The sequence below is a fragment of the Capricornis sumatraensis genome, chromosome 19, assembly GCF_032405125.1.
Source record: "Capricornis sumatraensis isolate serow.1 chromosome 19, serow.2, whole genome shotgun sequence".
Classification (NCBI taxonomy): domain Eukaryota; kingdom Metazoa; phylum Chordata; class Mammalia; order Artiodactyla; family Bovidae; genus Capricornis; species Capricornis sumatraensis.
The window spans coordinates 76304600-76372160 of NC_091087.1; the positions used below are offsets into that span (position 1 = coordinate 76304600).

The 67561-nt window shown below is 63.7% G+C and overlaps 4 protein-coding genes and 1 non-coding gene across 6 annotated transcripts in view; 3 read left to right on the top strand and 2 right to left on the bottom strand.

Annotated features, from left to right (window-relative positions):
* Positions 1-861: 861 nt before the first annotated feature.
* Positions 862-8222, top strand: PLD4 (phospholipase D family member 4). The gene is made up of 10 exons (XM_068991466.1): positions 862-934; positions 3460-3659; positions 4442-4625; positions 4808-4928; positions 5330-5457; positions 6273-6473; positions 7094-7233; positions 7350-7515; positions 7589-7685; positions 8020-8222. Exons 1-10 carry the CDS (start codon positions 908-910, stop codon positions 8220-8222), a joined length of 1467 nt encoding a protein of 488 aa, XP_068847567.1. The 5' UTR covers positions 862-907.
* Positions 8223-10644: 2422 nt separating this feature from the next.
* On the bottom strand, positions 10645-49074 carry AHNAK2 (AHNAK nucleoprotein 2). The gene is made up of 7 exons (XM_068991002.1): positions 49020-49074; positions 31614-31672; positions 31396-31494; positions 30734-30817; positions 27802-27952; positions 27096-27280; positions 10645-26974 (listed from the first exon to the last, which is right to left on the bottom strand). The coding sequence occupies exons 1-7, from the start codon at positions 49072-49074 to the stop codon at positions 11183-11185; spliced, it is 16425 nt and encodes a 5474-aa protein (XP_068847103.1). The 3' UTR covers positions 10645-11182.
* On the top strand, positions 32316-32388 carry TRNAE-UUC (transfer RNA glutamic acid (anticodon UUC)). Its single transcript has one exon. It is a non-coding gene; the product is annotated as a tRNA-Glu (tRNA).
* A 6229-nt stretch (positions 49075-55303) lies between the features above and the next one.
* Positions 55304-61841, top strand: CLBA1 (clathrin binding box of aftiphilin containing 1). 2 transcript variants are annotated; one of them, XM_068991229.1, is made up of 6 exons: positions 55304-55445; positions 56520-57149; positions 58299-58444; positions 59730-59859; positions 60226-60330; positions 61150-61841. In XM_068991229.1, exons 2-6 carry the CDS (start codon positions 56634-56636, stop codon positions 61309-61311), a joined length of 1059 nt encoding a protein of 352 aa, XP_068847330.1. In that variant the 5' UTR covers positions 55304-55445; positions 56520-56633; the 3' UTR covers positions 61312-61841. The 2 variants fall into 2 exon arrangements, with proteins under 2 accessions (XP_068847330.1, XP_068847331.1); XM_068991230.1 differs by lacking the exon at positions 55304-55445 and adding an exon at positions 56053-56093.
* Positions 61842-66855: 5014 nt separating this feature from the next.
* Positions 66856-67561, bottom strand: part of CDCA4 (cell division cycle associated 4) — an 849-nt gene continuing 143 nt past the window's right edge. Inside the window, exon 1 of the mRNA XM_068991003.1 lies at positions 66856-67561. This exon is cut by the window's right edge and continues 143 nt beyond it. Coding sequence (XP_068847104.1) covers positions 67036-67561 — 526 coding nt within the window. The 3' untranslated portion in view covers positions 66856-67035.

The following is a 67561-nucleotide window of genomic DNA, read 5'->3' on the forward strand; positions in this document are numbered from 1 at the left end:
CAGAGACCCACGCTGGGAACCCAGGCTGAGCAAACTATAGCCAGCCTGCCTTTTCAGACAGCCCAGTGAGTGGCCGACCTGCATTCTCCAGGATGGAGGTCCCAGCTGCCTCCATTTCCCAGACTCCCTTGCAGCTCGATGCAGCCACGTGACTAAGTTCTGAATCATGAGACATGTGCCCTGTGAGACTTTCAGGATGTCTTCCAGGATGTCTGCCCTTATATCCTGCTCTGCTAGGAACAGGAGGCAATGACTGAGCTCCAGCAGTCATTGTGAGGCCATGAGGCTGCCAGTTAAGCCCAGGGATTGGGAACTGAGAGTTGGAGGGGCCTGGCTCCCAATGGCTGCAGAGCCAATGCCACCCCTAGGCTGCCAGCATTACGGAGAAATAAACAACGTTGCTCAAGACCTGGTTCTTCGAGTCTTGATGCTTGTGTACAAGCTAAGTCACTTCAGTCACGCCCAAGTCTGTGCAACTCGTGGGTTGTACCCTGCCAGACTCCTCTGTCCATAGGATTCTCCAGGCAAGAATACTGGAGTGGGTTGCCATTCCCTTCTCCAGGAGATCTTCCCGACTTGGGGATCGAACCCACGTCTCTCAAGTCTCCGGCATTAGCCGGCGAAACACTAGTGCCACACGGTTTGCACCAAACCTAACTCGGATGCACCGGCCTGTGACTTGGGGATGGGGGTGGGGAGGGATTTTCTCTGGCCGTGAAAGTTCTCAGCCCCACCCTCTAGCCAGCTCACCCAGCTCCAGATGTCTGTCAAGGGTGCAGAGGGAGGTACGGAGGACGAAGAGGAAGTGGCCAGAAGGGGAAACAGCAGGCTGCAGAGAGGAGGCAGGTGGGAGGTGATCGCGGTAATAGCCTGCAAGCTGAGGGCCTGCGTCTGTGGTGAAGCCAAGATGAACGCCAAGGCGGGACCCTCGGAGGTAAGAGCCAGCGAGGCCGGATGGGAGGGCCGGACCAAGGGCCCTGAGAAGGGGGCTTCGGTCCACTGCCTCCTGCCCGGTGCTGCCAGCTGCCCTGGGCCCAAAGGGCCACGAAGCTCCAGTGGGCCGTCCTCTCCTCCACTGGTTTCTGCAGCCAGGACCACAGGGCCTGGGGTCTCCCAGCGAGCTCAGCCTGGGGTGGGCAGCTGCCCCCCAGGCCCTGCAGGGCAGCCAGTCCCACCCTTTCAGCTGGGACCTGCCCACCACAGGGCGGGGGAAGCACAGAGCTGCCCCCTGGGGTCTCCCAGCCCAACACAGGCTTGCGATGCCAGCGCTGCTAGGCCACCCTCTCCCAACAGCCAGTCCCACCCCTGGACACACGGGGTCCTCAGGGTCGAGCTGCCCAGAGCCCCCTGGATGGCAGGCCTCCCCAGGCCCTTACAGTTCACAAGGGGGTGGGTGACCTGGAAGGTGTCTCAGCTGGGCGGCCCCCAAGGTGGGGCTGTGGGGGCAGGGCACTCCCACCTTTTCGTGGGCCTGGCTCAGGGACTCACGCAGGGCTGCACCCCGATAGCCTCTCTTGAGCATCAGCGAAGGGTCTGGGGAGCCCTCCCTGGGGCGAGGAGGGGAGTGGCAGGCCCCTCGAGCTTCCCTCTTCAGGGTGTAGGGACTCCTGGTGGGGAGGAGTGCCAGGCCTCGGGCTCTGAGCCCCTTCTCTCATTCCGGGGCCCCCCACCCCGCAGGCCCAGCTCCCATGGCTGCCCCTCCCCCATGGAGGCGGGCTGGGGGCCCAGCGGGAGGATACCCCCAGAGCCTGGGGCCTGTGCAACAGCCTGGCTCCCTGGGCCCCAGTGCCCAGCTGAGCTGTGTTCACAGGCGGGCAGCGTGACCCCAGCCCCAGGCCCCAGGCGGCAGTGGCCACTCGCCGTCAAGGCCAGGAGGGAGGGCTGCACCCGCCCCTCATGGAAGCCTCAGAAGTTGGCTGGTGGTGGGTGCGGGGGAGTGGGGTTGGGGCAAACACGTCTCTGTGCATGGACCACGCCCCGCACTCCAGGGAGGGCAGCCTCAGCTCAGAGCTGGGGAGCATCCCACTCAGGGTGGCATTTGAGGCTGCTCTGAGGAGGGGAACAACCCCAACGGCATCCAGTCTGCCTGGCTTCCAGCTCCTTGTGAGAGTGACCGCTCTGAGGGGACAAGACCTGCGTCCCCAGCTGGCTGCAGAGTTCTGGGGCGGAGAGAGACCCCCGCCAGCATCAAGGGGTCCTGACTCAGCCCCCAGCCCCCGGCCCCCAGAAAAACAGCCGTCTCTTCTGTGCCCGGCCCCCATCCAGGACCAGGGTCACTGCCCGGCTCCCAGGAGGGGCCAGCACAGGGCCAGGATGGGGGCCCAGCCCGGGAAGGGAAGCAGTTATTTATGAACCAGCATCGAGAGGACCCAGCCTGAAAGCAGAAATGGCAGCAGACGCGCTGTGGTTGAAACGAGGAACTGAGATTCAGACGCCCACATGGCCGTGGGGGGCGCCGAGAGGGAAACCGGCAGGTCATATGCGGCCCGGGCACACACAGGACACACATGCACATGCACACAGACACGCACACACATGCACACCCACAGGACACGCACACACATGCACACAGACATGCACAGGCACACAGACACGCACACACATGCACACACGCACACGTGGGACACACACATGCACACAGACACGCACATACATGCACACATGTGCACACACAGGATGCACACAGGATACACACACGCACAGGACACACACGCACACAGACACGCACACACAGAGAGACATGCACACACACAGACACAGACACACACAGGACACACACGCACACACACAGACATGCACACACACAGGACACACACGTACACACAGGACACACACACACAGAGGCACACAGATATGCACACACACGCACACGCACACACGCACACACACAGACATGCACACGCGCACAGACACGCACACGCACACACGCACAAGTGCTGGGTGACGGACTCAACAGCTTCAGGCCAGGCCAGGGTGAGGGTCCACCTGGGCCAGGGATGGGGTCTGCAGGGTCCCAGCAAGGTGGCCTCCCTGGTGCCCAGCTGCCCAGGAGCGTGGGGTCACCGTGCCTGGGCCCGGAGCTGCGAGTGATGCCGGTCACCCCGCCCAGGGGCTGAGGCCTCTGCTGAGCACACGGGTGGCCCCAGCATGGCCCCGCTTCACATCGCCTTGTGGCCCATAGGACAGGGCAGTCAGCACTGCGAGACTGGGGGCCCGCAGGAAGGGCTGAGCCGCCACACAGGCCCCTCGGGCCAGAGCGGCAGGGGCAGAAGAAGCCACAAGGGGCCAGGACTCCCCACCCAGGGGCTGCTGGCACCTGTCTGGAGGACCCAGGAACACGGCCAGCCCCCAGGCCGTGGCCTCAGGCTTGCCCTGGCCAGCCCCACCTGGCAGCAGGGGTGGGCTGTCTCAGGAAAGCGTGGCCCCTGGGAACCCGGGGGTGTCTTCCTCCAGCTGCAGGTACGGGGGACGCTCGTGCTGCTGTGCCTGGGTGCCGTGACTCTCACCTGCCTCCTGGGGCTGGGGTCCTCCCCTTCCGCCTGGAGCCAGGGCTGCCTTGAGGAAGGGCCCGCCAGGCCTGGGGGCCTTGGCTCCCGTGTGCACTGGGATCCTCCAGGAGGGGAGGCCCGGAGGCAGCATCAGCAAAAGGACTCCTGCCGGTGAGCAAGCCATGGGCTCTGCGGGGCAGCAGCGGGCGGGCAAGTCCAGGAGGCTCTGTCCCGGGCGCCCCTGCCATCCCAGCCTGGGCCTCCCCAGAGGGACAAGCACCGCCCTTCTTCCCCTCCCCTGGGAAGAGGCAGCTTCCGGGAGGGTGGGCTGGAGGCAGGGGGAGTGGTCTGGGAAGGGGAGGCCCTGATCGTAAGGGTGGGATGTGGAGTGCTCTTGGCAGGAAACACAGGCTGTCACCCAGGACTCCGTGGCCATCGCAGCCCTCCCGCCTGGGGTAGAGTCGCAGGGCCCGCCCCTCCCGCCCCCCAGGGTCCTAGAACCTCAGAAGCCCCCAGCACACCCCCTGACTGAGCCCCTCCCTCTGGGTCAGCCTTGGTGACTCCAAGGGCCTCCACACCCGCAGGAGCCCAGACCCAACAGCTCCCAGGGGAGCACGCTGGGCTTTGGTGGGGGTGGGGACTGGCACCCACTCCCCACTTGGGCAGGCCCCCTGGGGCACTCCTGGTGTCAGGCCCGCCCTGCCCTGTCCAGCCTGCGACCCAGCCCGGCCCCCTCGGCCCGGGCTCTGTCTCCCGCTTGCTGACCAGGACGGAGCAGGTGACGCGAGGCTGGCCGGCCGCTCCTGTGCTCACACCCGGCGCCCCCTCTGCGCTCACACCCGGCGCCCCCTCTGCGCTCACACCCGGCGCCCCCTCTGCGCTCACACCCGGCGCCCCCTCTGCGCTCACACCCGGCGCCCCCTCTGCGCTCACACCCGGCGCCCCCTCTGCAGGCTCGTCCTCGTGGAGAGCATCCCCCAGGACCTGCAGTCTGCAGCAGGCAGCCCGGCCGCCCAGCCCCTGGCCCAGGCCTGGATGCAGCTGCTGGATGCTGCCCGAGAGAGCGTCCACGTGGCCTCCTTCTACTGGTCCCTCACAGGGCCCGACATCGGGGTCAACGACTCATCTTCCCAGCCGGTGTGTGGCCCTCGCCCTTGACCCGGAGCCCGTGGGCTATGCCAGGGCCAGGCACACAGCAAGGCCAGCAGGCTGCCCGTCTGTCTGACTGAGCTGTGGGCAGTTGGGGGCGCCTCGGGGGAGACCTGGGCCCTCCTACTGGGACGGGGTGGTCTCTCTCTCACCCTGGCCTGCTCCCACAGGGCGAGGCCCTCCTGCAAAAGCTGCAGCAGCTGCTGGACAGAAACGTGTCCCTGGCCGTGGCCACCAGCAACCCGACTCCGGCCAAGAACTCCACTGACCTGCAGGTCCTGGAAAGCCGAGGTGGGAGCCTGCCATCCTGGGCCCAGGGGCCAGCGAGAGCTCTGGTGCTGCCTGGGGGCGCTGGGGGCCCGGGGCTGCAAGCGCCTCCGAGGGGGCTTCCCCGGAGGCCGGCTCCAGGGGCCGGACCTGTCGTTTCCCATGGGGCAGAGCAGGGTGGCCTCTGTGGCCAACTGAGTCCAGCTGCTCTGAGCTGTAGGTGGAGGCTCAGGTGGGAGCCAGGGGCCACAGGGACAAACCCCACAGAGCCAGGCCGCCTGGGGGGACCCCGGGCCAACCAACGCCTCCTTCTCCCACCTGTAAAGTGGGGGTGAGGACAGCATCCATGAGGAGGACTGCCGTGAGGAGGAAGGAACTGGGCTCAGCACAAAGCGGGCTCACCCACCGCCCTGCACCCTTGTCAGGCGCCCAGGTGCGACGCGTGCCCATGGGAAGGCTCACTGGTGGTGTTTTGCACTCCAAGTTCTGGGTGGTGGACGGGCGGCATGTCTACGTGGGCAGTGCCAACATGGACTGGCGGTCCCTAACACAGGTGAGTCCCCGAGCCCCAGGAGGGGAGGCCCTCTGGAGCTCGTCCGCCCTGGCACCCCTGACATCCCCGTGTGGGCAGTCATCCTGGGGGACGCAGGCAGATCTGTGACGCCCCTGCGGTAGAAACACCCGGAGGCTCGTTGCTGCTGCTGAGTCCCTTCAGTCGTGTCCGACTCTGTACGACCCCATAGATGGCAGCCGACCAGGCTCCCCCGTCCCTGGGATTCTCCAGGCAAGAACACTGGAGTGGGTTGCCATTTCCTTCTCCAATGCATGAAAGTGAAAAGTGAAAGTGAAGTCGCTCAGTCGACCCCATGGACTGCAGCCTACCAGGCTCCTCCATCCATGGAATTTTCCAAGCGAGAGTACTGGAGGGTTACAGGACTCTAAAGGCACTGCTGTAGAAGGTCACTTACCTGCCTGGAAACATGGTCAGGTCACCTTGTCCAAGGGGCCATGCGGACCAAGCAGGAACCCTTTCAGGAAAAGCAGCGCTTTAGCCATCAGTCAAAAGGCTGGCAGCGCTAGCCGATTAGCAGTGAAGAACGAGCTGGTTTTCTTGGGGCACTGATGCTTTCTGTTGTTTTCCGGCAATGAACACGTATTGCCCTCGGGTCATAATGTCTAAGAAGAGCAGGGACCCGCTGGGCTCCCCTCCCTGTAGCTCCCCTGCACACGTGGATTCCACGATGCTGCTGCAGACTGGCCGCCCAGTGGGGGCACGCGCCTGCCGGGCAGCCTTGGCCCGTCTGGGGGGGGTCTGCCCAGCCCCACAGAGGGCCCCCCGCCCCCGCAGCACTGCCCGGCTGCCCACAGGTAAAGGAGCTCGGTGCCGTCATCTACAACTGCAGCCGCCTGGCCCAGGACCTGGAGAAGACCTTCCAGACCTACTGGGCGCTAGGGACGCCCAGGGCCGTCCTCCCCAAGCCCTGGCCTCGGAACTTCTCCTCTCACATCAACCGCTTCCAGCCGCTCCGGGATCACTTTGACGGGGTGCCCACCACCGCCTACTTCTCGGTAAGGGCGGACAGGCCTGGAGGCCCTTCTGAGTCCCTGCTCTCTGGCCGGCCACACCCACCAGAAGTCCCGCCCACCCCAGGCCTGCCCTGCAGGCCGCGGCATCTGCGAGGTCCGAGGTCCGGGGCTGTGGTCCTGGGGTGACCCCATCAGAGGACGTGGCCGTCGTCATCCATGGGAGACAGGCGGCCTGGGTGGCGGGGGAGGCCCTGTGGCCCCGGGAACCTCCGCACACATCGATGGGTGGGGTCTGACTCTAGGAGCAGGAAGGGTGGGGGCGGGTAGGGCCAGAGCCCCAGTGATGCTGTCCCTCCGCTGGAGAGGGGAGGGAACTGGGGGGCAGGCGGCCACAGCTACCAGCCAGGAACTTCCCTGGGGTACGGGCAGCTACCCCAGTGCTCAGGTGCAGTGGAGACCTGGCCTCAGAGGCAGGTATGCATCCCCAGATGTGGGAGTCCGGCCGAGCCCCCCGGGGAGCTTCCTCCAGGGTCAGGCCAGCCCAGGGCCCCAGCCCTGCGGGGCACGCCTCCTGCCTTCTTCCCGGTTCCCGGGGCTGGAGGGTGGGTGTGTGGTAGGGTGCGGCTCAGAACCAAGCCCCTCAGGGACCCCCCGCCCCACAGGCGTCGCCACCCGCTCTCTGCCCCCACGGCCGCACCCGTGACCTGGACGCCCTGCTGGCGGTCATGGGGGCTGCCCGGGAGTTCCTCTACGCCTCGGTGATGGAGTACTTCCCCACCACACGCTTCAGACACCCCGCCAGGTGGGCCGGCTGGGGGCCGGGCTGCCCTGTCCTCTCACCTGTAGGGACCACGTTGGGGCAGGCCGGCAGGGCCCCGCCGGCCCGAGGACCCTGACCCTGCCATGCCCCTCCCCCAGCTACTGGCCGGTGCTGGACACGGCGCTGCGGGTGGCGGCCTTCAGCAGGGGGGTGCACGTGCGCCTGCTGGTCAGCTGCTGGCTCAACACGGACCCCAGGATGTTCCCCTTCCTGCGGTCCCTGCAGGCACTCAGCAACCCAGCGGCCAACGTGTCCGTGGATGTGGTAAGAATGCGCCCCTGGGCCGGGCCAGGCAGTGGCCTCTCCGCCCCCAACACACCCTCTCTGTTCCCCCAAGAAAGTCTTCATCGTGCCCGTGGGGAACCACTCCAACATCCCCTTCAGCAGGGTCAACCACAGCAAGTTCATGGTAACAGAGAAGGCGGCCTACATAGGTGAGCCGGGCGGCGGCCCGCGCCCTCCAGGGCGCCACGCGAGGCCATCCCAGTCTGCACAGGGCTCGTGTCCCCAGGCAGGGGGCCTGCATGTGGAAGGGCTCGGGGCTCTCCATGGAGGCGGCCAGCCCGGTGGTCAGCTGGGCCCACAGGGCAGGTGGGGAATCCCCGCACGGAGCTCCCCAAGCCCTGAGTTTTCGGGGGACAGGGGTGGGACCCCTCCGGTGAAGAGCTGGCCGCACTCCTCAGCGGCCATAGGGGCCACCAGGCTGGGCGGGGAAGCAGAGGGACCCGTGCGGCCCCATCCCCAGCCTCCTGTGCCCGCTGCCTGCAGGCACGTCCAACTGGTCAGAAGATTACTTCAGCAGCACCTCGGGTGTGGGCCTGGTGGTCAGCCAGAGGGCCTCCGACGCCCAGCCAGGGGTGAGCACCGTGCAGGAGGAGCTGCGGCAGCTCTTCGAGCGAGACTGGAGCTCCCGCTATGCTGTGGGCCTGGACGGACAGGCCCAGGGCCAGGACTGTGTTTGGCAGGGCTGAGGTTCGGCCCTTCCCGGCAGCAGGGTGGGGCCTCCTTGCCTTGCCTGGCCCCCAGCCTGGACTCCAAGCAGCTTCACTCACACAAGCCCTGGTCGGGGGCGGGACTGTCCACCTCAGGGTGGACACAAACCACTTGCTTTCCAAATCTAGCCCCTTGGAAGTCCCCGCTCGCCTCCTCCAGGGAGCCCTCCGGGATGCCCCTCCCTGACTCCCACAGAGCCGCCATTCCTGTCCACAAGTGGGGCCTCTAGAAAATGTGTGTGCCTCTGTGTCTCTTGTGTGTGTCCGCTGTGGGGCCGCGCCCGCTTCTGCTCAGCCTCGTCTATGAGGCCACACTGAGGCAAGGCCAGGCGTCTACCGTGGGAGCCCCTAACTCTCGCCGGTGTCCAGTCCCGGGCCCACAGGAACCCAGGGACACATCAGGGGATGGGTTCAGCAAGGAGAGGGGGTCAGAGGCCTGTCTCAGCCCGGCTCACTGTCTCCTGGTTTCTGACCTTGGCTTCAGAGCCCACCTGCCCAGGCAGAGGCCCCCAGACTGTCTGAGGCTAGAGCTGTGGGCTGGTTCAATGTCCAGGAGAGCCTGGCAGCTGAGGGGGCCATCGAGTGGACACTAGGTCCACCCTGAGCCGCCACCCCTGGGCCCCGAGTCCTCACGACCTCAGAGAGAGCCAGCAGGGCGGCTGTCGGACAGCTCGGATTTGAACGTCCTTGCCTGCCAGGATGGTCCCCAAACCCCGCCAGACCCGCTGGGGGTGGGAGAGGATGCCACGGCTCCATGTGGACCTCCCAGGCATCCAGCGGGTCCGGGAGCTGGTCTGTGCGTGAGCTGCTGTCCCCCGGGGCCCCCCTGCCGCCCCACCCCAGCTGTTCCCCAGGAGCAGCGGAACCCCAGACCACTCTGCTCCCCTGGACGCTGGGCCGCGGTCCAGGTCGTGATGGGGAGACAGTGAGGGCCCACAGCCAGGGCAAGGCCTGCCCCACATGTGGTAGGTCTGGTGGCCAGCCACGGGGGCCTGCGCCAAAGCAGAATCCCCCGGCCCCCCGGGAGACCCAGCGTTATGAGGCTCGAGAGGCCTGGGGGCTCCTTCTGGGGTGTGGGGGACAGAGCCTGCCCCCGAGGACCCTGGACCCAGGCCCTTGTGTGGACGGCTCCACTGCCTGGATGGGGGGCACCGGCCGCCTCACTTGGGACAGGTGGGATGAACAGGTGGTTAGTGGCACGGGGGGCTCACAGCTCTCGCCAGGGGCCGACCCTCACTGTGGGACGCAGGAAGGTGCTGTGAGCTGTCCGTCATCCAAGCCCGAGGCAGGGCCCCGAGAGCGGCCTCCAGCTGGCAAGGAACAGGGCCCTGGGCCACCCAGCCGGCAAGGAACTGACCGCCGCCGGCAGCTCCGTTGAGTTTGGGAGGCGGCTCCTTCCCAGGTTGTATCTGGGGGTGAGACGGGGGCCTCGTGGGACGCGGCTGAGGGCTCCGCAGGGCCTCCAGCACCACGGCCCCAGTAAGACAGACGTGACTCTGTGTGCAGAGAGGCGTGGAGCCCACGAGCCGGCTGTCCCCCGCTACGGTATTCCCGGGGGGCTGGGCTCCCCCCCATCTTCTCTCCCAGGGCCGAGAGAGGCTCCTGTAGCCTCCTGGACTGCAGGACCAAGTCCCCACCGAGCCCCCTCCCCAGCGTCCAGAGGGTCCCACATCCCTGACTGGGGGCCCCTTCCCCACCGGCCCCCACGGGAGATGCGACTTCCCTCAGGAAGGAGGGTTGGGGAGGGGAGTGGGCTGCCCTCTGGGCCCAGAGGCCCCCAGCTTCCCCGCCCCGCCCTCAGTGCCGAGAGCAGCTGCCCCTCTCCGAGCAGAAGGAGGCGGCTCCAGGAACCTTCCCCGGGCAGCAGGGAGGGGCCCAGGCTCCAGGAACCTTCCCTGGGCAGCAGGGAGGGGGCCAGGCTCCAGGTCCCCCCCATGGAGCGCTGCAGGCCCACAGGCCCAGAAAGGGTGTCTGAAGGCCACAGGGAGGAGCTGTGACTCTGAAGGGCTGTAGGGCGCTCCCTGACCTTGCTCTGAGTCTGCTCCCGTGGGTGGCTGGCAAGGACGGCCACCGGGGCACAGGGAGCCCTGAGCCGGGCCACGATAGCGGCCGAGGACCCAGCAAAGCCTCCGGGTCGGGGCCCTCCGCCCCCTGGGCAGCCCCTGTGCTGCCCATGGCCCTCGCCTGGGGAGGCCTCCCAGCTCAGGGCAGCCTGTCCCCGGCCTCGCAGTGGAGCCCTGGGCCGGCACCTTCCTCCTCGGTCTCTCACAGCTGTGGGCGGGGAGGAGGGCCCGAGCAGATAGATGTGTGCGGGAGGGCCGATGGGCTCCATCCAGAACAAAACGCCTCGCAGCCGAAACGGGAGCGGTGCAGCACTTTATTTATCGCCTGTTCGACGTCCAGGGAAGAGCCAAGTGGGTCCCATCTTCAGGCACACTGAGGGGCTGGGGCCATGGACGCCGGAGAGGGCACCGGCAGGCAAGTGGACACCCATGGATGTCTGGTGGGAGCTCATGGACGGACGCCTGGACCACCTTGGCAGCCAGCTGCCCCCAGCCCGGCGCGGGCACTATCACTCAAAGCATCCCAGGGCTTGCCTCAGTGAGACGGCCCATGAAGAGTGGGCTGGTTCTAAGCAGGCAGGGAGAGGGTCTCTTGTACTGTGCCAGACTCTGCCGGAAACGGAAACAGCCTTCACCAGGAAGCAGCAACCATGTCTTCGAGGGGCTCATGGGCAGGGGTCTTGAGTAACACATGTCTAAGAAAGCCCCTCAGGAGCCCGGGACACTCCTGAAGCTTTGGGAGGCAGCTTCGGGAGGGCTGGGGGCGGGGGCCCCTCTGCTCGCAGCCGGCTTCACTTCGTCCTCCACTCTGGGGGTCACGGCGGACACTCATGTCCACACGCGGGTGTGAGGCACAGCCTCCACTTCCTTCCGTCCTCACTGGGCAGCGGGCCCGGGTGCAGGCTCGTCCAGGGCCCCCGGGTCTGGCTCCAGCAGGATGAGCTCCGTCCTGGCCCTGGACGTGACCATTGCCCCGGCGCCTGGCACCGTCTCCTCCCTGTCCTCGGGGGAGAAGTTCTCGCGGGCATCAAAGAAGGTGGCAGCTTCTTCCTGGAGCTTTTGCTCTGCCGGAGCCGCCTCATCCTCCAAGCTCTTGCTTTTCTTGGTGGGGGAGGAGGAGAACCCTAATTTGGGAAATCGGAACCAGCTGGCTTTCTCAGATTTCTTGGGTGGCTCTGCCTCAGGCTGCAAACCCGGCGGGGTCTGGACGGGGGCCGGTCCATGGGCTTCATCTTTGGAGTCAGCACGTGTCTCTTCAGAGGAAGAAGAGAAACCGATGCTGGGAAGCCAAAACCGGAGCAGACCGGAAGACCTCTTACCTTCCAGCTTCTCTTTTGGAGCCTGGTCTCCTTTGGAGAGGCCCGTGGCTGCCTCCTCGCCGTCCTCTTCTGGGGGAAATTCGAGGATCTCTGCGGGCTCCTCGTCGGAGCAGCTCTCCGTACCCGGGGGGCCAGAGTGCAGGTCGGCAGTGAGTGCTGGCCCTCTGGGCACGCTGACGCTGGACGAGATCACTTCAAATGGTTCTCCGGTGTCTGGCTGCAGGTCTCCAGAAACAGGGTCTGCTCCAGGGGCAGCGTCTTCAGAAGCCTCCTGCAAGCCCCCTGTCAGTGGGGAGTCTTGGACCCTCCCCTGCGTGGGGGGCTCAGGGATCTTCACTTTCAGCAACGAAAATCCGTAGGAAGCCGTTTGGATCTCAGACGCGGGGATCTCTGATTCCCGCACAATCTGAGTGGAAACGGCCTCGGGTCCCGAGCGGTCAGCTGGCTCTGGAGTCACTCCGGCGTGTACGCTGACCCCGGCACCCTCTCCCTGAGCACTGTGAATGTGCACTCGGACCCTGGAAGCTTCCGGGGAGAGGTCAAAGGCCACAGGCTGCTCCCCAGGGGTCCCAGCGCCGGCCTTCAGGATGCTGGCACCCCAGGCTCCCATGCTCTCTGCGCACCAGGCGTCGTCCAGGCTGCTCCCGGCGCATCGCACCTCCCGCACGGCAGGGATGAATACATCGGCCTCCGATCCGGGGTCAGGGAAGGCGAATCTCGGCATGCTCAGCCTTGGCAGCTTGACAGTTACCACAGAGCCCTCCCAGGGCTGACCCACGCTGACCACAGAAATCTGAGATGGCCCGTCGGTCCTGGACACCTTCAGTTTAACGGGGCCTTCAGGCTGGGAGGGCCATTTCTCCGCCCTCCCCTCTCCCCTGGCGAGGTCCAGGCCTGCAGGCCCAGCAGGAGGAGCTTCTGTTTCCGAAAGTGCCCCGCTGGGCATCCGAAGCGGAAGGGAGCCTTCGCCTGGGCGGACCCTGATCTCAGAAGTGGACAGGCCCGCAGGGGGTGCCCCCGGAGGAGGCGGGAGCGGCGTCGAGCCTCTGCCGTCTAGGTTTATCTTTAGCATGCCCGCATGCGATGTGATCTTCTCAGCTGGCTCCAGGGTTTCAGGCGCCTCCACCTCTGACCCCAGAGGCCCCTGAGCCGTGATGGGAGCTGGCTCTTCTTCCCCCAATGCACAGGCAGCAGGCATGGGACTCGGTGCCCCGGGTACCCCCTTCTCCCTGGCAGGGTGCCGGATGATGGGCAGGTGGAGGGCGGGCATCCTGAACCAGCCCCCCGGAGCGGCTGTGCTCCCCTCCACTGGGGCATCCACACCTGCAGCTCTGCACAGCGGCTGGAGGCGTTCTCCTGGTGACGGGGCCCTCCCCTCGCCATGAGGCTGGCCGGCTGAGACATCCCCAGACCCGTGCCCTTGGCTGCCATCTGCCGGGGGCAGGCCGCGTGCAGAGTCCAGCCCCTGAGCATCGCTGAGGGGGCACGGGGCCGGGGCGGGTTCTGCGGCCTGACCATCCACCGCAGGATCTGCTGCTTCTGGGCTAGAAAACCAGAACTTAGGTCGATGAAACTTCGGGAAAGTCACCTGACCATCAGATGCAGGAAACAGGGGGTCCACAGGGCGGGCAGGACTATCAGGTGGGCATGGAACGCTCTCGTCGGGGCGCAGAGTGGTAGGACTTTCTCTATCCTCCTGGGAACACGAGAGGATTTCCGGAGGGAAATGTGGGGCGTCGGGAACAGTCACCTGGTACTTGATGAGAGTGACCGCCTCTGGAGAGACGGACGAACACTCAGCATGAGAATGGCTGACATCAAGGCTGCCTGAGGAAACACCAGGCCAACCCATGTGGGGAAACGGCAGGGACGGTTTATGGCTAGAAATATCTGACAAGGGAGGATCCACACCAGAAAATCTTGGGGCCAAAGAAAGTTGAGGATCACTTTCAATAAGGGTAGAAATTTTGGAAGACTTCCCTGCTGAAGAAAACAGCCTAGGAAACTTAAAATGGGGTTTCTTGACATGTATTTTACCATCCTGCTCAGTTTTCATTGTGCAACCTTTGGCGGCCACCTCCTTGTCCCCCAGGGACACGTCGGCCTCCAGCTTGGCGCCCGGGGCCTGGCTGTCCACCTCCACGCTGGGCAGCGACACCTCCACGTCGGGGGCGGCCACCTCGGCCTTGGCGCCCTTCAGGTCCAGCTTGGGCCCCTTGATGTCCACCTGCGGGGCCTTGATGTCCACCTTGGGCAGCTTGACGCTGGGCCTCTGCACCTTGGGCAGGTGGGCCTTGATGCCGACTCCCGCCGCCCCGTCCTTGAGCTCGGCTTCGGGCAGGGGCCCCTCCGGCAGCTTGACGGCCACCTCGGCGCCCTTGACGTCCAGCTCGGCCGAGGGCAGCTCCACGCGGACCTCACTGGTCTTGACGTCGGCCTGCACCGAGGGCAGGGTCACCTCGGCCTGGGCCTTGGGCAGGGACACGTCCACGGCGGCCTCGATGGCCTTGCTGGGCGCCGACACGCCGAAGGACGGCATCTTGAACTTGGGCATTTTGAACTTGCTGTCTCTGGCGGCCACCTCCTTGTCCCCCAGGGACACGTCGGCCTCCAGCTTGGCGCCCGGGGCCTGGCTGTCCACCTCCACGCTGGGCAGCGACACCTCCACGTCGGGGGCGGCCACCTCGGCCTTGGCGCCCTTCAGGTCCAGCTTGGGCCCCTTGATGTCCACCTGCGGGGCCTTGATGTCCACCTTGGGCAGCTTGACGCTGGGCATCTGCACCTTGGGCAGGTGGGCCTTGATGCCGACTCCCGCCGCCCCGTCCTTGAGCTCGGCTTCGGGCAGGGGCCCCTCCGGCAGCTTGACGGCCACCTCGGCGCCCTTGACGTCCAGCTCGGCCGAGGGCAGCTCCACGCGGACCTCACTGGTCTTGACGTCGGCCTGCACCGAGGGCAGGGTCACCTCGGCCTGGGCCTTGGGCAGGGACACGTCCACGGCGGCCTCGATGGCCTTGCTGGGCGCCGACACGCCGAAGGACGGCATCTTGAACTTGGGCATTTTGAACTTGCTGTCTCTGGCGGCCACCTCCTTGTCCCCCAGGGACACGTCGGCCTCCAGCTTGGCGCCCGGGGCCTGGCTGTCCACCTCCACGCTGGGCAGCGACACCTCCACGTCGGGGGCGGCCACCTCGGCCTTGGCGCCCTTCAGGTCCAGCTTGGGCCCCTTGATGTCCACCTGCGGGGCCTTGATGTCCACCTTGGGCAGCTTGACGCTGGGCCTCTGCACCTTGGGCAGGTGGGCCTTGATGCCGACTCCCGCCGCCCCGTCCTTGAGCTCGGCTTCGGGCAGGGGCCCCTCCGGCAGCTTGACGGCCACCTCGGCGCCCTTGACGTCCAGCTCGGCCGAGGGCAGCTCCACGCGGACCTCACTGGTCTTGACGTCGGCCTGCACCGAGGGCAGGGTCACCTCGGCCTGGGCCTTGGGCAGGGACACGTCCACGGCGGCCTCGATGGCCTTGCTGGGCGCCGACACGCCGAAGGACGGCATCTTGAACTTGGGCATTTTGAACTTGCTGTCTCTGGCGGCCACCTCCTTGTCCCCCAGGGACACGTCGGCCTCCAGCTTGGCGCCCGGGGCCTGGCTGTCCACCTCCACGCTGGGCAGCGACACCTCCACGTCGGGGGCGGCCACCTCGGCCTTGGCGCCCTTCAGGTCCAGCTTGGGCCCCTTGATGTCCACCTGCGGGGCCTTGATGTCCACCTTGGGCAGCTTGACGCTGGGCCTCTGCACCTTGGGCAGGTGGGCCTTGATGCCGACTCCCGCCGCCCCGTCCTTGAGCTCGGCTTCGGGCAGGGGCCCCTCCGGCAGCTTGACGGCCACCTCGGCGCCCTTGACGTCCAGCTCGGCCGAGGGCAGCTCCACGCGGACCTCACTGGTCTTGACGTCGGCCTGCACCGAGGGCAGGGTCACCTCGGCCTGGGCCTTGGGCAGGGACACGTCCACGGCGGCCTCGATGGCCTTGCTGGGCGCCGACACGCCGAAGGACGGCATCTTGAACTTGGGCATTTTGAACTTGCTGTCTCTGGCGGCCACCTCCTTGTCCCCCAGGGACACGTCGGCCTCCAGCTTGGCGCCCGGGGCCTGGCTGTCCACCTCCACGCTGGGCAGCGACACCTCCACGTCGGGGGCGGCCACCTCGGCCTTGGCGCCCTTCAGGTCCAGCTTGGGCCCCTTGATGTCCACCTGCGGGGCCTTGATGTCCACCTTGGGCAGCTTGACGCTGGGCATCTGCACCTTGGGCAGGTGGGCCTTGATGCCGACTCCCGCCGCCCCGTCCTTGAGCTCGGCTTCGGGCAGGGGCCCCTCCGGCAGCTTGACGGCCACCTCGGCGCCCTTGACGTCCAGCTCGGCCGAGGGCAGCTCCACGCGGACCTCACTGGTCTTGACGTCGGCCTGCACCGAGGGCAGGGTCACCTCGGCCTGGGCCTTGGGCAGGGACACGTCCACGGCGGCCTCGATGGCCTTGCTGGGCGCCGACACGCCGAAGGACGGCATCTTGAACTTGGGCATTTTGAACTTGCTGTCTCTGGCGGCCACCTCCTTGTCCCCCAGGGACACGTCGGCCTCCAGCTTGGCGCCCGGGGCCTGGCTGTCCACCTCCACGCTGGGCAGCGACACCTCCACGTCGGGGGCGGCCACCTCGGCCTTGGCGCCCTTCAGCTCTAGCTTGGGCCCCTTGATGTCCACCTGCGGGGCCTTGATGTCCACCTTGGGCAGCTTGACGCTGGGCATCTGCACCTTGGGCAGGTGGGCCTTGATGCCGACTCCCGCCGCCCCGTCCTTGAGCTCGGCTTCGGGCAGGGGCCCCTCCGGCAGCTTGACGGCCACCTCGGCGCCCTTGACGTCCAGCTCGGCCGAGGGCAGCTCCACGCGGACCTCACTGGTCTTGATGTCGGCCTGCACCGAGGGCAGGGTCACCTCGGCCTGGGCCTTGGGCAGGGACACGTCCACGGCGGCCTCGATGGCCTTGCTGGGCGCCGACACGCCGAAGGACGGCATCTTGAACTTGGGCATTTTGAACTTGCTGTCTCTGGCGGCCACCTCCTTGTCCCCCAGGGACACGTCGGCCTCCAGCTTGGCGCCCGGGGCCTGGCTGTCCACCTCCACGCTGGGCAGCGACACCTCCACGTCGGGGGCGGCCACCTCGGCCTTGGCGCCCTTCAGGTCCAGCTTGGGCCCCTTGATGTCCACCTGCGGGGCCTTGATGTCCAACTTGGGCAGCTTGACGCTGGGCATCTGCACCTTGGGCAGGTGGGCCTTGATGCCGACTCCCGCCGCCCCGTCCTTGAGCTCGGCTTCGGGCAGGGGCCCCTCCGGCAGCTTGACGGCCACCTCGGCGCCCTTGACGTCCAGCTCGGCCGAGGGCAGCTCCACGCGGACCTCACTGGTCTTGACGTCGGCCTGCACCGAGGGCAGGGTCACCTCGGCCTGGGCCTTGGGCAGGGACACGTCCACGGCGGCCTCGATGGCCTTGCTGGGCGCCGACACGCCGAAGGACGGCATCTTGAACTTGGGCATTTTGAACTTGCTGTCTCTGGCGGCCACCTCCTTGTCCCCCAGGGACACGTCGGCCTCCAGCTTGGCGCCCGGGGCCTGGCTGTCCACCTCCACGCTGGGCAGCGACACCTCCACGTCGGGGGCGGCCACCTCGGCCTTGGCGCCCTTCAGGTCCAGCTTGGGCCCCTTGATGTCCACCTGCGGGGCCTTGATGTCCACCTTGGGCAGCTTGACGCTGGGCATCTGCACCTTGGGCAGGTGGGCCTTGATGCCGACTCCCGCCGCCCCGTCCTTGAGCTCGGCTTCGGGCAGGGGCCCCTCTGGCAGCTTGACGGCCACCTCGGCGCCCTTGACGTCCAGCTCGGCCGAGGGCAGCTCCACGCGGACCTCACTGGTCTTGACGTCGGCCTGCACCGAGGGCAGGGTCACCTCGGCCTGGGCCTTGGGCAGGGACACGTCCACGGCGGCCTCGATGGCCTTGCTGGGCGCCGACACGCCGAAGGACGGCATCTTGAACTTGGGCATTTTGAACTTGCTGTCTCTGGCGGCCACCTCCTTGTCCCCCAGGGACACGTCGGCCTCCAGCTTGGCGCCCGGGGCCTGGCTGTCCACCTCCACGCTGGGCAGCGACACCTCCACGTCGGGGGCGGCCACCTCGGCCTTGGCACCCTTCAGGTCCAGCTTGGGCCCCTTGATGTCCACCTGCGGGGCCTTGATGTCCACCTTGGGCAGCTTGACGCTGGGCATCTGCACCTTGGGCAGGTGGGCCTTGATGCCGACTCCCGCCGCCCCGTCCTTGAGCTCGGCTTCGGGCAGGGGCCCCTCCGGCAGCTTGACGGCCACCTCGGCGCCCTTGACGTCCAGCTCGGCCGAGGGCAGCTCCACGCGGACCTCACTGGTCTTGACGTCGGCCTGCACCGAGGGCAGGGTCACCTCGGCCTGGGCCTTGGGCAGGGACACGTCCACGGCGGCCTCGATGGCCTTGCTGGGCGCCGACACGCCGAAGGACGGCATCTTGAACTTGGGCATTTTGAACTTGCTGTCTCTGGCGGCCACCTCCTTGTCCCCCAGGGACACGTCGGCCTCCAGCTTGGCGCCCGGGGCCTGGCTGTCCACCTCCACGCTGGGCAGCGACACCTCCACGTCGGGGGCGGCCACCTCGGCCTTGGCGCCCTTCAGGTCCAGCTTGGGCCCCTTGATGTCCACCTGCGGGGCCTTGATGTCCACCTTGGGCAGCTTGACGCTGGGCATCTGCACCTTGGGCAGGTGGGCCTTGATGCCGACTCCCGCCGCCCCGTCCTTGAGCTCGGCTTCGGGCAGGGGCCCCTCCGGCAGCTTGACGGCCACCTCGGCGCCCTTGACGTCCAGCTCGGCCGAGGGCAGCTCCACGCGGACCTCACTGGTCTTGACGTCGGCCTGCACCGAGGGCAGGGTCACCTCGGCCTGGGCCTTGGGCAGGGACACGTCCACGGCGGCCTCGATGGCCTTGCTGGGCGCCGACACGCCGAAGGACGGCATCTTGAACTTGGGCATTTTGAACTTGCTGTCTCTGGCGGCCACCTCCTTGTCCCCCAGGGACACGTCGGCCTCCAGCTTGGCGCCCGGGGCCTGGCTGTCCACCTCCACGCTGGGCAGCGACACCTCCACGTCGGGGGCGGCCACCTCGGCCTTGGCGCCCTTCAGGTCCAGCTTGGGCCCCTTGATGTCCACCTGCGGGGCCTTGATGTCCACCTTGGGCAGCTTGACGCTGGGCATCTGCACCTTGGGCAGGTGGGCCTTGATGCCGACTCCCGCCGCCCCGTCCTTGAGCTCGGCTTCGGGCAGGGGCCCCTCCGGCAGCTTGACGGCCACCTCGGCGCCCTTGACGTCCAGCTCGGCCGAGGGCAGCTCCACGCGGACCTCACTGGTCTTGACGTCGGCCTGCACCGAGGGCAGGGTCACCTCGGCCTGGGCCTTGGGCAGGGACACGTCCACGGCGGCCTCGATGGCCTTGCTGGGCGCCGACACGCCGAAGGACGGCATCTTGAACTTGGGCATTTTGAACTTGCTGTCTCTGGCGGCCACCTCCTTGTCCCCCAGGGACACGTCGGCCTCCAGCTTGGCGCCCGGGGCCTGGCTGTCCACCTCCACGCTGGGCAGCGACACCTCCACGTCGGGGGCGGCCACCTCGGCCTTGGCGCCCTTCAGGTCCAGCTTGGGCCCCTTGATGTCCACCTGCGGGGCCTTGATGTCCACCTTGGGCAGCTTGACGCTGGGCATCTGCACCTTGGGCAGGTGGGCCTTGATGCCGACTCCCGCCGCCCCGTCCTTGAGCTCGGCTTCGGGCAGGGGCCCCTCCGGCAGCTTGACGGCCACCTCGGCGCCCTTGACGTCCAGCTCGGCCGAGGGCAGCTCCACGCGGACCTCACTGGTCTTGACGTCGGCCTGCACCGAGGGCAGGGTCACCTCGGCCTGGGCCTTGGGCAGGGACACGTCCACGGCGGCCTCGATGGCCTTGCTGGGCGCCGACACGCCGAAGGACGGCATCTTGAACTTGGGCATTTTGAACTTGCTGTCTCTGGCGGCCACCTCCTTGTCCCCCAGGGACACGTCGGCCTCCAGCTTGGCGCCCGGGGCCTGGCTGTCCACCTCCACGCTGGGCAGCGACACCTCCACGTCGGGGGCGGCCACCTCGGCCTTGGCGCCCTTCAGGTCCAGCTTGGGCCCCTTGATGTCCACCTGCGGGGCCTTGATGTCCACCTTGGGCAGCTTGACGCTGGGCATCTGCACCTTGGGCAGGTGGGCCTTGATGCCGACTCCCGCCGCCCCGTCCTTGAGCTCGGCTTCGGGCAGGGGCCCCTCCGGCAGCTTGACGGCCACCTCGGCGCCCTTGACGTCCAGCTCGGCCGAGGGCAGCTCCACGCGGACCTCACTGGTCTTGACGTCGGCCTGCACCGAGGGCAGGGTCACCTCGGCCTGGGCCTTGGGCAGGGACACGTCCACGGCGGCCTCGATGGCCTTGCTGGGCGCCGACACGCCGAAGGACGGCATCTTGAACTTGGGCATTTTGAACTTGCTGTCTCTGGCGGCCACCTCCTTGTCCCCCAGGGACACGTCGGCCTCCAGCTTGGCGCCCGGGGCCTGGCTGTCCACCTCCACGCTGGGCAGCGACACCTCCACGTCGGGGGCGGCCACCTCGGCCTTGGCGCCCTTCAGGTCCAGCTTGGGCCCCTTGATGTCCACCTGCGGGGCCTTGATGTCCACCTTGGGCAGCTTGACGCTGGGCATCTGCACCTTGGGCAGGTGGGCCTTGATGCCGACTCCCGCCGCCCCGTCCTTGAGCTCGGCTTCGGGCAGGGGCCCCTCCGGCAGCTTGACGGCCACCTCGGCGCCCTTGACGTCCAGCTCGGCCGAGGGCAGCTCCACGCGGACCTCACTGGTCTTGACGTCGGCCTGCACCGAGGGCAGGGTCACCTCGGCCTGGGCCTTGGGCAGGGACACGTCCACGGCGGCCTCGATGGCCTTGCTGGGCGCCGACACGCCGAAGGACGGCATCTTGAACTTGGGCATTTTGAACTTGCTGTCTCTGGCGGCCACCTCCTTGTCCCCCAGGGACACGTCGGCCTCCAGCTTGGCGCCCGGGGCCTGGCTGTCCACCTCCACGCTGGGCAGCGACACCTCCACGTCGGGGGCGGCCACCTCGGCCTTGGCGCCCTTCAGGTCCAGCTTGGGCCCCTTGATGTCCACCTGCGGGGCCTTGATGTCCACCTTGGGCAGCTTGACGCTGGGCATCTGCACCTTGGGCAGGTGGGCCTTGATGCCGACTCCCGCCGCCCCGTCCTTGAGCTCGGCTTCGGGCAGGGGCCCCTCCGGCAGCTTGACGGCCACCTCGGCGCCCTTGACGTCCAGCTCGGCCGAGGGCAGCTCCACGCGGACCTCACTGGTCTTGACGTCGGCCTGCACCGAGGGCAGGGTCACCTCGGCCTGGGCCTTGGGCAGGGACACGTCCACGGCGGCCTCGATGGCCTTGCTGGGCGCCGACACGCCGAAGGACGGCATCTTGAACTTGGGCATTTTGAACTTGCTGTCTCTGGCGGCCACCTCCTTGTCCCCCAGGGACACGTCGGCCTCCAGCTTGGCGCCCGGGGCCTGGCTGTCCACCTCCACGCTGGGCAGCGACACCTCCACGTCGGGGGCGGCCACCTCGGCCTTGGCGCCCTTCAGGTCCAGCTTGGGCCCCTTGATGTCCACCTGCGGGGCCTTGATGTCCACCTTGGGCAGCTTGACGCTGGGCATCTGCACCTTGGGCAGGTGGGCCTTGATGCCGACTCCCGCCGCCCCGTCCTTGAGCTCGGCTTCGGGCAGGGGCCCCTCCGGCAGCTTGACGGCCACCTCGGCGCCCTTGACGTCCAGCTCGGCCGAGGGCAGCTCCACGCGGACCTCACTGGTCTTGACGTCGGCCTGCACCGAGGGCAGGGTCACCTCGGCCTGGGCCTTGGGCAGGGACACGTCCACGGCGGCCTCGATGGCCTTGCTGGGCGCCGACACGCCGAAGGACGGCATCTTGAACTTGGGCATTTTGAACTTGCTGTCTCTGGCGGCCACCTCCTTGTCCCCCAGGGACACGTCGGCCTCCAGCTTGGCGCCCGGGGCCTGGCTGTCCACCTCCACGCTGGGCAGCGACACCTCCACGTCGGGGGCGGCCACCTCGGCCTTGGCGCCCTTCAGGTCCAGCTTGGGCCCCTTGATGTCCACCTGCGGGGCCTTGATGTCCACCTTGGGCAGCTTGACGCTGGGCATCTGCACCTTGGGCAGGTGGGCCTTGATGCCGACTCCCGCCGCCCCGTCCTTGAGCTCGGCTTCGGGCAGGGGCCCCTCCGGCAGCTTGACGGCCACCTCGGCGCCCTTGACGTCCAGCTCGGCCGAGGGCAGCTCCACGCGGACCTCACTGGTCTTGACGTCGGCCTGCACCGAGGGCAGGGTCACCTCGGCCTGGGCCTTGGGCAGGGACACGTCCACGGCGGCCTCGATGGCCTTGCTGGGCGCCGACACGCCGAAGGACGGCATCTTGAACTTGGGCATTTTGAACTTGCTGTCTCTGGCGGCCACCTCCTTGTCCCCCAGGGACACGTCGGCCTCCAGCTTGGCGCCCGGGGCCTGGCTGTCCACCTCCACGCTGGGCAGCGACACCTCCACGTCGGGGGCGGCCACCTCGGCCTTGGCGCCCTTCAGGTCCAGCTTGGGCCCCTTGATGTCCACCTGCGGGGCCTTGATGTCCACCTTGGGCAGCTTGACGCTGGGCATCTGCACCTTGGGCAGGTGGGCCTTGATGCCGACTCCCGCCGCCCCGTCCTTGAGCTCGGCTTCGGGCAGGGGCCCCTCCGGCAGCTTGACGGCCACCTCGGCGCCCTTGACGTCCAGCTCGGCCGAGGGCAGCTCCACGCGGACCTCACTGGTCTTGACGTCGGCCTGCACCGAGGGCAGGGTCACCTCGGCCTGGGCCTTGGGCAGGGACACGTCCACGGCGGCCTCGATGGCCTTGCTGGGCGCCGACACGCCGAAGGACGGCATCTTGAACTTGGGCATTTTGAACTTGCTGTCTCTGGCGGCCACCTCCTTGTCCCCCAGGGACACGTCGGCCTCCAGCTTGGCGCCCGGGGCCTGGCTGTCCACCTCCACGCTGGGCAGCGACACCTCCACGTCGGGGGCGGCCACCTCGGCCTTGGCGCCCTTCAGGTCCAGCTTGGGCCCCTTGATGTCCACCTGCGGGGCCTTGATGTCCACCTTGGGCAGCTTGACGCTGGGCATCTGCACCTTGGGCAGGTGGGCCTTGATGCCGACTCCCGCCGCCCCGTCCTTGAGCTCGGCTTCGGGCAGGGGCCCCTCCGGCAGCTTGACGGCCACCTCGGCGCCCTTGACGTCCAGCTCGGCCGAGGGCAGCTCCACGCGGACCTCACTGGTCTTGACGTCGGCCTGCACCGAGGGCAGGGTCACCTCGGCCTGGGCCTTGGGCAGGGACACGTCCACGGCGGCCTCGATGGCCTTGCTGGGCGCCGACACGCCGAAGGACGGCATCTTGAACTTGGGCATTTTGAACTTGCTGTCTCTGGCGGCCACCTCCTTGTCCCCCAGGGACACGTCGGCCTCCAGCTTGGCGCCCGGGGCCTGGCTGTCCACCTCCACGCTGGGCAGCGACACCTCCACGTCGGGGGCGGCCACCTCGGCCTTGGCGCCCTTCAGGTCCAGCTTGGGCCCCTTGATGTCCACCTGCGGGGCCTTGATGTCCAACTTGGGCAGCTTGACGCTGGGCATCTGCACCTTGGGCAGGTGGGCCTTGATGCCGACTCCCGCCGCCCCGTCCTTGAGCTCGGCTTCGGGCAGGGGCCCCTCCGGCAGCTTGACGGCCACCTCGGCGCCCTTGACGTCCAGCTCGGCCGAGGGCAGCTCCACGCGGACCTCACTGGTCTTGACGTCGGCCTGCACCGAGGGCAGGGTCACCTCGGCCTGGGCCTTGGGCAGGGACACGTCCACGGCGGCCTCGATGGCCTTGCTGGGCGCCGACACGCCGAAGGACGGCATCTTGAACTTGGGCATTTTGAACTTGCTGTCTCTGGCGGCCACCTCCTTGTCCCCCAGGGACACGTCGGCCTCCAGCTTGGCGCCCGGGGCCTGGCTGTCCACCTCCACGCTGGGCAGCGACACCTCCACGTCGGGGGCGGCCACCTCGGCCTTGGCGCCCTTCAGGTCCAGCTTGGGCCCCTTGATGTCCACCTGCGGGGCCTTGATGTCCACCTTGGGCAGCTTGACGCTGGGCATCTGCACCTTGGGCAGGTGGGCCTTGATGCCGACTCCCGCCGCCCCGTCCTTGAGCTCGGCTTCGGGCAGGGGCCCCTCCGGCAGCTTGACGGCCACCTCGGCGCCCTTGACGTCCAGCTCGGCCGAGGGCAGCTCCACGCGGACCTCACTGGTCTTGACGTCGGCCTGCACCGAGGGCAGGGTCACCTCGGCCTGGGCCTTGGGCAGGGACACGTCCACGGCGGCCTCGATGGCCTTGCTGGGCGCCGACACGCCGAAGGACGGCATCTTGAACTTGGGCATTTTGAACTTGCTGTCTCTGGCGGCCACCTCCTTGTCCCCCAGGGACACGTCGGCCTCCAGCTTGGCGCCCGGGGCCTGGCTGTCCACCTCCACGCTGGGCAGCGACACCTCCACGTCGGGGGCGGCCACCTCGGCCTTGGCGCCCTTCAGGTCCAGCTTGGGCCCCTTGATGTCCACCTGCGGGGCCTTGATGTCCACCTTGGGCAGCTTGACGCTGGGCATCTGCACCTTGGGCAGGTGGGCCTTGATGCCGACTCCCGCCGCCCCGTCCTTGAGCTCGGCTTCGGGCAGGGGCCCCTCCGGCAGCTTGACGGCCACCTCGGCGCCCTTGACGTCCAGCTCGGCCGAGGGCAGCTCCACGCGGACCTCACTGGTCTTGACGTCGGCCTGCACCGAGGGCAGGGTCACCTCGGCCTGGGCCTTGGGCAGGGACACGTCCACGGCGGCCTCGATGGCCTTGCTGGGCGCCGACACGCCGAAGGACGGCATCTTGAACTTGGGCATTTTGAACTTGCTGTCTCTGGCGGCCACCTCCTTGTCCCCCAGGGACACGTCGGCCTCCAGCTTGGCGCCCGGGGCCTGGCTGTCCACCTCCACGCTGGGCAGCGACACCTCCACGTCGGGGGCGGCCACCTCGGCCTTGGCGCCCTTCAGGTCCAGCTTGGGCCCCTTGATGTCCACCTGCGGGGCCTTGATGTCCACCTTGGGCAGCTTGACGCTGGGCATCTGCACCTTGGGCAGGTGGGCCTTGATGCCGACTCCCGCCGCCCCGTCCTTGAGCTCGGCTTCGGGCAGGGGCCCCTCCGGCAGCTTGACGGCCACCTCGGCGCCCTTGACGTCCAGCTCGGCCGAGGGCAGCTCCACGCGGACCTCACTGGTCTTGACGTCGGCCTGCACCGAGGGCAGGGTCACCTCGGCCTGGGCCTTGGGCAGGGACACGTCCACGGCGGCCTCGATGGCCTTGCTGGGCGCCGACACGCCGAAGGACGGCATCTTGAACTTGGGCATTTTGAACTTGCTGTCTCTGGCGGCCACCTCCTTGTCCCCCAGGGACACGTCGGCCTCCAGCTTGGCGCCCGGGGCCTGGCTGTCCACCTCCACGCTGGGCAGCGACACCTCCACGTCGGGGGTGGCCACCTCGGCCTTGGCGCCCTTCAGCTCTAGCTTGGGCCCCTTGATGTCCACCTGCGGGGCCTTGATGTCCACCTTGGGCAGCTTGACGCTGGGCATCTGCACCTTGGGCAGGTGGGCCTTGATGCCGACTCCCGCCGCCCCGTCCTTGAGCTCGGCTTCGGGCAGGGGCCCTTCCGGCAGCTTGACGGCCACCTCGGCGCCCTTGACGTCCAGCTCGGCCGAGGGCAGCTCCACGCGGACCTCACTGGTCTTGACGTCGGCCTGCACCGAGGGCAGGGTCACCTCGGCCTGGGCCTTGGGCAGGGACACGTCCACGGCGGCCTCGATGGCCTTGCTGGGCGCCGACACGCCGAAGGACGGCATCTTGAACTTGGGCGTTTTGAGCTTGCTGTCTCTGCCGTGTCCGTCTTTCCCCCTTCCCTCAGTGTCTGTACCACCTGCTGTGACGCTATATTGTTTATCTGTTTCCTGAATTCGTGTTGTTCTCTCTCCTTTTCCTTCCCTGGCTGGTGACCACCCGAATGACGGCAGCTTGAACTTGAGGACTCTCATCTTCCCCTCCGTCTCCTCCGTTTCCTGGTCCCCTTCCTTGCTGGCCTCTGCCCTCTTCCCCACCGCGTCCCCCTCTCCTCCTCCCTGTCCTTTTGTCCGCCTTGTTGCTTGTGCTCTTTTTGTCGTCTCTGACTCTGTGTCCCCTTTGTCGTCCCCCGTGGCCCTGGAGTCGTTGGCAGAGTCCTGTGTCCACCAGGGTCCCCAGCGCACCGGGGCGGTGCCCTCTGCTTCCTCCGGTACTGTTTCTCTGGCAACCCTGAACTTGGGTGTCTTTAAGCTGGGTATGCGGATGCGGAATTCCGGCTGGCCGTTCTGGTAGGTGCCCTGGTCTGCAGAGCCGTGCCGAGTCAGCCTGGCAGTGCCCAGCTGTGGCCCCTGAGTGTCCTCTGCGGCTCCCTCCCTGGTCTGGCCCGGGGCTGTGCCCACCTCTGTGTGTTCCTCCGCCAGGGTCTCCTCCAGGCCCCTTACCTGTGCTTTCTTCCTTCGCAGTCTGGGTGCGGGTCCCTCGTCGGGCAGAGCAGGCTCCGTGGGGGCCTCGGCCTCCTCGGGCTGTCCTGCTCTCACGTCCCCTGTCTCGGCACGTCCAGCCGCTCTGATGGCCTCTTGTTCGGCCTCCGAGGGCCCTGCCTCCTCCAGCAGCTCAGCTGGGCCTGCCCCGCCGCGGTCTCCCCTGCTGGAAGGGCCCTTCCCTGAGACCACTCTGAACCTCAGGCTGGGGAACCGTCTCCTCCACTGGCTGCCCGGCTCGTCCTCCTGGGCCTGCTCCTCCGCCGGGAGCCGGGCCTCCGTGTCTGTGCTTGTAGGCGACAGGTCGGGCCCCCGCCCCCGCTCGTAGGCCTCTGAGGAGCTGTGGGACCTCCGGGGCCCTCGCTTGCCCTTCAAGGCTTGGAACTTGGGCCAGGAAAGCCGCTCCCGCTGGGCACGCCGGCCCCTGCCCTCCCTGGGTGTGGGGAGAAGCCTCTGCTGGTCTCCATCCCCCTGCGGTGTCTTCGTGGGGGTCTCCGTGCACCCATCAGCGACATCCTGGTCCTGGAACAGGGAGAGCGAACCTGTTGGCCCTGAACAGGGAGGCGGAGGCCCTGGGCTCCGGGGACTGAAAGGGGCGGGGAGAAGCCAGCAGGGGCTGAGCCCTGCGGGCTGGGGCACTCACCTGGTCCTCGCCGACCCTCGGGCCAGGCTCAGCACTGCCAGCCACATCATCCTCGGCTGCTCCAGCAGGAAGCTTCCGTCTGATTTTGAACTGAACCTTGTAGGGCTCTGAGTACTGAAGGATTTTGAGAGCATCTTCATATTTAATGTTGTCGAAGAATATCGTTGTACTGAGTAGTTGATCCCCTGGACAAGGACAGAGTGGCCCGGTGCCTTAGTGCCCCCGCCCTCTGGAGCCTCACAGGAGGGGCCCACAGTGGGTGTGAGCGGAAGGCTGCCCACCCCTTCCATTTACTAAGCCCCAGGTGGATAGGAACCCCTCATTTTCAGGCAGAGAGCTCAGCACAGAGAGTGGCCCCAGCCTGGACACGGCTGAGAGGTCTCCAGGGGCCATCCTGTGTCCACTGGGGCCAGTCTCCCTCCCCCGATGGGACCGTGGGGACACTCCCAGGGGTCACCCTGTGTCCACTGGGGCCCGTCCCCCGATGGGATCGTGGGGTCACTCCCAGGGGCCACCCTGCGTCCACTGGGGCCAGTCTCCCTCCCCTGATGAGACCATGGGGACCCTCCCAGGGGTACCCTGTGTCCACTGGGGCCCACACCCTGATGGGACTGTGGGGTCACTCCCAGAGGCCACCCTGCATCCACTGGGGCCTGTCCCCCTCTCCCGATGGGACTGTGGGGAACTGGGGATGGGCCCGTGGCACCTTCTCTCAGGCTGAAGAGCTGGGCCGCTGACGAGTCCTTCAGCACCTGCTTGACAAAGATGCCCTGGTCCCCACCGCCCACGACACTGTAGCCGCTGGCTCCAGCTTCCACCTCCGTCTCCAGTGTCACTCCTGTCCCATCCTGTGTGGACTGAGCGAAAGCACAGCAGGGCCTTAGTGAGCACGTAGCTGTCCCACCATGGGTGTAGGTGCTGGGGGCTGCCTCCCCTGAAGCCCGGGGACCCCAGAGCACACCTGGGCCACGGTGTCCGGCTCTGGGGGAGGCCGGCGGCTGCCACCTCTGCTGACAGCAGCCTCCCCTGGTCCCTGTCGCTGCTCGCCAGGGCTCAGGGGTACCCTGCCCGGCCGTCCAGGCCCAGCAGCGCTTGCTGAGCAGAGGAAGAGGCTTTGCCAGCACATGGCCAAGCCTTTCTCCACGGGCTTCCAGTTCATCATCACCCTCATTCCCAGTGCTGCTCACTTACAAGGTGACACTCAGACCAAGGAGGGCCATTTGTTGCTGCTCATCGCTCCGGCGTGTCCGACTCTTTCGACTCCATGGACTGCAGCGTGCCAGGCCTCCCTGTCCGTCACCATCTCCCAGAGCCTGCTCAAACTCATGTCCACTGAGTCGGTGATGCCATCCAGCCATCACATCCTCTGTCGTCCCCTTCTCCTCCCGCCTTTTATCGCTTCCAGCATCAGGGTCTTTTCCAATGAGTCAATTCTTCGCATCAGCTGGCCAAAGTATTGGAGTTTCAACTTCAGCATCACTCCTTCCAAAGAATATTCAGGACTGATTTCCTTTAGGATGGACTGGCTTGATCTCCTTGCAGTCCAAGGGACTCTCAAGAGTCTTCTCCAACACCACAGTTCAAAGGCATCAATTCTTCAGTGGTCAGCCTTTTTTATTGTCCAGCTCGCACATCCATACATGACTATTAGAAAAACCATAGCTTTGACTATACAGACTTTGTCGGCAAAGTAATGCCTCTGCTTTTTAATATGCTGTCTAGGTTGGTCATAGCTTTTCTTCCAAGGAGCAAGCGTCTTTTAATTTCACTGCTGCGGTCACCATCTGCAGTGATTTTTAGAGCCCCTCAAAATAGTTTCTCACTGTTTCCACTGTTTCCCCATCTATTTATCATGAAGTGATGGGACTGGATGCCATGATCTTTGTTTTTAGAACGTTGAGTTTTAAGCCAGCTTTTTCACTCTCCTCTTTCACTTTCATCAGGAGGCTCTTCAGTTCTTCGCTTTCTGCCATTAGGGTGGCATCATCTTCATATCTGAGATTATCAATATTTCTCCCCACAATCTAGATTCCAGCTTGTGCTTTTTCCAGCCCAGCGTTTCTCATGATGTGCTCTGCATATAAGTAAAATCAGCAGGGCGACAATATACAGCCTTGACGTCCTCCTTTCCCAATCTGAAACCAGTTCATGATTCCATACCTGGTTCTAACTGTTGCTTCTTGACCTGCTTACAGGTTTTTCGGGAGGCACATAGATGGTCGGGTATTCCCATCTCTTTAAAAATTTTCCACAGTTTGTTGCAATCCACATGGTCAAAGGCTTTGGCAAAGTCAGTAAAGCAGAAATAGATGTTTTTCTGGAACTCTCTTGCTTTTTCAATGATCCAGTGATGTTGGCAATTTGATCTCTGGTTCCTCTGCCTTTTCTAAATCCAGCTTGAACATCTGGAAGTTCTCAGTTCACATACTGTTGAAGCCTGGCTTGGAGAATTTTGAGCATTACTTTGCTAGTGTGTGAGATGGGTGCAATTGTGCGGCAGTTTGAGCATCCTTTTGCATTGCCCTTGTTTGGGACTGGAATGAAAACTGACCTTTTCCACACCTATGGCCACTGCCGAGTTTTCTGAATTTGCTAGCATATTGAGTGCTAGCATCATCTTTTAGGATTTGAAATAACTCAACTGGAATTCCATCACCTCCACTAGTGTGCTCATAGTAATGCTTCCTAAGGCCCACTTGACTTCACACTCCAGAATGTCTGGCTCTAGGTGAGTGATCACACCACAGTCATTATCTGGGTCTTTAAGATCTTTTTTGCACAGTTCTTCTGTGTACTCTTGCCACCTCTTCTTAATATCCTCTGCTTCTGTTAGGTCCATACTGTTTTTGTCCTTCATTGTGCCTAACTTAGCATGAAATGCTCCCTTGGCATCTCTAATTTTCTTGAAGAGATCTCTAGTCTTTCCCATTCTATTGCTTTCCTCTTTTTTGTGTGTTGTTCGCTTAAAAAGGCTTTCTTATCTCTCCTTGCTATTCTTGGAACTCTGCATTCAGATGGGACTATCTCTCCTTTTCTCCTTTGCCTTTAGCTTCTCTTCTTTTCTCAGCTATTTGTAAGGCCTCCTCAGACAGCCATTTTGCCTTTTTGCGTTTCTTTTTTGGGGATGGTTTTGATCACCACCTCCTGTACAATGCCCGGGAGAATGTCAAAAACAGCATGACAGGCCTGAGCTCAGACATGACGGATCCTCGGGGTCTGGGAGACCCCTGGAATTGCTGGCCTTGGGGAAGGCACTGTCAGTGACAGAACAGGCTGCCAGGCGGTGGTTTGCCTGGCTCCCCAGGAGCCCACAGAACCCAGCCCTTCCTGTGGTCTTGGATGCAACAGGCAGTGGCCAGACCCACGGCACAGGTGGGAACACTGGAGTCTGGGCCCCTGGGTCCACGTGGTCAGTGGTCTGGGCCCTTCCTCCTGAGTCTTGGGAGGCCTGGACCAGCGTCCCGGAGCCCCGCCCCCGGGCCTGATGGAGGAGGCGCCACACCCTTTCCCAATGCACAGGGGCGCCCCGCCAGCGCTCCTGCTCCTCGACATCTGACTCCAGCCCTGGACTCCCTGGCTGGAGCCCCTCTCAGGGGCTGGCCCATGCCCACCCCAATGTCCACTCGCCGCATGCCCACCTCCAGGTGGCTCATCCTGGAAAGTGTCCGCGAGTCCCCTGAGTCCCGCTTCCACCAGGACCTCCGCCTCCTCGGCGCGTCTTCCTGCAGCAGCAACAAACAGCGGGGTGACCGACCCTGCCCCAGCCCAGGGGACAGGAGGCACTCGGGGAGGCCCAGACGCCCGAACCTGCCTAGAACCTGCAGGGTGCAGCTGCGTGCAAGCGGAGCCAGGCTCCTCCGGGGGAAGGCGGCTCTGGGCCTCGACACTTCCCACGGGGCCCGGCCCCCACGTCCACAGGTAGAGGGGACAGAAAAGGAGCAGCGCCAGAGCGAGTCCTTTCGGGGAACCCACCGTTGCCGGCTTTCTGCAGTCACGTCCAGAGGTGGCCGCACAGACCCTGTCTGTGTCTCCTCGCCAGAGAGCCGTGTGTGTGCGCACGTCCTGTGCCCCATCGCACGCGGGGGCGTGAGATCTGTTCCCTACCTGCACACACGTGTGCCATCTCTACCGTGTCTTGGCTGGCTGCAGGGAGGGCCCCAGGGCCAGGGCAGAGGAGTCAGAGGAGATGGCTGAGCAGACACAGCTGCTCACGCCGGGCGATCCAGAGGCGCTGTGGCTGCCTGCGCCGCTCCCAGCTGAGCCCTCCCTCCGCCTGTGCCTGTCCGTCTGGGGGGCTTACCGGGAGTCTGAAGCCGGCACCCTCAGTCACGCACTCGTAGACGGGCGAGGAGCCCTGTGGCCGGGGACGGATGAGCTCGGGCCCTGGCCCTGCAGTCACCTGGCGGGAGGAGAGAAGCTCAGGCTACCCCCAGCCACTCGGCTCTGCTCAAGTCCAGGAAGGGACCGGGGTAGGGGGTGTGGCAGGAGCGCGCACGCGCCCTCCCGGACCTCACTTACCGAGCGCTCCTCCTCGGATTCTGCATCCGGCTCTCCAGGCTGCAGCTGCCGACCAGTCACTGCAAAGGGAGGGCTGAGTCAGCGGAGCCTTGCCAGCGGGTGGAGCGGATGGTGGAGCTGGGGGCAGGGGCCCAGGAGAGGCTGTGGACACACGGGTGGGGTAGCCCCTGGACCCTGGGCCTGGGAGCACAGGCAAAGGTCAGGGAGGACCCACAGTCACTGAGCTGGGGAGGCCGCGAGACTGGGTCTGAAAGCAGTGAGCTGGGATGGGGGTGCACGCATCAGGTAGGCAGACTTCACAGATTTAGTCAAAGCAAGTTACTAAACAAACACACAAATAAAACAGTGTTTACGATCCTGACAGGGAACCAGAATCCAGAGTCACTATAATATGGAAAGTGTAACATCCAGCATCCAAGACGAAAGTGCGTGACATGTGACGAAACAGGAAAGTATGCTCTTTAGTGAGGAGCAAAAGCATTTGGCACAGACTCCAAAGCAAGATTCATGAATTTGTTCAAAAAAGTAAAGCAGAACATGTTTGAAGAATTAATGGAAAATATGCTGACCACGGCTTGATGAAGAATGTCATAAACAGAATTTTTTTTTTAATTGGAAATTCTGGAGTTGAAAATTTACTGGAGAGACTCCATAGCAGAGCTGAGATGATAGAGGAAGTGAAAAACTGGTAGGTTAGGGGAATCCCCTGGTGGTCCAGTGATCAGGACTCAGCACTTTCACTGCTAGGGCCCAGGTTCAATCCCTGGTCAGGGAACTAAGATCCTGCAAGCTCTGTGGTGCAGTCAGCAAAAACACTTGCATATTAATAGAAATTGGTCAATTTAATCACCCTAATGGCAGAAAGGGAAGAAGAACCAAAGAGCTCATGATATGGGTGAAAGAGGAGAGTCAAAGCCGGCTTAAAACTCAACATTAAAAAAACTAAGATCATGGCATCTGGTGCCACCACTTCATGGCAGATAAAAGGGGAAAAAGTGCAAGCAGTGACAACCTTTATTTTCTTGGACTTCAAAATCACTGGAGACGGTGACCACATCCATGAAATAAAAGACGCTTGCTCCTTGAAAGAAGAACCATGGCAACCCTAAACAGTGTATGGAAAAGCAGAGACATCACTTTGCTGACAAAGGTCCGTACAGTCAAAGCTATGGTTTTTTCAGTAGTCATGTACAGATGTGAGAGTTGGACCATAAAGAAGGCTGAGCGCCAAAGAATCGATGCTTTTGAATTGCGATGCAGGAGACAGCTGTTAAGAGTCCCTTGGACAGCAAAGAGATCAAACCAGTCCACCCTAAAGAAAATCAACCCTGAATATTCGTTGGAAGGATTAATGCCAAGGCTGAAGCGCCAATACTTTGGGCACCTGATGCGAAGAGCCAGCTCATTGGAAAAGACCCTGAAGCTGGGAAAGACTGAAGACAAGAAGGAGAAGGGGGCAACAGAGGATGAGATGGTCAGAGAGCATCAACGATTCAACGGACATGGTTTTGAACGAACTCCGAGGAACAGTGGGGGACGGATTAAGGCCTGTGCACTAAATCTGCCCTGTTGCTTGTTTTGTAAGTGAAGCTTTGTTGGGTCGCAGCTATGCTCATTCATTTACATGCTGTCTACAACTACCGCTGTGCTACAACCAGGGAGCTGCGAGAAAGAGCACACGGTCTGCAAAGCCGGGATGCCGCTGCCCATGGGATCACAAGGTGCTGGACACGACTTGGCGACTGACCAACAAAAACCAGTGTAAATAGCAAGGGGGGAAGGACTGAAGGAAAACGAACAGAGCCTCAGAGGCCCATGGGCGACATCAAGAATGCCAATTATGTGTAGCTGAAGTCTCAGAAGGAAAAAGAGAGAGGCAGAAAAATATTTTTGAGAGAATAATGGCTGAAAACAACCTGCAGATCTCAGAAGCTCAACAAACCCGAGGAGGATAAACACAAAGGGACCCAGACCTAGACAATCACATCAGAATGTTCACAAGAAAGGGACAATTTGAAAGCAACAAGGAAAAGTGGCCCATCATATTTAACGGGACAACGACGCAATTACTGTCCAAGATCATGGAAGCCAGGAAACAGTGGAACAATAGACTCGAATTGCTAAAAGAGAAATGTTTTCAAATGTGAATTGTATGTCTAGTAAAGTATCCTCCAAAAATGAAGGCAAAATAAAGACATCCGCGAGAGAACAAAGACAAAGAGAATTCACTGCCAGCAAGTCTTCCTAGAAGAAATGCTAAAGGAGCCGGTATCAGGTACTAACCCGTTTCTACAGAAAGAAATGAAGAATGCAGAAAATGGTCACTACGTGGGCAAATACAAAAGACACAGCAAACATATCTTTCTAATGAGATATCTAAAAATATATCTCATTCCATCTTATAACTTCTTCAAAAGATACAAGATCATATAAAGCAGGGGTTTGCACACTTCTGTTGTGACAGGTCAGACAGCACATATTTCAGGCTTTACAGGCCATGGAATCTTTCCTGCAGCTCCCTGGTTGTAGCTCAGCAGTAGCTGTAGACAACATGTCCATGGATGAGCGTGACTGTGATCCAGCTAAACTCCACCTGCAAAACGAGCAGCCTGATGGATCTGGTGCTCAGGCCGCAGCCCGGCAACAGCCCATACAGGGTGGCGATTACACAGTCATATTGCTGGGATTATAACAGAGAGGCCACAGCCCGGCAACAGCCCATATGGGTGGCTGTTACACAGTCATATTGCTGGGATTATAACACACAGAGATGTGATATATGTGGCAATAATGCCGAGAAAGAAGGGGCAGGATATATGTTGGATCAGTTTCTACAGTTTAGCAGAATCAGGTAACTGCTAGGGAGTACCAGTGGGAGTAGGCTTGGGCTACAAACAGGCTCCAGAGAACTGGGGGTGACGGGAATGCCCTAAAACAGGGCAGGGTGATGGCTGCACAGCTCTGTAAAGTTACTGAAACGACTGAATCACGCATTTACGATGGCTGAGGTTTACGGTATGCAGATACACCTTAGTAGACCTGTAAAAGGAAAAGGTGATTAACTGCATAAAACAAAACAAAACACAGAATTTAACATCTGTAGGAGCAGCGCATACGACAACTCTAATAGGAAGGAAGGAGCTGGGGAAACGGAAGCTCCCACTGCAAAGTTCTCACATTACACATGAGGCAGTGTAACGTGATTGGAAGACACACTGTGATAATAAAAAATACGTGGTATAAACCATGAAGTAGCCGTTAAGATGAAAAAGATGTGTAGCTAAACAGCCAACAGCAGAAATAAAATACAATACTAAAAATGTATGTTTGTAAAGTATACATTAATATAAATGACAAAATAATAAAACATACATATATGTATATATACAATACATACAAGTGTGTTATTGTATATATACATATAGAATAATTTGTATATACAAGAATTTATATAATTTGGATATATACAAATTATATGTATAATTATATGTATAATGTATATAATTTACATTAATACAATTATACATGTATGTGTACAATTCACATTAATATCTGTCTAGTATATAATTAATTATATACATTTAATGTATAAATACATATCAATTGATAAATATAAACTTTACACTTATATATGTAATGTATGTTATTAAGCAGCTATATACATGTGTATGTGTGTGCATGCTAAGCTGCTTCAGTCGTGTGTGACTCTGTGAAACCCTATGGACTGCAGCCCACCAGGCTCCTCTGTCCATGGGATTCTCCAGGGAAGAATACTGGAGTGGGTTGCTGCGCCCTCCTCCAGGGGATCTTCCCAACTCCAGGATCAAGCCCATGTCTCTTACGTTAGCCTGGCAGGTGGGTTCTTTACCACTAGTGCCACCTGGGAAGCTATGTATATATATTTAAGTAACTCTAAAACATGGTAACGGAGAAGGCAATGGCAGCCCACTCCAGTACTCTTGCCTGGAGAATCCCATGGGCGGAGGAGTCTGGTAGGCTGCAGTCCATGGGGTCACTAAGAGTCGGACACGACTGAGCGACTTCATTGTCACTTTCATGCATTGGAGAAGGAAATGGCAACCCACTCCAGTGTTCTTGCCTGGAGAATCCCAGGGATGGGGGAGCCTGGTGCGTTGCCATCTATGGGGTCACACAGAGTCGGACACGACTGAAGCGACTTAGCAGCAGCAGCAGCAGCAGCAAAACATGGTAAGGAATGAGGGGAAGAGGAGAAAGGATGGACTGAATAAAATTAGAAAGCAACTAGCAAGATGGTAGGATTTAAGCCACCCATATTGACAATATATTAAATATAAAAGGACTTAAAATTCCAATCAAAAAGGTAGCGATTGTCAGATGAACTTTAAAAACCAGCCCTGATTACATGCTATCTAGGCAAAATGGACTCTAAATAAAAAGAAGTGATATGATAGTCACTCAGTTGTGTCTGGCCCTTTGCAACCCCATGGACTGTCCATGGGATTCTCCAGGCCAGAATACTGGAGTGGGGAGCCTTTCCCTTCTCCAGGAGATCTTCCCAACCCAGGGATCACCCCGGGGTCTCCCGCATCGCAGGCGGATGCTTCACCAGCTGAGCCACCGGGGAAGCCCTTGAATGGGGAAGACGACACGACACGGGGCGTGCGGCGCGCGCTCAGCCGCGCAGGCGTCTCTGGCTCTCTGAGACCCCGTGGACTTAAATGGGGAAGACAAGACGACACGGGGCGTGCGGCGCGCGCTGCGCAGGCGTCTCTGGCTCTCTGAGACCCCGTGGACTGTGGCCCGCCAGGCTTCGCTATCCATGGGGATCCTCCAGCCAAGAACACTGGAGTGAGTTACCATTTCCTTCTCCAGGGGATCTTCCCAACCCAGGGATCGAACACGTGTCTCCTGCATTGGCAGGCAGGTTCTTTACCACTACTGCCACAATGCAAGAAAAGAAAAATATCTAATCGTTTCAAAATAATAATCATTTTTAAAACTAATCATTTCATAATAATAATAAAGGGCACAATTCATCAAAAAAACCCTACATCTGTATACACCTAATAACAGGGGCAAAAACACTGAAGTGCCAACTGGAAAAGCTGAAAGGAGAAATAAACAAATCCACACTGAAGACAGAGACGAGCACTCCGCTCAGGGCTCGGTAACCTTCCGAAACACGACAGGGAAGGAGAGCACCGGCCCACCCGTCAGCCAACAGGCCACACCGACACACCTGGAGATCACGCCATCTGACGGGAGCAGAGCACGCGCTCCTCTTCACTGAGATGGCCCATTTAAACATCTCAAAAAATTTAAAATAACTTAAACCATTTACAGTCAGCTAGGTATTTACTCTGACCCCCAGCAGAACCAAGTCAGTATGACATAAACACAAATATCAAAGGGAAAGAATAGAAAGACTACGATAGTCCCACACTTTGTAAGATCAATTGATTTTTTACAAAGCAGCCAAAATTTTCCAATAGAAAATTAATGGTCTTTTCAACAGCAGTGCTGGGACAAGTGGATACGTATTTTGGGGAAAAATACCTGGACGCTTACTTCATAGCATGTGGAAAAATTAAGTCAAAATGAATCAGAGCTAAATGTTAAATTTACAGCTGCCAGGCACTAGTGATGGAATTCCTTTGGGAGGGGGCAGGCCAGCTGGGGAGAGGCCTCAGGAGGGGGTTAGGGGCGCTGGTTACACCAGCGTGTCCACTTGGGCAGAAGGCACTGAGCTACACTCCGATCACTTGTACCTTTTCCCCAAAAATGTTTCAATTCTACATAAAATTGAAATGAGGAAATTTTAAACTGAATGCCGAAAATACAGAGGAACTGGACATATTCCTAGAGACACACGGGCCAGCATCGCTCAGGAGAAACCGGCTATGCAAATAGTCCTGTGATGATTCAGCGATCAAAACCCCTCCTTAAAACCGGTCCACCAGCGTCTGCAGGCCCAGCACCCCCTGAATTGTACTCAAGATTCCAGGAGAAGCGCCCAGGATCTTAGAGACTCCAGCCGGGCTCAGAGAACCCTCCCTGGTTGAGCACGTGCTGGTGAGGAGGCGACACCTGCCAACCGCGGAGTTCCCACCGATCCCTGCTTGCAGGGCTTGGAGCAGGCGGGGACCCCTGGCCCACAGGCTGGTCCCCAGTGCGCCCCTGTCCCCATGGAGCCCGCGGGGGAAGCCCAGGCCTAGGTACTGCAGCTATGGCGGCTCCTCTCTGGCCAACTTGCCCGTGTGACCCGAGCAAGCCCGTCCACCTCTGAGCCTTGACTTCCCCGGATGTTAGAGAGCTGCCATGCCCACGGAGAACCAGAGGGGTGCAGAGGCCGCGGCACGGCGGGGAGGTGGGAGCCAGTCCCGGTGGATTCCGGGCCGCCCGCTGGAAGGGGAGACCCAGGTCTGCTCCAGGCCGAGCCCGCTGCCCTGCGGAAGCCACGGGCGAGGGCGGCGGGCCCCGCACCGTCCGGCCGCAGTCTCCCCGTCCTGCCCATCCCCAAAGTGGGCGCGCTGGGTGAGCGCCCGGGAATCGGAGGCCGGAGGAGAAGCCACTGGCCGAGGTGCTCAGCTCGCGGGGCCGCGCGGGGGGTGGACGCGGCGGGGGAAGGCCAAGGGAGGCCGCGCCCCGGCCCCGGGGCCCCCGCCTGGCCCGTACGGGGGGCTCCCCGCTCCCTGTGCCCCGCGCTCCAGGCTGGGGCGCCGGCCGAGGGGCGGAGAGCTGCGCGGACCCGCCCAGGAGAGCAGCCCGGCCGCCCCCAGCCCGCATCCTTCTCTGAGTCACAGCAAAACAAGGCCGGGACCGCCCTCCGCGCCGGGCTGGCAGGCGTGTCCCTGGGGGCGCCGGCGGTGTTCTGCCCAGAGCCGGATCGCGGCTGCGGGAGGCGGGGACCCCAGGCGGTGTGCAGCCGGACCTTGGGCTGGGTGCTGCGGTGCAAGGCCCCGAAGTCAGGCGGGGATCCCCCAGGCCCCAAGAAGCTGTACCCCCAGACCTGCTCCCGGGGAGGCTGGAGGCTGAAAGGAAAGGCCAGGGGAAACCTGAGGGCCCGGGAACCTGGGGGCCAGGAGGCTCAGCCCACCCAGCTTGGGCTGGACCAGCGCCGCTCCCGCTGTTGAGGTCCCAGTTGGCCTAGTTCTGCCCTCACAATACCACCCCCCCACCGCCCCCCGGCCTCCTGGGCGCCAGAGCCCTACACCTAAGGTAGGAACCAAAAGTGGGGGCTCAGGTAGGCAAGTACAGGCTGACCCCAAGGTCAGGCCGGCGGGAAGGTGCAGGGCTGTGGTTGTAAGTTCTGGGTCCCTCTGCACCCCTTAAGGCAGAACCCCAGGCTGGCTGGAGCCCAGCCCAGAGACGCACAAACAGGAAGGAGGAAATCCTGCCTGCCCCAGGGCCAGGCGGCCGGCAGCCCTGCCAGCCTCGGACCTGCCCCCACGGGGGGGAGCGGAGACCTCCTTGGAGCCCCGAGCTCTGTCCTGCCAGTCCCCGCGTTCTGTGGGCCCCCCCACACCCTGAGTGCACGGGAGGAGTCCCGGCAGCTGGCCTGACCCGGCCCTGGCCCTGCAGAGAGCCCAGACCCAGCAGTCGCCTGGAATAACGACCAGTAACATAAGGTCCACCCTGCAGAGGAGGAGGAGGCGACTCGCTGAGCCGGGCCCCGCCGGTCCGGCTGCTGGCACCTGCTGCCTTGCCCAGCGCTCGTCCCCCTCCTCAGGGCTCAGGCCTGGCCCCGGCCCCAGCGCCCCAGGTGGGCTACATATGCACCCTAACTAGTCCACGGCCTCCAACGCTACCTACTGGGGGGCTTGGGGGGTAGGGGTGGGCAACACATTATCAGAAAAGCTTCACTCCCAAGAATGGCAGTCCTCTCGGGTGGGGCCTCCAGGAAGCATCTGCGGGCGGGCAGGGCCAAGGAGCAGCCCGACGCCGGCTGGGGGACAGCTGCAGAAAGGGGGCGTTCACCTGGATGACTTCCCTACACTCACCTTGTCCTTGGGGCCCCGGACTGACCTGGCGACTCTCCCGCCAGCCCCAGCCAGGGGCCAGTTCTTAGGCGGCCCAGCGTAGGGCCATTCATGGGCGCAGCAGGTTTGCCTAAACAGAACCCAGGTGTGCACCTGACTGACCGCCCCAGGAGCCCAGCTCCAGCCTCCAGGTGGGCCAAGTGTGGGGCGAGTTTACTCCGGCAGCGGTAGGACCGGGGACTGTCAGTGCAAGGGGAAGGAGAGCGGCCAGCAGCAGGTTCCTCGAGAGTGGCCTGAGTGTCCGCCCCTGGGGTGCGTGTGTGTGTTCACAAGCCTGGAGGCGTGTGTGGCCGCCCCTGGGGTGCGTGTGTGCGTGTTCACAAACCTGGAGGCGTGTGTTCATGGGGTCTTCATGCCCATGTCGGGTGTGTGTGTGGACAATGTGCACAGCCCCAGGTGAGCCCCTGGCCGGCCCAGGCTCCCTCCACGGGGACACTGCCCTCGGGCTGGGAGCCCAGTGCCCACAGGGGCGCCCGGGACACCCTGCCTCACCCCACCCTGGAATGTCAGGAGGAAAGGGCTGAGGGCAGCTGACTCGCCATGAGGCCTCCAGACTTTCTGAAGCAAAGCCCACGGGCGGCCGAGGGCCCGCCCTGCCCCCCCAGTATTTCTCAAGAGAGGCCTGCTGCCCGGGACGGCAGCCTGGGCTTCGGCTCTGCTCGCAGGAAGGCCTCGGTCCCCCCGGCCCACAGCCACCTCCACGGCAGCCCTGGTGGCTTTCAGGCCACCCTCTCCAGCCTGGCTGGCTGCCTGGCCCACCAGCACTGTGCCCTCCCCGGACCTTCGGAGCTGGGCTCCAGACCAGCCCTCTCTCCCGACCTCTGCCCTTTTCATATGCGGCTTCCTCTGCCATCTCACCGTCCAGCTTGGCCACCTTGTCATCATCTCTGGCCACTCCCTGGTCCCTGGTCCCTGGAACATTCTCCCCAACACTGGCATGCAGTAGGTGCATAATAAATGCAGAGCCAGGAGTAGGTGGGTAGAGGAAGGGACAGTGAGTCCCGCCCAGCCTGAGGGTGCGGCGGGGTCTCAAGGGCTAGGAGGGAAAGCAGGTGAGCCCAGCGCATCTCCTTCAGCACCTGGACACTCGGAGGCCTGAAGGCGGCTCCCAGACCACCAGCTGCATGGGCCTGGCAGCAGAAAGCATTGTCCTGACCCTCCCACCCACCCCAGCAGGCCCAGCAGGCCCGAGTCTGTCTGTGTCCAGGCTGAAAGGCCAGCACCCAGATGCCCAGCGCCATGTGACCCTGGGACACCACCGCAGGCCCCCACGGCCCACCCGGCACCTGCAGATAAGCTTGGCTGAAGCACCTTCCCCTCCCTCAGGCCCTCAGCACATCAGAGCGTCACCTGAAGGACCCACCCTCGGCCACACAGCCCGGCTGGGGGTCTGCCTTTCCTGGGACTGAAACGGCCATGCTGACCACAGTGACCCTTGGCCCCCAGGGCCTGACCAGCCTGCCCCTCCAGCATCAGCTGGGCTGGAGGAGGCAGACAGCGAGACGGCGATGGAGATGCCCAGCCCAGCTCTGCCACCACCAACCCCCCCAGAGTCGCCCCCTCCACCCTGCAGGGGTGGCTGGGCGCCCCAGGGCTGAGCCCAGGAAGGGGGCAGGGGGCAGAGGGTGGGTACCGAAGGCCGCTCAGCTGCTTACCGAGGCAGACGTCCTCCCAACTTGCCCCGAAGTGAAGATCCAGACTCCCAGCTCCCTGGGTCTGTCCTCCCGGCTCCGCCCCTCCAAGCCCCGCCCTCAGGCCCCGCCCTCAGGCCCCCTTCCCAGGCCGGCCCAGAGTCAGCCAAGACCTCTCCGACCGGAGGGACCGGGCGAGCCTCCTCACAGGCCCCCACAGCTGGGCTAGGCTCCTCCCGCTCAGTTTCAGGAGCAGGGGGGGCCCCGCCCCTCCCCCAGAGTGCCCCCCCAGTCAGAGCAGCTGACTGGGGGAGGAAACACCAGCATGCTCAGGGATGCGGTGAGTCATTGCCACCGCCCTGCCCTGGCCTGGCCCAGCCCAGTCTTGCTGTGTGGACAGACTCGCTGTCACACAGGACCATCCAGGCAGGCTGGGCACCAGCCTGGGCCAGAGGCTGGGGGGCTGACAGGCCGCGGTGCCGGGGAGGGATGGAGGCCCTTCCGGGACGGACTAAGATGGCTCCCTCTGTGGGGGCAGTGCCTCACAGCCCCTCAGGCTCTGCTGAGACCCCCGCCCAGGGCACAGCCAGCCTCTTCCACGGCCAAGGCCACAAACGCCAGAGCAGGGCCAGACGGAGCCTGTCCATGGCCTGGGCCAGCGGCCTTGGGGAAGGCGGCCTTGGCCACTGCCCCCTGGCCAAGCCCCTCGAGGGCAGCCTGACCCTGGCCACCTTCTAGCCCCTTCAGCCAAAACCCAGCGCCCAAAGTTCCAGGGCACCTGATGAGCTAGCTGGGCGTGGTGGTCCCTGGAACCAGCGATCATCCCCAGCCCCCCACAGTCGTTGGGCGTAAGCGGCTGAGCAGCACCTGTGGAAGCCCCCTGCTCCCTGAAGCCCGCCTGCCCAGCCTGCCAGCCCCTGTTGCCTCACCTTCCGCCCCCCAGAACTCCCTGCCCCTGGGGACCCCTGAGGGGGCGGGAGGACGGGGGCTCTGGCTGCCAAGCCCCGCCCTGAGCCGGGGCAGGCCCAGCAGGCCCCGGCAGGCCCACAGACTGTACTATCTGCTGGGTCCCAGGGTTGCCCCGCCCTGCCCCCCACGGTCCCAGGGGCAGGGCCCCGTGGGCACCTGCACCCCACAAGCAGGCTGGAGCAGGCCGGCCCCGCTGAGGGGCCCAGCGGGGGTGCAAGGGCAGCGAGAGGTCAGGCCCAGCCCTAGGAGGGGTCAGCCTGCACCCGCGCCCCCACCAGACACACCCGCCAGCACCAGCAGCCACAGGGCTGGGGCTGCCTCGGGGAACCGAGGGCAACAGTCACCGAAAGAAGCCACTGGAGGCTAGGCTGCCCCGGAACAGGGGAGCTGAGAGCAGCCTTAAGAGCTGGGGACGGCAGGGACGGCCCCCGGCCACTCAGAAGGCTCCGGCTAGCTTGAGGCGGCTGGCACTGCCCGGGACACGGGTGAGAGGCTGCAAGGGAGACCGGCACTTAGGCCGCTCCTGGCGGCCCCCCACCCACCCCACAAAAACCTAGCAGTTGTAAACGACTCTGGTTGCGCGAGAGGAAAAGCAGCTCGGCCTGCTGGCCCGCGAGCACACCTGGCCCACCGGCCCACACAGTTCTCACCTGTGGACTCTGTTTCCTGCCTGGCGCCCCACCAGGCTGCCGCCTCCGGGCGGGCTGACTCAGCTGGAAGGAGGGCCGGGTGCTGGCGCAGAGCAGTGCTCCCCACTGCCTCCCCGCCAGAGCCGGGGTACCCCACGCCAGTCAAGCCGCCCCCACCACCTGCCCTGCCCTGGACCTTCGCGAAAGCGTGGCCAGCCTCCCCGCCCGAGCAGCCTGGGCCCCTCTGCGGCGCCGTCTGCGGGCTGGGCCTCCTCCAGCCTCATTGTCCCCACCCCCACGACAGGCCCCCCCCCCCCGGACTCCAGCGTGGATGCTCGCTGCTTGCTCAGCCCCAGCCCCCTCCCGGCATGGACCCTGGTTTGTTCCCCAGCGGCCAGCGCCAGCCACCCCTGGGAGGTGGGCGCCGGCTGGAGTGCTGGGAGGGAAGGGAGGGAGCCAGCTGAAGGGGCGTGGCCCTGGGTCAGCACCACCGTGACCCAGTCGGGGCGAGGGTCCGGGGGCTGCCCCACACCCCACCTCTGGGCTGGCATCTGTTCCGAGGGGTGTGCCTGGCCCCCCAGCAGACAAGCACGCTGAGTGAGGGCCTGCCATTTCCTCGGCGCCCAGGGACCCCACCTGCCGGTCCCCTGGCTCCAGGTGGCCAGGCAGGTACAGGGCCAGCGGAAAGGCCCGTGGGCACCTCCAGGCCTGCATGCAGGCTGCCAGGCACGTGCCCGCCGGCCCCTGCCACCCAGACTCCTAGCTTTTCCTCAGAGGCCCTGTGGGAAGGGGTGGGGCAGGGCCAGGGTCAGCTGAGAGTGAGCCAGCTGGTGAGGAGGTTGGGCGCGAGCGTGCCCTTCCGGGGGGGTGTGTCACAGAGGAGCCCACGGGTGCGTCTGCCTCCCAGGAGCAAGGACTGCCCTGGGGGTGGCCACCCCAGGGGTCCTGCAGCCAAGCGCCCAGTGGAGGCCACCTCCTTCCCGCCTGAGCTGGGCCCGGCAAGACTGGTGGTTCCCGGGGACAAGGGCATCAGCCAGGGTCAAGGGCGGGGTGGAGGAGGCAGTGCGGGCGGCCCACCATCAGCGTGGGGTGGGAGGCCACTCAGGGCTCGAGCCCCAAACGCAGAAGTCTTGCCCTGGCCCAGCGGGGCCCGATCTGCAGGGCCGCCCACCCGCACTGAGAGTGGACGGTGGGGCTGAGCCGCCGTGAAGGGGCCCAAACGCAGACGCCCGCTGCAGGAGTCCCGGCCCTAGCCCTCCCCGCTCTGCGCCCCGGCCGTCCTCTCAGCGGTGGGCACCCACATCCGGTGCTGTGTCCAGGCAGGAGCCCAGCTGGGATCCTTCCCAGGGCTCCTGGTGGTTCACCAGCTAAGGCGGTGGGGAGCCAGCCTCTGCTGGCAGCAGCGGGGGGCCTGCCCTGGGCCTGATGCACCGGCTCCCACAGGGCTCTCGCGGGAGGGGTCCCAGCGCGGCCCCTCACCCTCCTGTGCCCACGCGGGGGCCCCTCCAGCCCCCCAGGCAAGCAGTGGGCTCGGGCATGCCACTGCCCACCCCGCCCTGGCCCTCAGGCTTCCTGGGCCCGGCTCCATCTCTCCATTTTAGAAAGTGCTTCCGGCTACTAAATATTTGCCCCAGTGAGGTGGGCCTTTAGCTCAGGCAGCCTGTGCCCCGAAAAAAGAAGCACCAGGGAAACCTGCAGGGAGGGGAGCCTGGCGACCGGCCGGCGAGAGGGGAGGGGCTCGGGGAGGGCGGCGGCTCCTTGAGGCTCCTCTGCCCTCAGCTTCTCCCTCACCCCTCCTGCACCCTGCTGGGCCTCATCCCTTCCCATGCGACCTGCCCTGAAACACTCTGGGGCTCCCAGCGGCCCTGGGAACACAGCCCTGCCTCCTAACAGCCTGAATCCCTGCCCCACCCCGGACCCACCCGTTAAGCTGCTCGCTGCTCCCCATCAACATGCTCTCCCGGCTCTCCCCATCAGGCGGCCCTTCCTTCTGGAAGCCCTCCCTGGCTCCCCTGTGGGCTGAGGGTGCCCTGGTGGCAGAAGTCCTATCTGTCTCATCTCTGCCCAGGAAACACCCCTGCCTCCCAGCCTGTGGACACCTGAGGCCCAGGGCCCCGGGACGCACAGATGGACGGATGGACGGGCAGACAGGAAACCCCTCTTCACAGGAGTCCTAACAACAGGGTCTGCCTCCTCCTGCCCCTGCAGTGCAGGCGACCCGGGCTCCATCCCTGGGTCGGGAAGAGGAAATGGCAACCCACTCCAGTAGGCTTGCCTGGAGAATCTCACAGACGGAGGAGGCTGGGAGGCTACAGTCCACGAAGTTGCAAAAGTCGAGCACGATTCAGTGACTAAATCACCACCTCCTGCTCCCATCCCAGAGGACCGAGCCAGGGGAATTTGGGCTTTCCACCCCTGAAGTGGGTGGTGGGGGCCCCAGATGGCCCAGCCCCCACTCCCCTGTCTGGGGTTCTCCTCCCTGGCACCTCCACTTCCCCATCCCCAGGCAAACCAGCCCCAGGCTGGACCTGAAAGAGAGCACATCTGCAAAGGCAGTCACAGAAGATACAGAGCCGGTCAAAGTCTGAAGGAGAACAATCCAGGGGGCTTCCAGGAAGAGGCAGCTCCTGGCTGGGCCCAGATAGAAGCGCTTAGCCAGAGGGAAGAAGGGCATCACGGCATTCCTGCCACAGGCCCAGCCACGGTGAGCCCCAGGTGGAGCGGGCACAAGGCGGGAGGCAGGTAGTTTGGGGGCACTGGACCCTCCTGTCCACGCCTGGGCCCTGCCCCACTTCCTAAGAGGCCTTGGGGCAGGAGCCAGGCTGTCCAGCTTGTCTCCCCAGAAGAAGACGGGGTGTCGTCAGGGACACACACACATGTCATCACCAGGGGTGGCTTTCAGAATCTCATTAAAGTGCCGGGAAGGTCCAGACCTCCACCCAGGATGACTGCCCCCGTCTCCTTCTCGGTGCCTGTCCCTGTGTGCCCCTGCCTGGGGGTGCAGGGCAGCGCCAGAGCCTGGGCACGGCTGCTCTGGCCCCGGAGAGGCCACAGAGGCTCCCCGTTGGCTCCAGGCTCTGCCTCGCTGCTCTGAGACTCCGTGGCCCCGTCTCCACCGGTGCAGAGAACCAGGCAAAGCTGCCAGGCAAAGGACCGCTCACGGGGGCAGCCCTAGGCCTCCCTGGGCACACCTCTCTACCCCGCCTGGGCCTGAGCAGCCGTGGTCACTCCCATTCACAGATCTGAGACCCAGCCCAGAGCCCAGAGCCCAGGGCTGTGCAGGGGCCATCAGAGGGGACGCCTGACACCGCACGGCACTCCCAAAGGCCCTGGGGTTGCCGTGGCCCCTGCCAGGGAAAGACCACCCAGACCCCCTCGTGGTGTCACCAGCACCTGGGGCTCTCTGGCCCTTGTGGGGGCTTCTGAGGGGGGGTGCGGGAGGGGCCACAAACCAAGCCAGAGGTTGGAGGGCAGAGCCCCAGCCTGGGAGCTGGGGCTTCCCAGGTGGCTCAGTGGTAAAGAACCCACCCAACAGCGCAGGAGCTGTAGGAAACCCGGGTTCGATCCCTGGGTCGGGAAGACCCCCTGGAGGAGGAAATGGCAATCCACTCCAGTACTCTTGCCTGGAGAATCCCATGGACAGAGGAGCCTGGTGGGCTACAGTCCACGGGGTGGTCAAGAGTGGGACACAGCTGAGTGACTGAGCAAGCACGCGTGTCCGTGGTCTCGCTGCCCAGGACCCGGCTCTGCCTCAGGAAGCACCCAGCTGTCCCTGGAAGAGGAAGGCGGGGAGGTGGGGGGAGCACCCCGGGTGACGTGGTTGGTGCCTGCAGAAGGGCAGCGTGCCCGGGAGGAGCAGGGGGAGGCCCCAGGAAGACGGCAGTGGGGCAGGGGTGTGCGAGTGAGTGAGAGGTGCTCAGCCACTCCCAACTCTGTGCCACCCTGTGGACTGTAGCCTGCCAGGCTCCTCTGTCCATGGACTTCTCCAGGCAAGGATACTGGAGTGGGTGAGTGGGTGAGTGCTACTCAGACTGGCCTGCTGCTGCTGCTGCTAAGTCGCTTCAGTCGTGTCCAACTCTGTGCGACCCCATAGACGGCAGCCCATTAGGCTCCCCCGTCCCTGGGATTCTCCAGGCAAGAACACTGGAGTGGGTTGCCGTTTCCTTCGCCAATGCAAGAAATTGAAAAGTGAAAGTGAAGTCACTCAGTCGTGTCAGACTCTGTGTGACCCCATAGACTGCAGCCTACCAGGCTCCTCCGCCCATGGGATTTTCCAGGCAAGAGTACTGGAGTAGGTTGCCATTGCCTTGCCCACAGTAAGGATGGGCGGATCCCTGCGCTGGTGTGTTCCCAACACAGCCACCAGAGGGCAGCCTCCGCGTGCGGGTTGGACCTGACAGCTCCCATCCTCTGGCTGGGGCACAGGCTCTGAGACCGGCCTTCAGAGAACCTGGAGTGGCTGGTCCAGGAGGGAAGCTTTGCGCTGGGCTGAAAGACAAGGGACGGGGAGGGTCTGCCCGCCGCTGGCCTGCCAGGAGGGAACCGCACAGGACGATGCCTGCACTGAAGCCCTAAGCATGTGTGTGCTCTGGCCTCCTCCGAAGGGTGGAGAGGGTCTGAGAATCTGCATGTTGGACACAACTCACAGGGCCCCTGACCCAGCAAGTCTTGTTCCCTAACAGAGGTTGGTTTTTCCGGCTGGACACAAGGAGGAACTTCCCCAGAGGCCAAAGAAGCACAGGTCAAAGTGAGAATGAGGCCTCATCTGGGGAGGGGCTCTCAGCACAGGCCTCTCTGTGAGACAGGAGGGTGGATGAGATGGCCAGAGACCCTGCAGCTCAGGCGCCTCCAGGCAGCCCGTGAGCGAGGAGGAGGCCAGCGTGGGAGGCAGAGCAATGGTCCCACGTCCTTTGGGCCCTTCTGTCCCTGCGGTGCAGCGGAGTCCCAGAGGTGTGGGCCGGGCCCACCGCAGCCAGGAGGAGGGGGCTGGGAGCCCGTCATCCTCCCGTTGGCCGTCCAGGGAGAACTGGGGTGGGATTCTCACCTGGGCAAGGGACGCCCACACAAGAGGTGAGCTGGGCTTCAGTGCCAGCCAGACAAACGGACAATGGGAGGGACCACGGCGGCTCCTGTTGCAGCTGGAGGGGTACCCCGCCCTCTCCACATCAGCACTGCCATCATCACCACCATCAAGCCTGCTTCCCCAGGGAGTGGGGTTTCGCCTGTGCCGATGCAGTGTGGCCCCAGCCCCCCTTGCTGCAGTTGGCCAGGTGTCCTGGGTGTGGCCAGGCTGCGGCATGACTGACCCTGAGCTGGAAGGACTGTCCCTGCCCCACCCCACCCTGCCCTCCATGCTGCTGAGACACCCAGGCCCCGAAACTGGGCCCAGTGCAGGGACAGACAGATGACAGACACACTGAGCCCCCGGTTCTCATCCTGTGGCCAGAGGCCCAGAGGGAGGCCCTTTCCCTTGCCCAGCACTGGGGGACCCTGTGCCTGAGCTCTGATCCAACTCAGGCCCCTCACCAAGTCCCAGACCTCAGCCAACCTAGCGACCCAGCACACAACAGCCACACGCTGGACCCGGCCCAGCTTGGCCCCACAGTTCTGGACCGAAGCCAGGAACCTTAACTCCTGGTCAACCTAGGCTGGTCGCCCCAAAACAGATCAGAGGGCCGTCCTGGAGGCCATTCCCCACCATCTGGTGACTCATGGTAGTCTCACTCCACGCACACGTGCAGCCCTCCCCAGGCGGCTGCCTCCAGGGACAGCACGAAGTCCCAGAGGGCTACAGCAGGGGCGCAGTGGCAGAGAGGGAGGTGCAGACAGGACAGTGAGGTTCAGAGAGGCGAGGAGCGACACAAGAGTGGGGAAGAGTCGGCGACCCAGGGAACAAAGTGAGCAGCAGAGATAGAGGGGAGGCCGACGGACAGGGACAGGTAAGAGGGGAAGCGAGGGAGCAGAGAAGCAGAGGGCCGAGCAGCCCCCGAGGCGCAGAGACGCGCTCGAGACCGCAGGCCGGTCCCAGAGGCGCCCCCACCCCGGCCGGCGCCGCAGCCCGCCCGCACTGCGCGCCCCAGGACCCGCCCGGCGCGCGCCCGGCGGGGAGCCCACCCGCCCCGAGGGGAGCGGGCTGCAGGCGGGGAGGAGGCGCACCGCTGCCGGGGGCTCCGGGCCAGGTGGGCAGCATCACGTGGAAGCAGTCGCACATCTTGGCGGCCGGGCGGTGCGGGCCCGCGGCGGCCCGTCGCGTCCAGGCGCAGGTCCCGGCTCCGGCGCGCGGGCGGCCCGGGGGCCGGGCGAGAGCCGCACTCTGCCTCCGCAGCCCTGCGCTGCAGCTGGCGGCCGGCAGCAGACTGCGGGCTGTGCAAGCGACCCCGAGCCCCGCCACCGCCCGGACCCCGCCCCGGCCCGCCCAGCCCGCGCCGAGCCGCCGCGGAGCGAGCGCGGGTGGGGCCGCCGTCCTCATTCAGCCCATTGGCTGCGGCCCTCAAGGCCCCGCCCCCTTGACGGCCACGCCCCGCCCCCGTCCGGCGGGGAACCAGTCCGAGACAGGCCCCGCCCCCCTAAGGTCCCGCCCCGCCCCGCCCCCCAGGTCCGGCCCTGCGGGTTTCCCACCTCCAGGCGGACACCCCGCGCTAGCCCCGCCCTTAGCCTGGCCCCGCCCCGCGCCCTCAAAGGACCTGTCGAGAGTGTTGACTTTGGGCGTCTGCCAGCGAGGGGTCCCGGGACCCTGCGCCAGACTCCTGGACTTGACCTGCTCGCCGCAGTCTTGTCTCCCAGTCTGGGAACTGACATGGCAGTCACACGCTGGGGAGCGGGGCACCCTGGACGAGGGCCTAGGGGTAGTCGGGGTCCAGGGAGGCCATGGCCTGCGAGCTGACCCCACTAACCCTGCCCTGGGGGCTCCCGATCTGGAGGTGTGCGCTGCCAGAGGCAGCATGGTGCAGCGGTGGAAGTGGGCGGGGAGCGGGCCTGGAAGGCCCCGCGCGGACAGCCTAAGCTCGGACTTCAGGAGCAGGGCAGAGGATTCTGGACCGAAGCGACCCTGGAGTGTGTGCGGAGTATGGGAGTAAGAGGGCAGATGCTGGCTCACGCTGCCCAGGCCTAGGCTCAGCGCGGCTGGGGGCAGGGGGCGGGCAGCAGGACTGGGCCCCGGGGTCTGCAGGAAGATTACCAGGTGGCCAGCGTTGCCCCATGGGGTGCACTGCTGGAAGGCAGGAGCCCTGCAGGAGGGTGGGGGCTGGACCAGGACGGGGGTGTGATGAGTGAGAAGGATCCTTAAGTGGGCAGAGGGGACTCGGTGAAGATGAGTGGGGCCTCGCTTGAGTGGCATGTCTTGGGGCGAGGGCAGGGGGTTGGGGAAGCCCAGGAAAGACGTTTCCATAGAAGTAGGGATTAGCTGAGGTTCAGCCTTGTGCAGACTGAGAAAAGACCCCTTGGGGCATGCGGGTCTCCAGGGGTTGGGGGCAGAGAACCTGGGCCTGAGCAGACCCAGGAGAGCACGGCCACGTTCTCAGGGGCTGCCCTGGCCTGGGGTCAGCGGGGGCAACTTTTCCTGGGGCAGAAAGAGGCCAGGCTGAAATGGAAGACCCAACCACACAGACACACAGACTTGATACAGACATACAAACACACATAGACACACACATGCCACACACACACAGACCCTCGTAGGTGAGATAACACACACTCACAGCAGTACCCAGACACAGGTCCACTTGGATCTGTCCTCATGCACTCCGAGACAGGCACCACCCCCCGACCCCACCCCCCCACACACACACAGATGCTTGAGAGTGCGCTCAAAGGCATGCACGCACTCGGGACCCCGTGCCCAGATGAGCACAACAGGAGCAGATACACGCAGGGGCACGCACACACAGACCGCACGATGCACTCCTGGGCACACTTGGGGGGCACACAGCCCGCCGGGCCCAGGTGAGATGCCTCGTGGGATGACTCATGCCTGGTGTTCCCGTTAGCCAGGCCGCAGCCAGGCAGCCTTCCAGCAGTGGGTCAGATGGACGCACTCATCATTGCCGGGAAGAGGCCTTGGCAGCTTCCAGCCCCTAGAGCCTGTGGCACGATGGGGCACTGCTGTGTCCTTCAGGTGGGGTCACTGGGGCTTGGGCCTCACCCCTCCTGCCCTGATGTCTTCTCTCGGGCCAGCAGCACTCCCCGGGGGCCAGAGACCCTGCCCTGCTGTGTCCAGATGGGAGTCAGTCACTCGCGGGCACAGGGAGAGAGCTGTCTGTGTTCCTGGGTGTGCTTGGCACCTGCTTGGGCTTGTTGGGGGTCTCAGCCTACCTGTCCTCTGTGTGTTTGACTCTGGCCTCGGGGGCCTGGGAACAAGCAGCCATCTGCAATCAGCGCGAGCTCTCTGTCGCCCTGCCCCTCGGATAAGTCATGATCCTGGGACCCCGTCCAGCTGCAGTGGCCTCACCCCGTGTGACACAGCCTGCTGGTCCAGCGTGCTGCACGCAGGGCTGTGGGGGAGGGGGAGGTTGGAGCCTTGGGTGGGGCAGCCAGGGGGCTCCCCATGTCAGCAGAGGCCAGGAGGAGGGGATCTCATGTGGCCACTGAAGAAGAGCGGAGGTGGGCACCGCTGGCCCCTGCCAGGACAGTCCCTGTGCGATTGGGTGCCCCTTGGGAGTCCTGACTGTTCACTGGAGGGACCGATGCTGAAGCTGAAACTCCAACACTGTGGCCACCTGATGCGAAGAACCGACTCGTTGGAAAAGACCCTGATGCTGGGAAAGAGTGAAGGCAGGAGGAGAAGGGGATGACAGAGGCTGAGATGGTTGGATGGCATCACCGATTTGACGGACACGAGTTAGAGCAAGCTCTGGGATGGACAGGTAAGCCTGGTGTGCTGCAGCCCATGGGGTTGCAAAAAGTCGGACACAGCTGAGTGACTGAACTGACTGGGAATCTTGGCTGGCCAGGGCCTGGGGGAAGCTGGAGCAGGGACCCTCCCTGGGACCACTTCTGCCCTTGGCCTTGGTGAGGGCTGAGCGAGTTTACCTTGTCCTGCTGGGGCCTGGCTGGCTCTGCAGCCAGGGAGGTGGCTGAGCACTGGCTCGGGGCCCCAGATTCAGGATGAGGGTAGGCAGGGGCCCCAGCTCGAGGGGCTGCCCCCACTCTGCTGCCTGCTCTGAGGCAGAGGGCTGGTATCACCTGCTGCGCTCATCCCCATGTACCACCACGGTCCCCGCATGCCCATTTCATTTCTGGAAGGGTGTGGCCCTTGGGCAGTGGACCCCACAGGTGGCAGCCTGCAGCTGCATGGAGGGAGATGGCCCCCAAGTTGGCCCCGGGGCAGGCAGGCTGGGTCCTGCCTCCCGCCATCCATCCCTCCTCCCACCTGCGGAGGCCGTGGATGCCCCAGCCTCGCCGCTGGGCCACAGAGCTGGACAGGCAGGACCTATGAGGCCTAGGCGAGCCCCACTCCCACCCTCCCTACAGCCCGGTCAGGCCCCTGCCGTGCAGCCCTGGCAGCCAGGAACTCCCTCCATCAGGCTCCGCTCCAGCCCCGTCCTGCGGTGCCCCTCTGGGCACAGATGCCCCCGGGGAAGGCCGCAGCAGCTAGGCATGGCTCAGGAATAGCTGCCCCCGCCCCCGCCCCCAGGGCATGGAGGTACGGCTGGCCCACAGCTGTGCTGGCGTTCACAAGGCCCCGCACCACTTCTGAGGGTCGCCCTATGGGGGCTGGCAGTGGCTGTCATGAGGCACTCACAGGCTCACCTCCTCCCTGGGACCACCGCACCGGAGAGCTGGGGCCACACCCCAGCCTTGGGCCGCCGGTCAGGGGTCTCAGACTGGGTCCCAAGGCACTGGGGCTGGCAAGACAGGGCACTGCTGGGCCCGAGGGTGAGGAGCCAGGGCTGCCGGCTAGAGCCCCCTAGGCCCCAGGTCTTCAGCAGAGCCCGCAGCCTGCCCCACCCAGCTGGCTGGCGGCTCTCCGTGCCTCTCCAGGCAGGCAGGGATGTCCAGAGCATCAGTGATTGATGCCTTCTTACAGCCGTCGCAGCAGCATAATCAAACATAGCTCAGCTGGTGTCCCTGCCCTAGCCCAGCTGGAGGGGCATAACTGCACGGTGTGAGCCCTGGGACTTCCTCCGCCGCCGTCTGCCCTCCCACCCGGTCCTCGCACAGAGGAAGTCGAGGAGGGCTCCGGGCCTCTCATTGCAGGCTGAGTGCCCGCTCCAGGCCTGGGGAGGGGTGACCTCCTCGACTCACCCCAAGGACTCAGGGTGCTTCCTGAAGCAAGAGACCCTTCCCCGTGGCTCATCAGGTGATGCTCAGAGATGCTAGGATCCTTCCGGGCTCCAGGTGGAGTAGAGTTTGGCCCCTTCTTCCTGGGGCTGGGTCAGGGGAGGCTTGGCTGGGCAATGGCAGAAGAGAAGCGCCCCCTGCCCCAGTCTGCACCATTCAGCAGGGCTGGGGCTCAGGGACAGACCCAGGAGCCCATGTGGGCTTTCTCCTGCACGCTGTACCTGGCCTCCACAGCACCGTGAGGTGTCCCGGCCTGTGCCCCAATACTCCCGTTTTCATGGGGACCTGGCCCCTCTGACCAGTGTCCTCCAGCACATGAAGCCATTTAAACTTCAACAGCTGCCTGCCCTGCCCTGCCTGCTCATCTGGAGAGCTGGCCCTCAGCTCCTGTCCCAGGTCGTGCCCAGAGCCCCAGATGCTGGCCTGAGGAGTCGGGGGCCACCTGCCAGCTACTTGGGCTTCCCCCACCCACTCCTGCATCCAGGGTCAGGCACCAATGTCAAGGTTATGCCTGCTGCCTCTCTGAGTCTTGGCTCCCCCAACCCAGCACCTCCTGAGCAGGGTAGCCAGGGGTCAGCCAGGTGTATTAGCTTCCTATGGCTGCTGTAACAAATACACACACACGTAGTTCAGTTCAGTTCATTCGCTCAGTTGTGTCCGACTCTTTGTGACCCCATGAACCACAGCACGCCAGGCCTCCCTGTCCATCACCAACTCCCGGAGTTTACCCAAACCCATGTCCATCGAGTTGGTGATGCCATCCAACCATCTCATCCTCTGTCGTCCCCTTCTCCTGCCGTCAATCTTTCCCAGCATCAGGGTCTTTTCAAATGAGTCAGCTCTTCGCATCAGGTGGCCAAAGTATTGGAGTTTCAGCTTCAACATCAGTCCTTCCAATGAACACCCAGGACTGATCTCCTTTAGGATGGACTGGTTGGATCTCCTTGCAGTCCAAGGGACTCTCAAGAGTCTTCTCCAACACCACAGTTCAAAAGCATCAATTCTAGTGGCTTACACCAACTCTCATTTATTCCTTACAGTTCCAAGTGTTGGCAGACTTGCGTTCCTTCCAGAGGTCTGTTTTGGGGCAGACCCACGTCCTGGCTTTTCTCAGCTCCAAAGGCCATCTGCATTCCTCGGTTCATGGCCCTGCACCACTCCGACCTGTGCTTCCATCTTGCCACCTTCTCTTTCAGACTCTGACCCTCCTCCCTCCCTCTGGTGAGGACCCTTGTCCAGTACAACGATGTAACCTAGGACCACCTCCCCATCACGAGAGGCGTAACATAATCATGTCTGTAAAATCCCTTCTGGGCCTTCCCTGGTGACTCAACAGTCAAGAACCTACCTGCCAATGCAGGAGACTCGGGTTCGATCCCTGGGTCGGGAGGATCCCCTGGAGAAGGAAATGGCAACCCACCCCAGTGTTCTTGCCTGGGGATATCCCATAGACAGAGGAGCCTGGCGGGCAGCAGTCCTCGGGGTCGCAGAGTCAGACACGACTTAGCAACTTAAGAACAAAAGTCCCTTCTGCTTTGTTACGGGTCATAGTCACAGGTTCTGGGGAGCAGGAGGGGCTCCTCCTGGAGGCATCATTCAACTACCGCGCCACATAATGTAGGACAGCCCGCCCTTGGCTCTGTGTCGTGCCTGGGTCGTCTCCTTCTGTCCCCTGAGGGTCACAGGGCCATCCCCACTCTTCACTTGGGGAATTGCTGAGGGTCAGAAGAGCTGGTTCCGCCCCAACAAAACTTCCCACTCGGGCTTTTGCGCCTGAGCGTCGGCTTCCTCACCTGACGGGGGCCACTCCCCCTAACCCTTCCCAGCTCCTGGCCTGTGCCGATGGCATGCACAGTGGGTGAGCGGGTCCAAGCAGCGGGTGGACAACAGGGGACAGGTCGCTCTGGGTGCTGTCGGGGCAGGAGAGGGCTGGTGTCCGGCCACCTTCCTGCAGGTCACCCCGGTGACTGCCCAGCACTGGGCAGGCTGCCTGCATCGCTCCAACGCTGCATCTCTGGCTGCTGGGCCCCTCAGGAGGCAGGGGAGGGACAGCTAGGCAAGGTCCAGGGTTCAGAGAATGATCTCATCTAGTCATTTTTTAAATTGAAATTTTCTGTAGCTTGGGTCAGAAGGACCAGGGAGAGAACTGGTGATTCATGCAAACTGGACAGGGCCCAGGGAGAACCTTAGGTCACAGGGTGGAGAAATCTGAGCATGGAAGTAGACCAGGAGACCCCGCGTGGATCGGGGCTTCCCTGGGGGCATGATGGTCGAGTCTGCGGAGGGCTGACTTCATGAGACTGGGTAAGATGGAGAAAGGCCCAGAATGCCTGGGAGGGGAGCTGGCAGGAGGGTGAGGCTGGCCGTCAATGCCCACCTTGCCCTTGGCCCGGCGGCCGCAGGAGGGTCTGATGGCCCATGGCCCAGGCTGGCCCTGCTCTGCCGTGATGTTGACCACCAGCTCTGCTCAGCTGGTGACCAAGCTGAGAATCAGGGCACTCCATGGGACCCTGGGGTTCCGGATTGGGCATCACACAGCTAGACACGCCCGCTGCGGCGGGGCCGCGGAGCGAGGGGCAGCGGCGGGCAGCCTGCTTGGGAGGACTGCTGGTGCGGGCAGCGGGCGCCTGCTCCTCCCGGCCGCGCTGCAGGGGGGTGGTTGAGCGAGGGGCGCATCTAACAAAAGGAGATCCCCTTCACGCGGCGGCCGAGGGGCGCAAGGTGACAGCGCGCACCCAGACCGGGCCCGCTCCACCGCCCACGAGGCTTGGTCGGCGGCGGGGCGGGGCCTGGGGTTGCCACGCCCCACGCGGCGCCGGCGCGCTGACGTCAGGGCGGCAGACGCCGGAAGCGGGACTGGTGCGCGTCGTTGCCGGGCAACGGGCCGGCGCCGGCCTAGGGACACCAGGCATCCCTGCTGCGCCGGCTGGCCGAAGCGACGAGGCAGCCGAGGTGGGTGCAGGCCGGGGCCGATAGCCGCCGATACCCAGCGCGCCCTGAGTCCTCCCCTCAGGAGCCCTATGCCAGGCCCGATCGGTGTCCTCAGCGGCCGCCTCGGATCCCCCCCCGCCCCCCGAAGAGGGAACTACCCGAGCCCCCGGCCCAATTCTCGGGGCTTCCTGGGCACTGCCCTCCCGCGGGCGCCCCAACTCTCCCCTACTCTGCCGGACTGGGCCTCGGAGACCCTTGTCCACGGCGACCGAGGCAGGACCCCGCAGCTCGCCCACCCTGCCAGGCTGTGCTGACCCCCGGGACCTGTCTGGCCTCTAGGACACGCCCCCGTGCTGGACCGGTCGCCCAGGCGCGCGGAGGAGGAAAGCGGGCAGCGGCTCCGGTCACTCTTCCTGGATGACCAGGCAGTCTGTGTCCCTTCCACAGCGACAGTGGACTCACACCAGGCCATCTGTACTCCTGAGGAAGCCGTGGGCAGCTGCTGGGCCGTGGGCGAGCAGGTGACCCTCTCCGGCGCTGTCCACCCGCACAGCAGTATGGATGTCTCCTGAGCGTCTTCCCATCGCGTCTGTGCGGGCCCGGGGCACCGACATGCAAGACCAGCTGGAGCTGGGGGGCGCACCTGGCCAGGGGCTCCCTCTCTGCGCCTTTCTGAGTGACCTCCCAGAGCAAGCAGGCGGGGTTTCCCTCCGCCAGGTTTCTAAAGACAGCGGTGCCCCTGGCAGGCAGAGTGGTGCCGCTGAGGAGCGGGCAAGGCCTCGCTCCGCCCTTCCCCCGCCGGACCGGGAAGCCAGGATCTCTGGGGTCGGCTGCGAGGGCTTGTCCACCAGCACCGCCAGGGGTCCAGAGCCAGGGGAGCACAGCGGCGCCTGGGGGGAGTTTGAAGTCTTTCAAGAATCCTCAGCCAGCTCTGAACAGTTCTCTCAGTCTTCTGAGCTCCGGGAGAGGCCGGCAGCCTCTCAGCCATGGAGAACCGCTTCTGCCCGAAAGGAGCGCGGTTCTAGCCAGCCTCACCAGGGTGGAGTGACAGAAACCGGCGCCACCGCCACTTCTGAGGTATTTCTAAAGTCTTGGCCATGTTGCAAGGAAGTGTCCCCTACCCTGTGATGGGCTGGTCAGGGAGGGGTCCGCTTGTCTTTGGGCCTTCATCCTGGCAACTCGCGCTCTCTGTCCCCTCCACCTTCCCGTCTGCCCACTCTCCATCAGCTTGGCTGTGTTCCTGGGCCCAGTTCTGGGCATGTTGGGGAGGAACATTTTGTTTGAGTCTGTAGCCTCCTTACTTAGAAAGCCCTGCCGGACCGCATGTCAGTGTGTGGCAGTGATGGGGCGCTGGAGGCGGCCGGGGGAGCCCAGGACATGTCCCTCCTCCCTCCAGTCCTGCCCTGACCACCAGCGTTTCCCTTCACTGTGACTGCCTCTCACCCTCCTCTCTGCCCTCTCGTCCCTCGTGGTTCAGCCCTAACACCAAAAGTGAAACAGAAGGGAGGAGAGGAAAAGGTCTGCTGGTTCTAGGGTGGACCGTGTGCTCTCTGAGCCTGGCAGTGTTTCTCTGGACCTCTGACGAGATCAACTCCCCGTTCAGTTAGCTCTGCTCTAACGCTTGTTTTGAAGACAGGACTGTCTTCCAGTGCAGTGACTGTATCGGGGAACAATTTGAGCGTAATGTGAACTTTGCCGGAAACACAGGGTAAATGCAGAGAACCACACCTGCTGAGCTGAGGCCCACGTGAACACACACCACACACATGCCCACCTCTCCCAGCCACCTTGGTCTGCCACACCCATCCCCCGCCCCGGGGGCTCCCCCACCCAACCCCCCGACCTCGGACCGCTCGCCTTCCAGTGCTTCACACGTCTCACAGCCCACGCACCTCTCTTCCGGGAAGGGCCATTTCACTGCCGCCGGGACGGATTTCTCACCAGTTCCCACGTGGGGAACAGCACTCACATTTCCACTGGGTGCCTGTCTTTTTCCCGTGTGTCACTGACGAAGTTTATGACTTTGCTGTGGTCACACCCTCCCACACACCACAGTCTCCACAGCACGACTCAGGGCAGCGACTTTTAGGAACAAACGTCATGTTTCAGTAGCGGCAACGATACACAATCGTTTACAAATTTCACTTGTGCCACAGTCCCGTGTCTGGAATGGGGCGCCGTGACGCGTGTGTCTCCTCATGCTGGTGTCTCTCTCTCCTTTTCCAGCCCGTGATCAGCTGTGACCATGTTCTCAGGTCTGCTTTTCAGGAAGTACCGGTCCCACAGGCCGCCGAGGGCATTGCCACCTTAGACCACTTCTTAGAAACAAGGGATGAAGAAAACTCTGGCCTGGAATCCACGCATAAGCTGTGGTAATGAACTTAAACCAGCGCTCGCGTGCCGCCGCCGGCTGAGCTGGTGGTCCCGGGGTCCTCAGGTTTTGTGCTTCTACCGCTGTGGAGAGCACTGACCCTCCCGAGTTCCCGGCACCTGAGGTCACGGGGTCGCAGGGCGGCCTCCTCTAGAGAGCCCTGTCCAGCCCCGCCCTGGGGCCCCTGCAGCCGGTCCAGAGCAGAGTAGGCCTGGGTGGGAGCGCTGCGGGTTCCGGAGGGCTCAGGGGGCCGGCATGGCGGGTTCAGGGGCTCCTGGGGGACGGGGGCAAGTGACCCCCCAGATCCTGGAGAGGTGCTCAGTCCACCGCAGGGCTGCCACCCCCAGGGCCAAGTCCCTGGGATCACACGTCACAGAGGCACTTGTCTGCCGATGGCCATCTCGTCAGATGGCCTTAGTGGAAAACCATACTAGCTCAAGTGAACGGTGAGGTGGGGCCAGGCCCCAGAGAGCGGTCCAGGTGGCCGGGAGCCGGCTCCTCTGGGACCTAAGCCCGCCTCACAGGCTGGCACTGCAGACAGCGCAGCGGGCGGGTCCTCCTGGGCCCTGGCAGGGGTTTGAGCCAGCCTGCGCGGGGCACTCTCCCCGACCAGCAGAGGTCCCGGGGACGCGGGCTGAAGTGCGCCAGGGCACACTGCTTCCCCAGCTTGTGGTCCCGACCCACAGGTGGGGGGCTTGAGCCTGGAGCACCTGTATGCACAGGTGGGCCTGGGGGTCGGGACTGGCCTGGCTCGGCGCTGTGGCGACATGGAGGGGTGGCCCGGAAGCACTTCAGCACTGGGCACATCTGTCGCCCTGGAGCTGTTTGGGGACCAGCCACGCCCTTGTTCCCAGAGGCCTTCGCTCCCGGAGGCCCTTGCTCCCAGAGGCCTTCGCTCCTGGAGGCTGGGCCAGTCCGCCAGGTGGGGCCCCAGCACCCCCTCTGGCATCTGCTTCTCGGCCTGTGGGCACCTCTCTGGCACCTGGCATGGTTCCAGACACCTGAAATCATCAGGGAGGAAGACAGCAGAGTATATCTGGCCCCCTGGAGCTTCTGCCCTAGGAGGAGACGCACGGTGGTGAAATCGGTCTTCAGGCCAGGGCTGAGCTCTGCGGAGACAAAGCTGGGAGGAGGGAGGGGTGTTGGGCGAGTAGACGCTTGAGCAAATGAACAAAGAAACAGAAGCCGCTGCTCTGCCTTGAGAAAGCTGGAAGGCCAGATGCCCTCCGTGCCCCCCTTCCGAAGGCCTTGCAGGTCGCCCTGTGGTTAAGGCAGCTCTCTTGCAGCTCTGAATCGAGGAAGCTCTGGAGGGCTCTTCACAACACCGGGGCCACAGCGACCTCCCAATGCATCTGGAACGAGTCCCACAGCCGGGAAAACTTCCTTCCTGTTCTCGGAGTAGACGCTGCTCGGAAGGTGGGCTGACCTGAGTAGAGAGGGGCTCCCGGAGGCTGGCCGCACCGCACAGCGTCTTTGCCAGCCATGCTGTGCAGCACACCACAGGGCCCGCGTGGGGCTGGGGAGGGGGCGGGTGCACTAGCAGCTGGGCACGGCCTCCTCGGGCCGCCTGGGTGGTGTGGCTCCTCAGGAGGAGGGGCACTTTGGGGCTTGGGGGGATACCACTGGGCCGGGGTGTGCAGAGGGCAGCCCCCCACGGAGCCCAGATCAGAGCCTGTTGCCATTTTACAGGGAGATGTGCCAGGGGCCCAGGTGGAAAGGGAAGCCGGGAGAAGCCCCTCTAAGCTTCTGTCCCTCTGGCTTGACCCTGGTTTGCTTCCTCAGAGCCTCTCGGGGAGCCCTGGCCGCACTCTGGGAGAGCCCGGCTTCCACGAGCCCGAAGAGCTCGGCTTCCGCCTGCAGCACTGCAGAGCCCTGATCCAGACCAAGGTGAGCGCGAGTCGCTTCGCTGCTTCACCTGTGGCTCTGAGAGTCCAGGGGTGCTGCGGGGTCAGGGCAGCAGCTCCTCCCCACGGCACAGTGGGGCCCAGGCAGGAAGAAGGGGCTCCATACTGCAGCCCCTTGCACGGAAAAGCCTCTCCAGGAATGGGGTCTCTGCCCACCCTTGGAGCAGGTGTTGGGACGGGGGATGCCCTGACCAGCCAGCTGATCTCCAGAGCCCCGAGCTCCACTCAGAAGGGCTTCTCCACCCCCCAACCCCCACCCCGTGCTGGGCATGCAGCGCTCAGGGACAAGGCCTGACACACGGGGGGAGGGGGGGTCGTGTGGGAGGGGCCTGAGTGGAGCTGGGGGGAGGAGGGTGTGGAGTGAGCCCACAGGCGGAGGAGGGCGGGACAGTCCAGCCCGTGGGCCAGCCCTCTGCTCTGCAGAACCGTCACAGGGCAGGAGGTGGAACCTCCCAGAGGCACGTGGCTGGGCTGTCTTAGAGCAGCAAGACCTAAGTGTCTCCAGCAGCCCCTCTCCCGTGGCAGCCTGGACGGGGATTGGAGCCTGGCGGTGGCCCGGCAGGAATGTCCAGGGGCCGCAGCTGGGCTGGAGGAAGACCAGGAGGCCAACCTGTCCAGGCCAGAGCTGCCCTCGGGCGCCATCCTGGCCCGTCCGCTCGGGGAGAGGCTGTGGCTTCGTCCAGAGCTCCTTCGTGTTGACAGCGCACGTGAGGGCCACAAGATGAGCTGGCCAGGCGCCAGCGGCCAGGGAGTCCCGGAGGGCATGCGTGCTCGCCCTGAGTGGTTTCTCCTCTCTTGGCAGCTCTCGGGGACACCGGCTGGTGGACAGGGCAGCCTGATCACCTACAGCCTCTTCCTGAAGACCCCCGTACATGGAAATGGGCAGTACATCACAACTCCAAGGAGAAAGATTTTCAGTCCTCGTAACCTGAAACTGACATTGTTTAATAGTGACATTTGCTAAAGTGGGACAGCTTCTGTGTCTTGATGGGAGACTCCACCATTTCCTCAGTCTGGTTTGGTACTGGAACCACAACTGTTTTGTGGAGGTGGTCCACATCAGGGTGGACACTCTGATGAGGGGGTGTGTCCCTCAGCAGGGCCAGCGCCAGGAAGGGCACGCCCGGGTCCCCCGGAGCCCTGCCCCAGCCTGGTGGGGCTGAAGGAAGGTGGCTCTGGGGGCGCCTGTGAGACCCCAGGCCCTGTGCCTGAACCACGCTGCCCGGGCCCCCAGGCTGGCCTGGCACACGGCTGGGACTGTCACTGGGAGCAGCCATCAGGGCCCTTGGAAGGTCCTGCACTGGCCCCCAGCCCAGGTGTCCACGTGGCTGGGTGCGCGGTAGGGGTGGGAGCGCCATCTCCCCAGAGCAAGCGTGCTCCCTGCAGCAGCCACACCTGCCTGCCTGCCAGCGGGTGGGCGGCCTGTCATCAGCTAAGGAAGAGATCCCTCCGACGAAAGAGCCCAGCAGGTGGCACTGCCTTTTGTAAGGTTTTATTAAATGGAACGGCCCAGACAAGCTGTGTTCTTGCTAAATCGCCCGCTGTGTGAGGCCCCGTGCGGGACCCTGAGCAGCAGCCCCACTGCCCTCGGGGAGGCCTGGGGAGGGAAGGCCAGTGGGGCCCGCAGGCACAGGGACCCCAGCATCAGTGTCCCCTCAAGGCCACTCTCGAGGCGGGGAGACCACAGCCGGGGAGGCCTCACACTAGCTCCATGGACGCAGGTGTCAGACCCCAGGAGGCCCAGCGGGGACAAGCTGTCACTTGTCACATCACACAGGAGACGGGGGGGGGGTCACCCCAGCGCCCTCAGCCACTCCACAGACCACCTGCCTTATGTAGGGGTGACTGACTCTGGGGGGCTGCGTGTTTGAGAAGTCTGCCTCTCCTTTCTAGCCGGAAGGTGGGGATCTTCCATCACAGGGAGGGGACTGTCCACGTGGGGTCTCCCAGGGCCCCGCCAGCAGAGATGGCCCGGGCTATGCCATCTCATCCCGACCTTCGGTTAGACTTGACGACCCAACACGCGCCATCCTGCGCCCCCCTCTAATCTCGGTGTCCGCAGCCTGCAGCGGGGCCTGGGCTCCCAGAGATGGAGGCTGGATCCCACTGGTGAGAACACCAGACCCTGGTCACTAGACGGGTGGTCAGCAATGAGGGGCCCAGCGCCCGGCTCCACAGAAAAGAGTTCCCACAAAGATGGAAGCCGTGAAGCATCTCCTGAGAGGGAAGAGACTGCCAGACGTGTGTAGGCAGGCGCAGGGCAGCTCAGAGGGACAGCCCCTGGTCGCCCCCGTGGCACCCCCGGTCACTCCTGTGGGCGTTTCTTCCTTCGGCCAGTCACCTTGGCATGTCTGGCTCCCAGCCCCCTTCCCCTGTATCTCAGGCTCCTCCCATGTTCAGCACACATCTCAGCCGAGGTGGATTTTACCGAAAGGGCGTCTGGGTAGAACATCCTTGACGTGACTCCCCTTTGGCCTCCAAGGAGCCTTTTCTGCACGTGGTCAGGGAGGTCTCCTGGACACGAGAATGCAGTATGTGGTCTGGGTGGGGCCCCGCCTCCTCTTGGTGTTCCCACCCGCAGGGAATGTGTCCGATCACTTTACCCTAGGGGGCCCATATCTGCCTCCTGCCTCCCACCCAGACTGAAACTCAGACGCTGCCGTGTTCCTGTTCCAACAGCGGCCCTCCCTGCCCCACTGGCCCAGGGTCCAGCCGGGGCGCGGGCAGCTCCTCACTGGAGTCCCGACTCTGAACTCCGTCCCCCACCCCCACCCTGCTCTGCTCCTTCACCAGAGCCTGGGCCCCCCTCACTCCCCATCTAATCGGACATCCAGTCTGGCCCTGATTCTGCACCCTCATGAGGAGGGGGCTTCCTGAGCTGGAAGAGACTGGCAGGCTCACGGGGAAGTGCCACCTGGCCACCCGATTCAGAGGTCAGGGTGTGGGCGGCCAGCGCTCTCACCCAGACCAGAACAAGCCCAACCAGCTACCAAACCAGGGCTTAAATAAAGCCGCTATAAAAACTTTAAAAATGAAAGGGGAAGTATTACTCACTCAGTTGTGTCTGATTCTTTGTGACCCCATGGACTGTATGTAGCTCACCAGACTCTGTCCATGGAGTTTTCCAGGCAAGAATACTGGAGCAGGTTGCCATTTCTTTCCCCAAATTTGAAATGAATAGAAATAAACAAGGTTGAGGTTATAAAGAATACCTAGGCAGTGGAAGAGGCCACAGCCACTCTCCTCACCCCAGTGGCAAGTGAAGGGACTTCCAGCTCCACACGAGCCCAGCAAGCCCAGGGCCAAACAGCCCCAGCGGGGGGCAGGCCTGGACCCCGCCTCCAGCCCAGGTGGGAAGACTGTAAAACTGAGAAGACTGCTGTGACCAGCACTCTGGGGTTTCTGCCAAGACTCTATCAGCCTCACAGGGCTGGGTTCGGACACAAAGCCCTGCAGAGACACCGGCCGTCGTGTGAGGAGGAGCCTGGCTTCCTTGATGCCTCCAGGCTGGAGAAACTGTGCACAGTGACCCCACAGACAGAGGCCAAGAGGTGCCCGAGGACCCAGTGCTGGAGTCTGCCAGCCTGGGAGCCAGCCAGGTGGGGGGGAAGCAACAGCCAGGACGACACGCGATAGCGTTTATTCCAAAACCAGATGACAGTGAAAACGCAGCATCCAAAGCTGAGGGAGGCGAGGAAACCGGTGCTTGCTGTGAAATTCACACACGCAAGGAAAGGAAAGGGGCTGCAATGAATCACTGCCTGACACACCTCAACACTTCACCTCGCGCTCCCTATGAACTTTTGAGCCACCTTCTCATGTGATGACAGTCTCGTATCACTTACTGTCCTTAAAGAGGACAGTGTATGCTCACTATGGACGGTTCAGAAGCTTCTTTCAACGGTAAAGACTAGCCATCGGTCAAGACGTGCGAACCACCCTCAGGGCTGGGCCCCTCCGGAATCTCCCCTCCCCACAGCTGGCCAGCGTATCCGCCCTCCATCCACAAACCCCCACTGCCTCCCGCCACACACTCCCTGGACCTTGGGCACCTGGGCAGCAGCAGGTGAGTCCCACGTCCTTCCCGTCGAGGAGCTGGTGGAGCTCAGTTGTGCTCAGAAGCAGCTGCAAACATGCACTGGGAACCTCTCCCCGAAAACCCAGCTTCCTTATCTGGTGCCCAGAGCCAGCCTGGCCTGGGGGGAGAGGGTCATGAGGTGGAAGAAGGCAGGAGCCTTAGGACTGCAGCCAACACACCTTTTCCGCCAAGTTTACAAACAGGTGATCACGTGCACACAGGAACTTAAAGCTTCCTCCGCCCCCTCCCTAGTCCTGCTGCTGCTAAGTCACTTCAGTCGTGTCCAACTCTGTGTGACCCCATGGACGGCAGCCCAACAGGGTCCCCCATCCCTGGGACTCTCCAGGCAAGAACACTGGAGTGGGTTGCCATTTCCTTCTCCAATGCATGAAAGTGAAAAGTGAAAGTGAAGTCGCTCAGTCCTGTCCGACTCTTAGCAACCCCACGGACTGCAGCCCACCGGGCTCCTCCGCCCATGGGGTTTTCCAGGCAAGAGTACTGGAGTGGCTGCCATTTCCTTCTCCAATGCATGAAAGTGAAAAGTGAAAGTGAAGTCGCTCAGTCCTGTCCGACTCTTAGCAACCCCACGGACTGCAGCCCACCGGGCTCCTCCGCCCATGGGGTTTTCCAGGCGAGAGCACTAGAGTGGCTGCCATCGCCTTCTCCTCCCTAGTCCTGCACCTCCATTCAAATCCATCGCCAGCAACTGACCACTGTATCTCCCTGGGGAACCTGACACTTCCAGGGGAATCGGTGTCCAGACGGGCCCCATCTCACCCTGCCCAGGATGACTGGGCCATCAGCAGGCCCCCGAAATGCAAGTGGGCCGCTGGCAGGAGCAGGAGGGGACTGGGGCTCCGCTGCATCTGCAGACAGGGACCTGGAGCCAAAGCCCAGGGCATCGTGGAGGCTGCCGGACAAACACTGCAGCTGCCCCCACACGGAGCCCATGTTCCGAAGACAGAACCGCCACAGAGACGCACAGCGCCGCGTGGGGCGTGCTGCTCACAGACACCCACTCCAGCTGCTTTCCACAAAGGAAGACTTTCAGAGTCTGGAGGGAGCACCCCTCAGCCATCGAGAGCCACAGCCCACGTCTCACCCATAGCTTCCCGGCCCGAACCCCGGGGTGCTGTCCCCACCTGCCGCCTGCTGCAGAAGCCGGACGGGAGAGCTGCCTCCGAGCCCCACGGGCCCGCGAAAGAGACAGCCCACTGCCCACCCGCCAACACACCCGTGTGATGCCCGTGCCTGCCCCACAGGCCCCGCAGCGAGGACCGAGCTGAGTGAGGCAGGAGGTCCGCCCAAGGACACCATCCGGCAGGTAGCTGACAACACACTCCACTCCATTAGGTGACTTTTTAATAAAATGAGGTGCAACCGCTGATACTAAGAAAACAACCCTTCTTGGCTAAGGGCTGGGGAAGGAAGAAAGAGCACGAGAAGCGGGAAACCAGGGGTGGGGTGGGGAGTGAGTAGGCTTAGTTGTGAACAAGTGATGAAGACCTCAACGCTGTGGGCGGTCTGGGTGCCCCAGGCACAGGACGCACAGCCCGGCCCATCGTCAACAACCCTCGAGAGGGAGGAGCTCCTTCAGTCCCAGACTGAAGCTCAAGCTCAGAATTCCGTCCCAGCACTGGCTTAACAGAGCGCACACGGACACCCTCCGACCCAGTGGCGCACAGACGCCCTCCCCAAACACGGCGGCTCACAGCAGGCTCCGCGAACGCGGGCCGAGTGTGTGGGGGCCCAGCAGCTGGCCAGGCGGGGGTGTTGGAGGGCGGCAACTGTAGGAGGAAGCTTGGCTGTGCTGGGAAACCTGTGCGGGAAGGGTCCCTAGACGCAGACCCTGGGAGGCACCACCCGAGACCTCGGTACGAGTGGTCTCCAGGCAGAGCGCACCCGACCTTCAGCTCTGAAGACACTGAGACATCAACAGGCATAAAGAAACGCTTCAGAACCCACGCTGCAGTCCCACAGACACGGGGCCACACAGCAGACCTGGTAAAGGAGTCACGTGCAAGGCCTCTGACCCTGACCTCGCTCGGACCGCAGCAGGGCCTACGGGCAAGGCTCACACCCGAGTCCAGAGCAGAAATCCCGGTGCGAGGATGCTGCAAACTCAGGGCAGTGATGCTCGCTGTGAAAAGAGCAGCGTTCCTTAGACCTAAAAAAAGGAATGCACCAACGGCAACTGCTTAGGCTGTACAAGTTTCTCATGTAGCAGCAGGCCATGCTTATAGAAAAAATATACTTTTAAGAAAATAGCTAAAAAAATCTAAAGTGATCCAAGTATAAAAAGTTAAAAAATGTACCTTAAGACAAAATATTGCCTCAAACATATAAAAGTTAATTTTAGAAAATTCACCCATCTAAAGTTGGACGAGGCTGGATGCGGCTGGCATCCTCCGGTGGGGCTGTCGCAGGACAGGAGTCAGGGCCGAGGGCGGCATGACAGGCCCACGGGAAAGCCGCCAGCCCTGGGAGGGTGGGGCCGCCGGACGCTGCTCCGGGGGGCGCTCCCGATCACAGAGAGCTGGCCCCCGGCACCCACAGCCTCGCAGGCCGGCTGTTTCCGTGAGCCTCACAGACGCACCTCGATGCTGCGGCTCAGGTCTCCACCAGAATCTCCACCACGTGGTCCAGCTCGCCCAGGTCCGCCTTGCAGCCGGTACCTCGGGGCGCGGCGGCCACGGGGGCAAAGGTCTCCAGCCCCTCCGGGCCTGACTTGGCGCCACCCACCACGCCCGTCAGCACGGCATCCAGGTCACAGTAGGAGCCGCCCACGTCGGAAAGCAGCTCCTCCACCGCGCCGGGGCCGTGGCTCTCCAGTGTTCCAAACACCTGATCTAGCGACCTGGGGAAGCCCCCTTGGCTCTCTCCGGGGACGGCCCTGTCCCAGGGGCCTCCCGGCACGGCCCCGGGATCCTGTGTTGCCGGGACCGCCTGCAGTGCAGAGGCCAGGTCTGCTGGGTCAGGGGCTGGGGCCGGCCCGGCCCAAGCCGAGCGGCACAGAACCTCCGTGGACACCAGGTGGTCACGCGGCGACCGGCCCACGGTCTGGGGCCCGGGCAGGCACCAGCTCCCGTCCTGGGTCATCTCCTCCTGGATCTGCCGGACTGTGTTGGCGATGAGG

Coding starts and splice junctions, on each gene's coding strand:
- CLBA1 (XM_068991229.1), top strand. CDS start 56,634: ATGTCTCCTGAGCGTCTTCCCATCGCGTCTGTGCGGGCCCGGGGCACC. Junction 58,445..59,729: donor GAATCCACGCATAAGCTGTG/GTAATGAACTTA, acceptor GCTCTCTTGCAG/CTCTGAATCGAGGAAGCTCT. Junction 59,860..60,225: donor GAGTAGACGCTGCTCGGAAG/GTGGGCTGACCT, acceptor TTGCTTCCTCAG/AGCCTCTCGGGGAGCCCTGG.
- AHNAK2 (XM_068991002.1), bottom strand. CDS start 49,074: ATGTGCGACTGCTTCCACGTGATGCTGCCCACCTGGCCCGGAGCCCCC. Junction 27,953..30,733: donor CCAGGATGAGCCACCTGGAG/GTGGGCATGCGG, acceptor GCTTTCGCTCAG/TCCACACAGGATGGGACAGG. Junction 27,281..27,801: donor GCTCTTCAGCCTGAGAGAAG/GTGCCACGGGCC, acceptor GTCCTTGTCCAG/GGGATCAACTACTCAGTACA.
- PLD4 (XM_068991466.1), top strand. CDS start 908: ATGAACGCCAAGGCGGGACCCTCGGAG. Junction 935..3,459: donor CCAAGGCGGGACCCTCGGAG/GTAAGAGCCAGC, acceptor CTCCAGCTGCAG/GTACGGGGGACGCTCGTGCT. Junction 7,234..7,349: donor CGCTTCAGACACCCCGCCAG/GTGGGCCGGCTG, acceptor CCCCTCCCCCAG/CTACTGGCCGGTGCTGGACA.